General features: G+C 39.8%; 4 protein-coding genes across 6 annotated transcripts in view; 3 read left to right on the top strand and 1 right to left on the bottom strand.

Annotated features, from left to right (window-relative positions):
- Window positions 1-2168, top strand: part of LOC110706078 (uncharacterized protein YKR070W-like) — an 8057-nt gene extending 5889 nt beyond the window's left edge. For all 3 annotated transcript variants that reach the window (XM_021883992.1, XM_021883993.1, XM_021883994.1), the window contains 4 exons: window positions 49-116; window positions 1100-1310; window positions 1603-1686; window positions 1784-2168. In XM_021883992.1, the coding sequence (XP_021739684.1) occupies window positions 49-116; window positions 1100-1310; window positions 1603-1686; window positions 1784-1867 (447 nt within the window). In that variant the 3' untranslated portion in view covers window positions 1868-2168. The remainder of the gene's footprint in view (window positions 1-48; window positions 117-1099; window positions 1311-1602; window positions 1687-1783) is intronic.
- Window positions 2169-24540: 22372 nt separating this feature from the next.
- LOC110706079 (50S ribosomal protein L10, chloroplastic-like) lies at window positions 24541-25612 on the top strand. The gene has a single exon (XM_021883996.1). The coding sequence runs from the start codon at window positions 24718-24720 to the stop codon at window positions 25402-25404; it is 687 nt and encodes a 228-aa protein (XP_021739688.1). The 5' UTR covers window positions 24541-24717; the 3' UTR covers window positions 25405-25612.
- A 6313-nt stretch (window positions 25613-31925) lies between these two features.
- LOC110706080 (probable LRR receptor-like serine/threonine-protein kinase At3g47570) lies at window positions 31926-35906 on the top strand. The gene is made up of 3 exons (XM_021883997.1): window positions 31926-34701; window positions 35129-35500; window positions 35820-35906. The coding sequence occupies exons 1-3, from the start codon at window positions 31944-31946 to the stop codon at window positions 35825-35827; spliced, it is 3138 nt and encodes a 1045-aa protein (XP_021739689.1). The 5' UTR covers window positions 31926-31943; the 3' UTR covers window positions 35828-35906.
- A 1462-nt stretch (window positions 35907-37368) lies between these two features.
- Window positions 37369-42437, bottom strand: LOC110706081 (leukotriene A-4 hydrolase homolog). The gene is made up of 5 exons (XM_021883998.1): window positions 41637-42437; window positions 39952-40403; window positions 39016-39249; window positions 38581-38907; window positions 37369-37888 (listed from the first exon to the last, which is right to left on the bottom strand). The coding sequence occupies exons 1-5, from the start codon at window positions 42163-42165 to the stop codon at window positions 37592-37594; spliced, it is 1839 nt and encodes a 612-aa protein (XP_021739690.1). The 5' UTR covers window positions 42166-42437; the 3' UTR covers window positions 37369-37591.
- Window positions 42438-72089: the final 29652 nt, after the last annotated feature.

Genomic DNA, 72089 nt, shown 5'->3' on the forward strand with positions numbered 1-72089 from the left:
TGGTTAATGTATCTCTTTGGTGGCAAAATGCCAAATTGTCAATGTTAGGCTGCATTTCCAGATAAACGTCTTGGTGTGGGGGCCTTTAAGATTGCACTGGAAAGTATATTCAACAGGTAATTTCTAAGCCTGCATTTCAGGTGAACTCTGAGAGATTTGTACACAATTATAATATGCTAGCTGTTTCTTCTCATATTGGCAGCTTGAGCTCTTTGATACTTGTTTCTTTTTTATTTGTTGAGTTTCTTTGTGGTCTTTGTGTTTTATTCTTACTAAATCTCTTATACGTGGGTTAATGATAGAAATTTGATTTAAAATGTTTTGTTGGACAAGTTTGGGAAATAAATTAGGCTTATGATATATCCTCGACCAGAAATAATAATGACACATTAGTTATATGGGTTATGTATTTTAGGGATGCTTGGTTTCTTAAAAATGTACTCTTCTGCAAAACTGTAGTTATTCAGTAATACACCCTCTACACTCTACAGTCTAACGTTATCCGCAAGAAGTTTCTTCATATGTATTAATGGTTTAATGGACATCCTGTCCTCTTACAAAAAAAACTAGTCGGTGAATTCATACTTAAATAAAACCCGGTCAGTAGATGTAAGCCATCAATGAGAAAATGAGCACGAACCACTACCAAGTGACGGTTGGATATAACTATGTTAAAATTCTCAATTAAGTAGCCAATATTAAAACTTTCTGATTCACATTAAGGATAATGTTGATTGAATCTTTCGAATCCATCAATATGAGGACTGAGGAGTTATGATTACAATGTGATTGTATATCCAGGAAGGAGTGTAGCTTATTGTAGACTAAGATTTAGCAAAGATAATACAGTAAGTGGCTAAAAAAGCTCTGTGTGCATGTGATCTGGGGCTGAACGAATCATGACCATCTTTTTATCAAGCACTTTTTATAAGGAACTAGAGTAAGGGGAACAGAGATGGTGCATGTAATTGGTGGTCAATGAACTACTTTATCAGCATGTTTAACCCTAAGAGCAAGTTGTAAATTACATTCTAGATCTTATGATATGGGATATCAAATTGATTGTTGGGTTATTTTGCTTCTCTTACATTGGGTGCAGAGTTCATCATACTCCACTTGAGTGTGTAATTTATGGAAAACCTGAGCCTATTGCTTTCAAGAATGCAGAAGCCACTTTAAACCAAATTCATTGCGATATGAATCATGAGTCTCTAGACAGTCACTTGAACAGAAATCAATCGAAGAATTACTTCAGTGCTCTTTACATGGTAGGTGATAATCCATCAGTTGACATAAAAGGTGCAAGACAGGTTAGTTTCTTGATCTATGCTATCGTTGGACCAGTAACCTATGTTACTTGAGCTGTTCATTTCCCCTTGAGTTCTTGTGTCAGATCCTCGACACTCTGATATGTGTTGGACACTTAAAGACTCTTTAATATGGAGCAAAACCATAGAAGTCTTTCACATAATAGCCGAGTTTAACACTCGGATACATACTCATGTAGGATACTAGTACCCGAGTCTGAGTAACGTAGCCAGTGACCTTCCATTTTCTTCAATCCTGCATTTTGCTGAATTCATTTATCTTGCCAACTTTCAGGCTGGAGATCCTTGGATATCTGTTTTGACCCGAACAGGTATGTTCCACGGTAAAGGAAATCACCAAGAATATCCCGCAGATCTGGTAAGTTAAATGAGTCACATCATGTAGAGATGTGTACGAGGGATTATTGGTGTAATGGAAATCAAGTTTGTAATTTTGATTTGGCTAATTTTTTCAGGTTGTGGATACAGTGGAAGATGCTGTTGATTTCATTTTAGAGAAAGAGTTCTCTTCAGGCCAATCAGGGTGTTCATCTGGTTAATGTTAGCATTACAAAGCTTTTAAGAAGCATGTACTAGCAACAGACTCAGAGCATACTACCATTCTTTTTGATTCATATAGAAATTATACCCAATTTTAGAATTGTATCATCTGTAGTTCTCTCTCTCTACAGCAAGGATGTGAAATTCTCCTATCAAATCTGTAGGATTACAGGTGATTTTATACGTTTAAATTTTTGTTAGACTATTCAATTTGATAAATTGGTTGTATCTGATATTATTGGTTTTAAATTCATTTTCACTGAACACAAGTTTCTCTTATACAATAATACAATATGAAGTACGGAGTACAATATAAGATTCTTTTGTCTTTAATCAGCAAATACAGTGCAAAAGTCATTTTCATAACTCAAAGAATCAGGAATTTCTAGGGTGTTACATGTAAAGAAACTTAGGAACAATTAAAAATAGAAAGTGCAAAGAAAAACAGAAAGTGCAAAGAACTTTAAAAAATAGAGGTAGTATAAACATATAAGAGTTCAAGTTAATATGAATTTGACATAATTAAATAATGTTTTTTTTCCTTATGCATTCATTGTAAAAATATGACCAAAATTAAGTCAAACTAGCACACTAAATTAAACATCACCAAATTCGTAATATTTCGACAAATTAAACTAAAGTTTAATACTGAGTAAGATTATAACATACATCTCATTTCAAGAGAACAAATGAGACTCGGGCCTTTTGAGTAAGATCAGAACAAACACGTGTAATTTCAAGAGAACAAATGAGATCCGACTGTTTTGAGTAAGATAAGAATAAATACTTGTAATTTCAAAAGAGCAAATGAGACCTGGTGGTTTTATTTAGGGATTTGTTAAACATCGCCCGCAAATCTCCACATAAAGCCCACAAATTAGACATGGTTTGACAATTTTGCCCATTTCTAAAATCGTACCCAAAGTGAACAAATCTCGATCTAACAAATGTGGAGTAGTACTGGGTTGCCCAAGGAGACTGGAGGGGAGGCCGGAGAGGCGAGGGACGCCGGAGATACGTCGTCTTCGACGGAAAACGAGTTGGCGCCTAGTTTGGACGCCGGAACCATGGCAAGGACGTTCAGGCAAGGCGCCACAACCAGTGCACTAGCGTCCAACCCAGGCGCCTCAACCAGTGCACAGGCGTCCAGACCAGGTGCCACCACCAGTGCACTGGCGTTTCTGCCAGACGCCGCCGTTACCGTTTAATTTTTTTTTTTTTTTTTGCCTTTTTTTTTGTTTTTGTTTTTTTCTTTTTTTTTTAAATTGAAAATCTGGAATTCTATTAAAAACAGTTTTTTTTTTTTTTTAAATTATGTTTAATAAATTTATGTTTTGATTTAGAATGTGGAAATTTATGTTTTTTATTTGATTTTATAAAAAATATATATACTAGACTTATAAAAAATAACACATAAAATTAATAAATATTAAAAAAAAATCAAACACATTTAAAAAAAATAGACATAAAACAAAATTATTTAAAAATAACACAAATTTTCTGATTTTCCAAAAAAAAAAAAGATTAATATATATATATATATATATATATATATATATATATATATATATATATATATATATATATATATATATATATATATATATATATATATATATATATATAAGGCAGGTGGGGCGCCTGGCGAGGACGCCCACCCACTGGCGGTGGCGCCAGATCCGGCAGCCAAAGCCAGTGGGCAGGCGCTTGGTTTGGACGCCTCTACCGTTGGCTGGGCTTCCAAGCCACACGCCACGCCACCACTAGTGGGTGGGCGTCCTAGCCAGGCGCCCCACCTTCGCCGCTTATTTTTTTTTTTTTAAAAATAATTTAAATCTCCACCTTGCCACTAAGTCGCCGCCTTTCCTCCGTCGCCGCCGCCGCCACCTCTTTCCCTTGCCGCCTCGACAGAGGTAGATCTTCTGATTTTTTTTAGAGAGATGTAGTGAGTGGTTTTTTTTAAAAACGAAAAGGGCAATAAGGTCACTTCAATACAGATTTGTGGGCTTTATGTGGAGATTTGCGGGCGATGTTTAGCGATTCACTTTATTTAATATAAGAACAAACACGTATCATTTCAAGATAGAAAATAAGACTTGACTGTTTTGAGTAAGGTAAGACCATACACGTGTCATCAATCAATATAACATAACATAATACTAAAACAGACACCAGGAATGACACGTGTCATTTTCTGGTGCTGTTTTTTCTCTCCAAAACTCCTCCCACCTCCCTTTTTAGCAAATAAAAATTGGAATATTTGTATATAATAATATAACTATAATAAAATTATTCCAAATCTTTAATATTATCTTTACATAAAATGTATATCTTTTTTTTTCTTGTTTAATTCTTCTATACACATTTACCTAAAATATTATTCTAACTCTTTTTTAACTATAGAAAAAGTGAGCCACTGGTTCAAGTACGAGATACTATCATTACCGCCTGGATATCTTGTAGACGGATAGTTATTGAATTTTGCCCAAAAAGTAATAATAAAATTGATTCATATAATTGATATTAAAGAAATTACTTTAAAACATCACTTTTATAATAAATGTGGTGTTCGACAACTATACAATGCTCCGTATGTATAATTCTAGGAAAATGTGAAAAATTAATCAATTTTTTGTTATTACGCAATTAAATAAATTAATATCTTAGTAAATACAAAAAAAAAAAATTATTACCTTTTGTTGAAATATGTGATTGAGATAATAAATTTATTACATTCGACATTATTAATAAGATGCATAGTAAAAAACACGTCGGACATAGTAACAAGTGACATCTTCTTGTGTATCCTTTTTTTCGATAAATAGTTATCATCTACAAATAAACTTTTAAGGCAATAAACAAACAACGATCAAACTACAATTATTGGATAGCTTCAAACATATTTTTATATAATAACAAAGAGCGACGATATCATGTAGAGCATCAATTCATAAATAGAAAATGTACTATTAATAATATAGGTTAGTGTTGCCTAATTGTTGATTATTATTGCCTTTAATGATCCGAGTACTATTTATTTCAATTGAAATTATTTTATTGGATAAAAAAGTGATGTGTTATTTGTAATTTATATATTTAGGCCCCGTTCACTTCACTTTATTTTGACTGAACTGAAATAATTTTTGCTTAAGTGAAATTATTTTTGCTATACTTAAATTGTTTTTACTAGACTGAATTAATTTTACTGAACTAAAATTATCTTTACTGATTTTCTATTATATTTCTTCTTTAAAGTTACTGAATTTACTGAACTAAAATTATTTTTTACAGAATTCTACTTATTTTTACTGAACTGAAATTATTTTTACTGAACTGAATTTATTTATACTGAACTGAAATTATATTGAATAGAAATTATTTTTACTTAATATTTTTTTTAAGGTAAAGTGAACAGGGCCTTACAATCTTACATGTATGTTGTGCTAATTGTTTTACAGTAGATTTTATATAAATAAGTCTTTAGTCATATAGTCACTAGATTGTATAGTTTTATTGGGAATAATATGCATCATTAATGTAATGTAATGTACACTACTTTTAAATGTTTTCAACACAACATATCAACAATAATTTTTTATTCTCAATTGCAGTTTTAATAATTTTTTCCTTATTTTATTTTATTTTTTTTTATTTGCATTGCATTTGTTTATTCTACATGACTTGCCTCATTTTTACGTTATGTCACAATTAACTATGGGAAAAAGATTATTACTACCGTGCATCGCACTGGCACTAATCTAGTAACATAATACTAAAACAGACACCAAAAATGACACGTGTCACTTCTTGGTGTTGTTTATTTCCCTCCAAAACTTTTTTTTTATTCACTTCCTTCCAAAAAATATTCCTTGTTTATATAATTGTGATTCACTTTCTTAAAAAAAATATTCACTAAATAATATAATTGTAATTCACTTTCTAAGAAAATATTCACATATTTTCCATATCTTTTATTGTATAAGATATTATTTAACAAGATATTATATCAAGAAAAAATAATTAGAATGTAATGCAATCTTTCACTCCCAAATTCAGTAAAACTATTACTTAGTGATAATTAACCATACATTATTATTATTATTATAAACAAAATCGTAATTTAAAATTAAAAATTAAAATATATACATAAGACGTATGGGTACAACTTAAAATTTCTATTGAAATAATGTATAGAATATGAATACTTTATTGTATACTCCCTCTGTTTTTTTTAAATGCATCAGTTTGACCAGCACATTTGTCAAGACGTAATTTTGACCATTAATATCTTTAATTGTTTTTTAAATAAAATTGTAACAAAATTATATTATGAAAGTAGACATTGTGACGAATCTAACGATATACTCCCTCCGTTTAAATACTTGCTCCACTTTCCATTTTCGACCGTTTTTAAATACTTGCTACATTTCCTTATTTGGAAAACTTTTATAATATTTAATTCATTTATCTCAACTAATGGACCCAACATAAATCATATTTTATTAATTTCATATTCTCTCTCCTTCAATTCTCTCAACTAGTTTTGCTTTTTACAATTTTTTTATTCTTCCACCTACCCCACTACCTCCATATTTTATTACTTTTTCCAATTTCTCCTAAAATTCCGCGCATAGAGAAATTGAGCAAGTATTTAAAAACGGAGGGAGTATCATATAATAACCTTATTGACATGTGAATAGTTCAAAAGTCAAACTGATGCATTTGAAAAAAAAAAACGAAGGGAGTATTTTATAAAGAGAAAAAAAAATTATATAAAAAAAATTTAAACTACATATTATTATAAATCTTATAATATTTGGTAAAACCGTGCGTTGCACGGGATTTAAGCTAGTTTCAAGAGAATAAGTGAGACATAAGACCAAAATTAACACGTGTCATTTCAAGATAACAAATGAGATGTGACTGTTATGAGTAAGATCAGACCACTCACGTTTTCTTTCAAGAGAACAAATGAGACCTGACTCTTTTGAGTAAGATCGGAACAAACACGTATCATTTCAAGAGAGCAAATTAGACTAGTTTCTTTTAGACTTGCTCATCAATGTTTCTATTTATTTCACTTCAGCTTCATCTAGTCCAATCTAATTCAATTTAATACAACTCTATTATTTTCATTACCAAGTACGAAACAGTATTTTAGTGTCCAATTACGATAGATCGATTCAGATTAGTTCAATTCAAAAGAACAAACGGGTAATAAAATCAATTTCTCCCTGAGAGAGAAGGTGAAATGCTACATCTCCTTGCTTAACCCCACAGAAATGTCCAATGCACAAGTCATAAGACTCATAACTCATAAACCCCCCCCCCACCACCACATAAAAAAAATAGGTCTTGCTCTATTGGTCTTTTTTTTTTTTTCTTAAATATATATAAAATTTCAATTCAGTTTCAATCGTCTCAGATTACTACATTTCAGCTCAAATTTACTCCCTCCATCTCCAAATAAAAGTTTCATTTATCTTTTGCACGCGTCAAAGTGAATAAAAAAAATAAAAAAAAAAATACGATAGAGGTTAATAAATTATAATGAATATAAATTTAAGTGAGGTTTGATTTAAAAGTGAATAAAAAATGGGAAAAATTGTCATGGATAAAATGATTTTTGCCTCATCTTCTAAATATAAAAGAATCTTTCATTTTTTCAAAACAAAACCATATTTGGGGGCATTTGCTTTAAATAAAATTAAAACCCGGGAACTGGGGTTAAATGTGACACTTGTTGCAATTCAATTGGTTAGGACTTGTTAATTTTTAAAATTTTCTTTTTTTAAAAAAAAATAATTGAGTTTAATTTTATTTTTAATTTTTCTTGAAACAAAACCCCCTCGGCCCCTCCCCATCACTCTGTCATCCCCCTCCTTCTTCCTCGTCATCACTGTGTAAATTAGACTCTTCATTATTTAAAGTAGATGCCCCTGAAGATGGTTGTATTTTTAAATAGTTGAATGTTATTTACTTTTTGGAAAACCAGACAGACATCATCTTTTTCCTACAATTTTTTTGCTTTTAAGAGATCTTTAAAGAATTAGCAGCTTTCAATAATGAATCGCTAGTGGTGTTAGCACCTGCGTAGTGGTTCACTATTGAAAACCACTAACACCACTCACAGTTTTAAACCTCTAACACTACAATATCAAATTGGATATGAAATTAAATTACTTTTAAGCCAATATATCATATATGTATGGAATCATCACTCTCTTAATAACATCTTATTACGGAGCAATTGAATCGAGAGCCAAAAAAGAACCAAATTAAAACCTTAAGGCATCCCCGTTACCAATTTTTTGGGTGAAGTTGGGCTAAAATGTGGTGATTTTTTGGCGGAGCGGAGCAGAGCGAATGTTGGCCTTCTCATCCCATCCCCCGCCTAACATCCCTATACCCATCAATTTAACATTCATAGAAATATGGAGGTATAAGTAAACATTCACAAAAATATCGATTATTAGGTTAAAATTGAGTCAAATGATTTCAAGTAGAGTTCAAGGCTTAAAATTAGATAATCGAGTACGAGTCACTTTTGTCAAATCTATTACATTAAACGCTGAATAACTATTGGCACATAGTAACTATGGGCCAAGAAGTGTATAGGATGGCAATTGTGTAATTAAAATGATGTTTGGTGAAGGGAAGTGGGCCATTGCTTGTAACAGTAGAGTAAAAGCATAATGGGATGAAAAAAAAAAAAAAGAAGCGAGAATTGAAAATGTAATAAAAAAATGGGAATCTCACTCCTACTTTTGGTAGTAAGAAGATTGAAAAGGTAAAAAAAAATGGGAATGGAAGCAAGCTCATGAACAATGATTGGTGTCGCCATTGTTCCAAAAATGTTGAATTCTCAAGACCAAATTGCAAATAATTTGTGGTGAAGTACATTATCAGGATGAGAAATCCGTTAGCCCACATTCTAGGAGTCGATCTAGGCGAAACATTGGTCGAAGATGGCAAAATCGACGGATGCGCACCGAAATTGCGATTTGACGTTGAGGATGTAAGTCTTTACCTTTGTTTTTGTTGTTTTTTGAAAATGAGGGTTATAAATGAGTATTTAAATTGGGTAATTATGAAATGTAGACTCTTTTAAGTAGATGATGAAGATGTTAGGGTTAGGACCCGTTGTTGTAAATTTGATATGAACTTCAATCCATGTAATTGAGTAAGTAAATGGGTAATTGGTAATGTTAAATTGCCAAAATCTTTGATATGAATGTTGATAGTTCATTGTTATTTGATAAAATGGGTGTTGTAGTTGAGTTGATGAAATTTGTTTAATGTATTATAATTTTCTGGGAATGTGTTGGTTTTAGAATGGGAATGGAGTGAAGGATGAGTTGCTGCTAATTGTATGAGTTATTGTCGAACCTGTTTGTATGAAAAATTTTACAAAAAAAAAGCTTTGAACCAGTAGCTGTTAAAGAAGGTAAAAAAAATTTTTGTTATGAATTATGTGATCATATAGTTTGTTGGGTTTGGTGTTGTTGTGTATGTTTTTGGTTATTGGTTGTTTGTTGTAATGTTTTATTTTCAATGAGTCATGGTTGTGTATGTGAATTAGGTGGATGTTGGTGATGGATATGAAGATGGTGGGGAGGATGATGTTTCTGTTTATGAGGAGGAATTAGAGAGTGTGGGATTAGTGAGTGATGATAGATTAAGAGAAGGTGAGGTGTAGGAGGATGAAGAGGAGGAAGGGTTTGAGGTTGAGGATAAGGGGGCAAATTATGAGGAAGATGAAGTTAAGCCCGGTGTTGAAGGGGAATTTGATGGGGCTGGTGCAGAAGGTTCCTCATTCATAACCCCAAAGAAGAACACGGTAATGGTGAACACTGTGTTTGGTGTGGAAGAGGAAGTACCACCCCCAACTTTGGGCATGGTATTTGGGAGTAGGGATGAGTTGGATACCTATTTTTGGAGTTATGGTAGGCAAAAGGGTTTTGGTATAGTGAGGGCTGCTTCTGGGTGGGTGGATGTGAAGAAGGAATTGGAAAAGGGGAAGTGTTGTAAGAAGAGAAGCAATGCTAAGTGTACTTGTGACTATTATGGTTATGCTTCAAGGAAGCGTAAACAGGATGCACTTAAGGAAGAGTTGTTGCAAGATGAGGAGACAGTTCAGAAACGGAAGACTAAAAAGTGCGGGTGTCCTGTGGAGTTTTATGCCAGTGTTAATGAGGAAGGGAAATGGGTTGTTCGAAGGCTGAATTTGGAGCACAAAGGTCACATTGTTACTCCGGGAAAGTCAAAGGATGTAGCGATGTACCAGAAGCACGAGTTAATGGTGAAAAACAATCACTTAGTCAAGCAGGTGCATACGGCGAAAAAGTCTAAGGTGAAGGTATCCCAAATGTACAATTGTTATGCTCAGGAGCGTAATGGAGTGGAGGAGATGACATTTACGCACAGAGACTTGGAGAATGCAGTGGCTCAGAAAACCAGACTTGAGCTTACTGAGGGTGATGCAAATGGCATGATAAAGTACTTCAACAAAATGAGTGCCGCCAATTAAAATTTTTTCCATCTATGTCGATTTGGGAAGGACGGGGCATTACAAGATGTTGTGTGGGTAGAAGCGAGGAGTAGAGTTGCGTATGAGGAGTTTGGAGATGTTGTGTGTTTTGACAGTACGTATTTGACAAACAGATTTCACCTTCCTTTCGGGAGACGGCGGAGACCTATGAGTGGGTGTTGAGGACTTAACTACATTGCATGGGGAGTAAAGCTCCTATCTCAATCCTAACGGATCAAGATTCGGCGATTAGGAAAGCTGTAAACTTGACTATGCCTGAGAGTTGCCATAGGTGGTGCATATGGCGCATACTTCAGAAATTTGGGAGGTATGTGGGTAAGAATGAGGACTATGAAGTTGTAAAGGATGAGTTTGAAAATATCATTTATGGTAGTTTAGATGTTGATGAATTTGTAGATCGCTGGGTGGACGCAGTTGATTAATATAAACTAGGAGATAACAGTTGGCTTGAAGGTACTGCACTTCCATTTCTCCTTTTTTTTGTGATTGTTACTGATTTCTGTTAGAATATGAAGAGGTGTAACTGTCTGTGTGCAGGGGACTGGAAGCTGTTTCAGTTCTAATTTAGAGTAGGAGCAGATCTAGTGGTAGACTTTTGTACCACTGAATGTTTTTTTTTTTTTTTTGCAAGTTTTTCTTATCTGTGGCATATTTTTGAAACAGTGAATGTACCATTCACAGGAGTCCAGGTGTATGAGGTTTGTATGTTTTTAGATAAGCCACTAATTGCAATTATTTGAACTGTAGGGTTGTATGAGGAAAGACACATGTGGATCCCAGCGTATTTGAAGCATTAACGACCCAACATTCAGAAAGTTTCAATCACTTCTTCAAAGGTTATGTTGACAAGCATACAACGTTGTCTGAATTTGTGCTTTGATACTGCGATGCAATGCAGATAAGGGCTGAGTCAGAAATAATTGCGGACTTCAACACACTACGGTACATCAGGCATTTAGCTACCAATTTCCCAGCGGAGGAAGTGTTCCAGAAGTGTTACACGGACGCCAAATTCAAAGAAGTTCAGCGGGAGTGCAAGAGGATGTACGTGCGTCGCCTAGATGACTATGAAGTTGGTGAGAATCAAGTTGAGTTTGTTATTGAGGATCGAGTGTGGATCAAGCAAAAATATGCAAAGAAAGAATCTGTGACTAAGATTCAAAGATACTACAGGGTGTGCTATGACAGTAATACATATGAAGCTACTTGTGAATGTAAACACTTTGAGTGCCATGGAATCATTTGTCAACATATGATCTTTGTGTATGACCATTGTGGTGTTTTCATTGTTCCTGAGAAGTATATTCTACGTCTTTGGAGGAAGGATATTCAAAGGAAACACACACGAGTGGAAGTAGCTTACCATGATCCACTTAAAACCGATGAAGCCATGCAATATCACAAATTGATGGGGATGTATGAACCAATTTTCCTAAAGGCTTTAGCTTGTAAGAAGGGTGTTGAGGCTGTGGCAGAGTTGTTGCAATTGATGGACCTCAGAGTCGATGAAGTGATGGCAATGGTTGCCAAATGACAAGAACAGGCAACTAAGGATAATGAAAACAAAGGTGAGGATAATGACGTACATGGTGTTGTTCGGACGCCTTCTTCTGTGGCTTTGAACAAGGGGCCTGGTTGTACAAATACACCAGCCATACATGCATCTGGGTTGCCAAATACAATCCCTACACCAGTTAGTGCCTTTGTGGGGAGTTGTGATGGATCCGTTCCAGCAGTGATTAAGGATCCACCGTTTCCCAAGAAGAAGGCCCATCGTACAACCAATGTGAGGTATCCATCTTGCACAGAGAAAAAGGGAAAAGAAAAGGATGCTAGGGCGAAAAATGCAGCAAAGAAGCAAGCTGCGGCGGCACAGAACAGTATGTCATTGTCAACGAATGACTATATGCGATCGGTTGGAGGGATTCAAATAAGGGATGTGGATGGTTCCTCAGGGTACTTCACTTCTGTTAGGGGAACAAATTCTGGTGGTTTTTTTGCAAGTGTACTAGGTACTCCTAGTACATCAGGTTCCAATCACTTGTAATGTAATCGATTCAACTGGTTTATTAATGCAGTGGTATTTATTTGTTGTATTTCTTGTTAAAACATCTTGCATTGGTACACTTATTGTTCATGAAATGTACCATTGGTTAGTTATCTGCATATGTTGAAAATACAGGTGTTTACATGAATAGGTTCCTATAATAGTATACCATATGATTCGCAGAGTGCCATTGTAATCAGGGTGGTACATTTTCAGCATATCTAGGTTTTCAAGGTCAGAGTACACGTTGTCATCTGATCGAGGGTACCACTAAGACAATTAGGGTACCACTATAGTCAGGGTGGTACAAATGACCTTATAAAATGAACCACTGAAAAGGAAAAGGCATGTTTCTTGTTCAGGATGGTACAAAACCTTCATAGGAGGACATTGTTTAATCACAATTCTTGGTATCAATAATATCCTTCTTAGTAGGTTTCACTAATATCTTTGGTACAAATAACTAATTACTAGAGTTGACCTCATTAACTAATTCGTAATCTTTTAATGATTTCTTAATCACAACCTTTGGGATATTTACATTGATAGTAGAACATTGTAGAACATTATTTAATGACAATTTTCGGTTTCACTAATATTTTGTAAATAAGACCTACGTGTATGAATACTAGAGTTTACCTCATTAACTAATTCATAATCTTTTAATGATTTCGTAAGCACAACCCTTACATGTACCTTAAATTCGTAATCACAATCTTTGGTATATTTACCTCATTAATGAATTCAATTACTTTTTAATACAATATATACGTCCATCTGCTTTCGTTGTTTGAGTCATTCAGTTGTTCCTTGGTTCGTTCATGTCCTTACTCGTTATCGATTGTTAAATGATTTAACCAATTAAACCCTGTAATGAACAGTGCTTTTATATGTAGTCCACCTTATGAAATTGTACTTAACACTTACTTCATTAACCTAATGACAATGAAATTTATAAAGGCCTTAGTACAGTGGTACCTTTTCATGTCATGATTATATCTAAAGGTGGGCATGAACTGCCCGGCCCGGCGAACGACGGGGCACGGCACTGCCCGTGAGGTGGCCCGGCACGGTGGTCGGCCGGCGGGCCGTGGTCCGTGCCACGGACAGGAGTTGCAGTTTTCCGGTATGGCACAAGCCTGCCCCTTGGCCAGCGTGCCAGCTCGTCAGGCACGCCCCGTTGTATATATATATATATATTAATATATATATATATAAATATAAATATATATATTTATATATTTATATATATTTATATATATATTTATAAAATTATTACTTATGAAGTATAAACATTAATAAAAAAAAAAAAGGCAAAGCAAGGCAGCAGCACGGCGGCCCACGGCAGGCCAGCCCGGCACGAGCCCGCTCGGCACGTGGGCCGTGCCGTGGGCTGGCCTGCGGTTTTGGGTGGCACGGCACGCTTCCTCTGGCACGGTCACGACACAGTCCGGCACGCCGGAGACCGTGGCCCGCCAAGCACGGCCCGTGGCGGCCCGGCACGGCATGTTGCCCACCTTTAAATGTATCATTGTACACAAAGTAGTACATTTTATGCAGCATAGGGTACCATTTATATGATCACAAGCAAGGGTATCATTGCACTGTACGAGTGGAACTAGTCGTCTTTACAAATTCACACTTTATATAAAATGGGGCCCATGGTGAAAAATTGGCGCCTAAACACAATAACTTTCCCGCTCTGTGTGGTTTCATCATCAAACACTTTACTCCACTATATATGCTTGTGGTTGGAGTGAAAACAATCATTTGTCCAAAAACGTGTCCCTCCTTCTCAAACACTTTCTTCACAAATTACTTACAATGTCAACCATGTTCTTTGCATCTTCAGGAAGTCGTACAATTCGTCGTCCGTGTGCATCTGCGGACATCTCATGGATATCAGCCAAAATTTGCAACTGTTTGGGGGATGACGCAACCCTCGTGGAATTTTGGATCTCTATGTCGGAGAAGAATCCGAAGCGGCCACAAATGTCGCCACTGTGGGTACTGGGAGTGGGTTGTTCAATCAGAACTCATCAAGGATGGTCTACTAAGCAACATTGGCGGCGTTGTTCGTAGGGTAGAGGTCTTAGAGCACCAACACATAAAGATCGTAAAATTTAGGCTAACTATTTTTGTAATTGCCGTTTTCATTTATTTAAACTTGTAATTACATTATTCACGATCAAGTCGTTCAACTGTGGTTAGTAGTAGCGTAGTTTAATATTAATTATCAAAATATTGTTTGCGCTCTTGTGTGCTAAAATTCCATATGCATATCTATGTAGTTCAACTAGTTCAATTTCATGTGAAAACAGGACATTTGCACTAGTACTAAACACAAAAGTGTATGTACCACTGTCAACAAAATAGTACATTATAGCCAACTAATAACAGGATATAGTGTTGTGAATGTACCACCTAATACAATAGTGGTACATTAGACGGTGAATCCTAAAAAGAACACCCAAGCACTTTTTGATGACAAAAAACATAACCGAGTACCATGTAACAGGCCAGTGGTACATAAAACATAGTAAGACGTATCGTGGTTACGAGAATGGTACCATTTAACTGGCCAATGGTACGTAATACATACTAAGACTAATAAAGGTAATGCGTACATGTAATTAACAAAGAAAATGCAACACAACACTATGTAATGAGTCGAACAAAAAATCATGGTACCCTTCCCACGGATACCCATATGGGTCACCATAATCAGGCTCATCAAAAGTCATCGGAATCAGGATTGGACTTGTTCTCGAACCTATCCTTCGCCTCGGTCAAACGACGCACATACCAAGATGGTTAGTCGTTGTACTCAAATGGCTCCCTTGTGATAAGATCTAAGTGTTGCATCTCATCGTACCCGTTTTCATCCAACATCTTGCTTCTAAAATACATGCATTGTTCTTCGCTCGTATGGATCATGTCAAAAGGATTCTCTTGAGAGAAATTCAGCCACTCTACGGTGACGTGAACCAAATCTTTGTCGTAGTCCAACGTGTAATCATGACCAACTAGTAGAAGACCAAATTTGTCACCTTCCTCACAGTGGTTATTGAACATGTACTCAACATTTTGATGCCAATCATACATAGGGAGGAAAAGCTCCCAAAATTTTATCAAGTGTCTGCATAGTATGGATATCGCATCTAATAGATCATGTTTTCCAGGAACTCACGAAGATTCACACTTAAAGGGATCTTGTAAGCATCAACAATGTAGTGCATGAAACAGAATGCTTCCTTCCGAAAGTACCCGGGACCTCCTACTTTAAAAGGAGTTAGGAAAGGGTATTCTGGATGGAAATCTATCCCGGTGATGGGATTTTCAAGCCCTCCACGAGCAATTGTGGCTGACTGGTGGGCGAACATCATTTCTTTACCTCTTTTGGGGAGGTAAAAGTCTCAAACAACACCATTTACATCGTGATACCCATTTTATTTCATGAATTCCAACCGCTTCATAAGGCGCCTTGGGGTCTTATCACTAACAACTCCCTTATCAGCCACCACTCTCTTATTTCTTTGGCTACCCTTTTTTTTGACAACTTCTGTTACTCCGAGGAAACCAGCCATGAACTAATACTTGCCCTTTCTTATACTTGCAACTATTAACATGCATTAAATTCACTCCCAACTACTTTGTGTTAGTTTCGTTACTTCCACTGGTACAACATTTTGGAAGCTCGTATTAGTAAACATTACGCGAACAATTGGGTTATTCGTAACCTCCCAGGTGAATATCAAGTGGAGATATGTGGTCCGGAGTCAAGGCCTGGTGGAGTTATGATGTTTTGGAAAACAAATATGCTAAGGGCCAATTTCTTGCACAGATCGAGTGTGCCAAATGGGTTGCTTGTTGATGCTGTTTTCCAGGTAATTTGTTTGTTTTATGATATTGTTTGGAATGTAGGTTATTTAGCAAAATAAATGTTGTTTGCAATTACAGGATCCACCACCACCATCATGGCCTCCACAACAAGTTGAATTGAACAATGACCCGTGCAGCTCGGACGGGAGGCAGAACCAGGTAGTCACTACTTTAATTCTGGATTGGCTTTTGATGGCTCTAACCACCACTGGGGATTCGGAAAAGACCTATGATGAAGATGCTAGGGATCAAATACTCCTCCATGCTCTGTGTCTTTGTTTAATTAGTACTGTAGTTTTATTTGCCTTTCCCTAAGACTATGTTTCTTTATGCCTAAGACTATGATTATGCCTTGACGATGTTCGATTATGCCTTGACTGTTTAATGCATGTATTAGCTCAGAAGTTATTACATTTGCCAGTTTGTAGCCTTTGTTAAATAATGCTTAACTATTCTGCCTTTATGTAATGACTGCTGTAATATTACTAATTATACGAATAGGGGGAACCTTGAATATACCATTTAACTGTGATAGTGGTACATTTAATACTCAGAAAATGCACCATTGAAATCACGGTGGTACATTTAATCAAAGTGGTACGTACCTATGCTGTGTACATACTACGTACCTATGTTGTGTACATGAATAATGACCCTTTCATATCATCGTGTGTACATACTACGTACCTATGTTGTGTACGTACTACGTACCTATGCTATGTACATGAATAATGACCCTTTCATATCATCGTGTGTACATACTACATACCTATGCTGTGTACATGAAGTCAATATGCACCACTACAATCAAAGTGATACGTTTTGTACTTTGAATTGTGCCACTAGAAAACCAGCGGTACAAGAATAATGACCCTTTCATATGGGGCAATCAGTCCAAAACTTGTCATCTAAATGAAGGGTGAAGCGAATTTTCCCATTCTTAAGATGCAAAAAATAAGACAAGTATTGTAGCCAATATGGCATAAAATGCTTAAACCAAAACCAATACATCTAACAATTTATAATATTGAATATTTTGACAAATCATATTGTTAAGCTTGTCTATCAAAGGTATTAGAATAATATGACCCAATGGGATCTTATCTGCCAGCACTCTTTTATTTCTTTGGCTCCCCATTTTTTTGGTGACACCTTCTATTACTGAGAATGAGTTACGCAAGCATGAACTAAACCCACACTCATCGTTTCTTACTATAAATTATTACTTGATATTTGGGTTACTATAAATTGTACCACTGGTACCTATACGAACTGTAAACAGTGGTTACCCTTGGTAACAACCAATTCATTTAAATTAGGAGGAAGTCCGAATAAAAGATATATTAATTATTGCAACTCAATTCTCCTAATTACTTTCCATGTTTTGTTTGTAGTTGGATTACTATTTGCATTCTTAAGAATTATTATATGAATTATGGATTGTAATGGTTAATTTCGTTGCTGTTATTATATTGAATTGCACTTCTATCAATTATGTGTTGTTATGTTTAATTTCCTTTGCATAGTTTTATTAAATTCCACTTGTGTTAATTAGTAATTCTTGACTTGGATTGCGTTTACTTTCAAACTAGTATAAGCAACTTCCTTCTTTGTAATGTATTATTTCCTCCACGCAGTCTAACTCTAAGTGACAGTTATCCTAATTCATGAATTCATTGACGGATTAATGGTACAAACCACAACCTTTTAATGTACCATTGCAAAGACAAATGATACTTGTACTATACCATTGCGAACTGAATTGTAAGAATATCATTTACATTCTACTAGTGGCACTTACAATGTACCATTAGGAAATCCATTCCACCCAATGGCATTTTGATTTAACCAATAACAGATGTAGCATACCACTGGCATGTTTTTTGTACCTATGGCACTGTACATTGAGTTTAAATTACCCTGTTCATGTAATTACCCTGCTGTTGTTGTCATGTACTTATGTACACTCCATGTAGATTGCAACAAGTAATAAAGCACAGTTTCTGCATAATCTGCAAAATGCAACAAAACACCTAATATAGACATCACGTAAAACACTTAGCCATGAGTGGACAAACCACCTCCACAACTAAAGCAAGCTAACAGTTACCCCTGAGTGGACAGACCACCTCAGGGAGGATTACGTTTGCCAGCAAGTGTTTACATGTTCAATACAGACTACTTAGAGCCACCACAATTTAACCCCCAAAAAAAAAAATACACCATCGCCCAGGCCACTAACATAACACATCACGGATTTCGCGTTGTTTTCCTAGAACCTGGAATCAAATCCCCCAGACCATCTTTCAATTCGTTCAATTCACACTGCACATCGTCCAAGAACAAATTTGCCCGAGCATTAGGAATCTTCCCCTGTAAATGTATGAACACACACTGTAGACAACCACTTCAGAGAACTTGATACAAAAAACAGATATATACACCACTTGCCACACTAAACCTCGTGGTGAATCTTCTGGTGAAGAACTTAATACACGCCAGCATAAGAACACCACAGTATGAGCTGCACATTGGAGGACCACAATCAACATAAACAAAAACCACAACTTCCAGCCTTTCAACCAAATAAGGCAACAAGTGCTTACTTATCCTTTGGCTCTAAGATCTCAACAGTGCATCTCGTCCAAGAATTTAGTTGACCAGTCTTCCATTCTGGGTCACAGAGTTGAAAAAGGATGTTGATACCACTAACCTGTAGTTTGACAAACACATTACACATAACCAAATGGGTCCCAGTAAATACCATGTTTGTTTAGAATAAAAGGCATTAATGTTAGTACCAGAAGATCAAAATCTTTGGCATGTGTGGTGAACGGGTCAGGGTACATAGAATCTATCATCCACAACTTTCGAGCCTTCATGTCTAATGCTAAGCACCACCAGTACGACTCGTTAAGGGAATCCTTGGGAACTTCAAGCATTGGGACAAAGACCTGATAAAATGACAATGTCAATGCCATAAGCACAATTTAGAGTATATACATGAAACACATTTGAACCTAGAGTATTGAACTATGAGAGTAAGTAGTTGACCGCTCGAATCTGCGATAGCTTATAGCTCAGAAGAAATTTGCCATACTTGTTACCAATATGTTCTTCTTTTCCTTCGTTCAACAATAGTCGATTCTACTGTCCAAACAAAAAAATAACAAGCATGATCATCAATTGTGCACGTAAATATGACACACCAAAGCTAAAATAAACCAAGAACCACTTACCGAAAAGCTTGGGTCAAACAAAATACGCTTGCTTTTGTTCACAAAGTCTTTAGTGCCCCTATTGCTTAATGTATAGCACACTGGCCATTCTAACATAATCACTAGAAACCCGCGATTTATGGTGCACTACTTCAAAGCAATCCCTCTGGTTAGCTTCCATGTGGTCACACTTTATCAATACAATACCAGGGCTATAAAGCAACAACATAACACCAAGTATACACATAAACATATTAGAATTTACATTTAAATCCAAAAATTTAGAAAAGGCATGCACACAACAGACTTTTCACTTAATTAAAAATTTCTGAATTACCTAAGTGGATCCTTTAGGTCCTTCCAACGCTTTACAAACTGCAGCAAACGTGCCTCAAGAGTTGTATGGCGTCGGGTGTTTGACACATTGGTGAACATGGCTGACAAGGCTGCCTATGTAGGTTTCACCACCCTCTTATCCGCAGTTTCGTCCCCCTTCCCAGTAGACTCATCTTCCTCATCAGATGAAGAATAATTTGCCAAACTACACTCAGCATCAAGCAACATAGTAGTTCCCCTCGTCCCAACCAAGCCCACAACTATTTGAGGTCCAAGCTCCATGTTCTCATCTTCCACTTCAGTATCAGAACAGCTATGGAACTCCGGGACAACACCTTCATCAACCTCTACGTCAACCCCATCCACCTTGGATTCATCCCCAACCACCCTGACCTCACCCCATCCTCTGCAAACAGTGGATCAACTGCAATCTTTTGAACCACACATTCCAGGTCATCTTCACCTGAAATTGTATCAGTAGAAGGATCTTCACCAAGTCCTTCCCCACCTTGTTTCAGTTGTTCCTTCTCCAACAAACAACTGGCCAAATCCTGATCTGCACCATTCATAGCATCATGCTTTTCACCAGAAAAGTTCTCATGCACAACAACTTCCTTCTCCATTGGCTTACCCCCTATCACTCTCTGGGCATTAGCTACATCAACACACTGTGACATCAACTGATGCATTGATTTCATAATATCACCTAATTTCAAGTCTATCACAGACATCAACTTTGGTGTAATTTTATCCACCACCTTCAGCAAAACATAAATACAAACTATTAACAACTAGCATAGGATACATCACTTATTTTATAAAATACAAAGCTACATCTAAAACTATCATTGATTTGCATTACACCTGCCGCGTAATATTTTCCACGTCTACCTCCTGCGTAGTCTGTTGCACGTCAACTCTTTCCACCCTTTGCTGCATGTCTACTCTGTCCACCCTTTGCTTTAGAACCTCTTGAGGAGTCAACGGATGCTCCTCCCCATAAGCTATATTCAAAGACTGCAAAAGAATCAAACAACAAAAGAACCTAAAACACAACAGCTTCAGTAATATTCACATCAAATGAAAGTAAAACTAATACTAACTGGCAATTTTCCAAAATCGCCATATTCTTTTTTATCATCGCAAACCGCGTCATTGATCTTTTCTTTGGACCATGCCTCGAGTCTTGGTCTCACACCCCAACTCATTGGGACGCGACTGAGGTGATCTAGATAAAAAAAATCTACAAAAAACGCACAGGATGGATGGTTTAGTTCAACTAACCATTACAAACGATAAGACTACAAAATTAAATAGAATTACTCAAAAAGCATTTGGTGTACGGTGGCAAATAACCAATTTTACTCACTAACAAAAAAGGATACAACCCCCAGAACCTGCAACATATCCATCACGAGCAAATTTCTTTTGGAAACTCCTGGCTGCTACAACCATCCAGTTAAATACATAAGTGCACCAGTCATACTCATCAGCTTTATCGTAAACCAATAACAACGGTACAAACTTCACCCCAAGATAGCTTGTATTTGCCGTAGCACACAATACATAGCCCAGAGCTGCTATGAGAAAGGCTATCTTAAAATCAGCCTTCTCGTCATCTGACAGCGGCAACACATTGCCTTTTTCATCCTTTCAAATCAATTCCCCCAAAGCAGCTACTAATGAAATGCTATCATTTTTCCCAAACTTTTCCAAAATTTTACTATGCTCTGCCTGCTTATCCTCAGGAATCGTACACGGCAATGCCTTCGACCCCATGGGAATCCCAAGTACGTACTCGACCTGAAGAGGACTCAAAGGAAGCAAATACTCATCTCCAAAAGTTATTGAATCATCACCCTTGTCAACAGCGAGTACACAAACTTCCGGGGTACAAAAGTTAGGGGTATACTTAACAACCCTCCAAAACCCATTTATGTGACAAGCTTCTTCCTAGAGTCATCAAACTTCTTCACCGCTGTCGCGAAAGCCTTCACACCATGCAAATTAGGGGCCTATAACATTACATTCAAAGGACATAAACTTCTATCAATTCACACTAGAGACAAGAAAAATAATTAAGCTGACAAAATAAGACCATGAACCGATTATGTCCTCGTATTTCACTCGAATTCACAATTTCTGACTTACTTACTGCAATAACTCCACTTTTTCCATTAACATCTGAATTACTTTAAATTACTGCAACTCTCCTTCCTAACATCCCCTTTACATTTACTTAACATATTATTGAAAATACATACATTCTGTTACAACAACTACTTCTAACTCACCTGTAATTTCCAATTTCTCTATTTTACACCATTTTCAACATGTTCATGCCTTTATTTGTTCATTATCTAAAAAACCCAGCTAAACAAACAATACCAATACATTCCCATTACACTTACTTGGGATTCCCATGGGGTCGAAGGCATTTTAATCTTTCACAATCGATTAAGGACTCACAATATTATTACCAAACTTATAACTCAACTTTATAAAATTATCCTCATCTTCACATGCATATTTATTCACTACATTTTCCCACCTACCTAAACAAAGGACCAACCACATACAAGCATTTCCATATCAAAAATTTGGCGACAAAAAAGGTTGAGACAGTACCTTTTGCGTATTTCTTGATTGGGTTTTAACGACAACGCCCCTTTCTCCTTCACCTCTTCTCCCTTCGTCTTGTCAACCTACACAAAACATTATACATGTAATTATCCATCCAAATATTACTCAGTCAAAAACCTTTTATCATTATCATCTAACATGCAATACCTTTTGCTTGGCCCTCTTTGCTGTCTGCTTCTGAGCACCAGTACCTCGCTTGCGCTTCCCTTTTTCAACTTTTTCTTGCAATAACCTGATCAGGAGATTCTGGTAACCATCTCTGTCAGGTTCAGGTTCTTCCTCACTAGCTTCACCCTCCTCCACATCCTCCTCAGAATCACCATCTTTAGAACCACCATCATCAGAACCAGATTCTTCAGCACCAGAATCATCAGCATCCTCAGAATCTTGTAATTCCTCTTCCTCAAAAACAGGATCAGGTTTCACTTTCTTCTCGCCTTTATTTACAGCTTTCTTTTTAGGCGCCTCATTCATCCGACTCATTACGGGTTTAGACCTCGCCTACACACATACAAATAATTTACAAGATAAATCAACTACACCACACAACCATCACTAATCAAACATACAATCTATTAGTTTCAGCCAAAAATAACTCACCAATTCTGATCCCTTCTTCTTCCTTGCCATTATTTCCTCCTGTCAAGTTCAAATGAACCCTACATAAATGGGATTTTCCAACTACATAAAACCATTTCAATCAACCCTTAACTCTTCACATATAATTTTTTCAACCTTTAAATACACTTTATTCACATACACAGCACTTATACCTTGATAATTTAACAAAGCCAAAAAAATATACAACAATCCATACTTACATACTCATTAATTCGACCACCACAACCCATAATACTAGACTACATTTCATAGTAGACTACAAACAAGTCAAATAACCATACTACTCCCTTCGTACCACCATACATTTCATAGTACACTACAAACAAGTTTAAAGAATTACTAAAATTGATAAATAGAATTTTAATCAAATAGTAGGTTAAAAGGTGGGAATTGTAAAAAACAATTACAAGGTTAACAAACAAAGAGGATAATTGGACAAACAATAATACTAGCTATGATAACTGGGCCGCCTAAGCAAACAAACTATGAAGATTATCTTCCCAAAAAATTTAGGACCTGTTTAATGATGTTCCCCAAATCTTGAAAAGGTTGGAAAAACTGCATATCGCACATAAATTACATGAAACAGATACTTAAATTGTGGATGAAAGCAAATTAATTGACATGGAGTAGTGTAGTATGTACAATCGACCACCGCAACCCAAAATTTTAAAATTATTCATAATTCAAACACAACAACTCAGCCCATCGCCAAACCTATTAACAATTTATACGAACACCACAACTCAAACTCATTCCAATTAAATATCAGGTTACACAGACAATTTACAGATTATACAAACCCTAATTCGCTATATTAAGTTGATAACCATAAATTTCATAAACTAATCCATCACAAAAACAACCGACATTTTCATATTGAAGAAAAACACATGAATTTATTAAATAACAACAAAATCGTTTCAAGCATAATCGTACAAGGGTTTTGTGCCCATACCTTTAATCACCTGAACCAGCTACCCCTTCGTTTTCGCACGGCTCCACCGCACCAAACTTTTGCTTCTATTGCTCCGGCAGGAACCACCTTCGTCGTCTTCGTTGGCATAGAGGAAGGGAGCTACAGAGAAGAGAGAGAAGAAGAGAGAAGTTGCTTGACTCCAAACGAATGTTATACAAGTTCGTTTTTCAAAAAAAAAAAACCCTTTTTCATATTAACAAACCAATCACCGTTACAATTTAAAATACTCCTTCCGCCCACGGTTATCTGCAACAAAGGACAGCTTTTTGTGACACAAAAAACTGTCCTTTGTTGCAGATAACCGTGGGCGGAGGTAGTATATTTACAGTTTTTAGTTATGAAGCTTAGTAATTTACACTACTACCCTCCTATTTACTTTCTTAACTCATAGGCACTATGCGCTGATATGCACTCTAAACGCTCGATCACCAATTCCGCAGGAAAAAAAAAGGAAAAAGATAGAGAGAAGATACAGATAAGCCTATACACTGAAACACTGTCTCTCTCTCTCTATCTCATCTCCCTCCATTTTCACCCCTTCAACCTCATCTCTTCAATCTTCTGCAACAACAATGGAGTCCACCCTTTTCCTCTCCAAACCCCTTCCCACAACCATCAAACCCACTCATTCTCTCTCTTCTCTTTCTCCAAACCCCTTCTTCTCCTTCAAACCCCATAACCTCACCACCCACAAACACCCCACAACCACCATCAAAGCGGCAATCAGCCGCACAAAGAAGGAAGAAACAGTTGAAACAGTGCAAAAACATCTCGAAAACTGCTACTTATTAGCAGCAATCAATTACAAAGGTTTTACAGTTAAACAATTCCAAGACCTCAGGAAATCACTCCCAGAAAACACTACTTTACTTGTTGCTAAAAACACCCTTGTTGAGAAAGCTGTTCAAGATACTCAATGGGAAGCCATTAAACCTTGTATGAAAGGTATGAATGCTTGGCTTTTTGTTCATTCTGAAGAAATCCCAGTTGCAATTAAGCCTTATAGAACTTTCCAGAAGGAAAGAAAGCTTGAGGAAAATGATTTTACTGGTGCTTGTTTTGAGGGTAAGTTTTATGGGCCTGATGAAGTTAAGAGGTTGGAAACTATGCCTTCTAAAGCTGAGGTTTTCGCGCAATTGCTTGGTTCTTTGAAGAGTCCTGGGAATGCTCTTGTGGGTACAATTCAAGCTCCTGCTAGGGATTTGGTGCTGGTTTTGAAAGCTTATATTAAGAAGCTTGAGGATGAGCAGCAGCAGTAGCAAGGTTGAGATGATTTTATTGTCTATTTTGTTGTAAGTTTTTAATTGTGTTTTTCTTATAAAAGGTTATTTTGATTTGGGAATTTTTATGTTGTTAGTAGTGGAGAAATGTAGAGGTTGGAATTTGGAATTGGTGAATTGTATCATGAGTTTTAATGAAATAGAACCAAATTACTTTTGGCTATGAATCTAGTGTCTTTTTGGTTTTTTTGATGTATTGTAGAGGTCCTTGTTGTTGCAGGGTGGTTGAAATGATTGCTCCCCCTTCAAGAGTTTTTTATTGACCATTTATGAATTATACATTATACATTTGTATTTATGTTTGTTTATTGGCTTGCTTACCTATGGATTCTATGAAGATTCATGCTTTTTTTTTTTACTCTTTTGTCCAGTTAATATTTCCTTTGTCTTTTGGTGTATGTAATGGTATCAATGCTAGAAACAGGATGATATGACGATTATGGGGCTATGTGAGTATAACACCATATTGCCATAGATAGTTCTTCATATTGCATAAGAGGTATACATTACCACCTCAAGCCCTTAATGTTTTATAAACAATACAAGTAGTTACCATAGAATATAAACAAATGTCCTGGATCTAAAGTTTCTGCAGCAAACTGAAAAATATGGGCTGAGTGTCATATGAAGAAACTTGTTTGATCTCTGCGACGTGGAAGTTCCTTGTATTCCTGTGTAAGTACATAAACAGCATTTGTGCTATGTACTATGTGGACCAAACTAACATTGTGGCATTGTCTGTTAGTCTATGGTCTATGTGTTAATTGGACTCAGGAAGATGGAATGGGTGTTGCAGAAGATATATGGGAACAGACATTAAATTGAGCCATTTAATGTGCTTTGCCATGCCTTGAGATATGGGTTGAGAGAAATGTAAGGTTATGTCTTATGTGAAGCACTTGTTCAGCCTATGAAAGAAGATATCAGAGTGCTTGTGAACATGCTCTATGGAGGTCCCTTTTCTTGGATGCTTTAAACAACCAAAATCGTAGTAATATTTAGTTCAACCAGCTGCTGGTTAGTTACCCCCACCCCCCAAAAAAAGTACTAACCATAATGGCTGTTGTTATCAGGGAATTGCTGTTGACTAACCTCATTATAAATTGCTGTCATGCCTGCTGTTCCTATACTTATCGCAGAGATTGTAATTCTGAGCTGAATAAGAGATCCTATGATATTGTAATGGTTAGTGTCTGAAGATGTGTTCGACAGACAAGCAAGTGATTATTCTTCTTGTTTCAAGCTGAAGGATGTGATGAAAGCCTTAGTAAATAATTTCCTAGAAGGTTAGCCGGCTTAGCCCCAGGCTATGTCACTTCGATACCCTATTGTACATCAGGTGTTGCGTGTCGAATCTTCCGGCACTTCAACATGGCACGACACCCAAATATATGGTGTCCTGTATATGAAATTTTTGTAAAATGTGTCAAACACGACGCCCAAATCCAAGTCACTTTACCCTAATCCACTGAAGGAGATACTTATGGATCTTTTTAATTTTCTGGCAATGTATTTTCCGATTCACTGAAGGAGATATTTTATAGCTTGAGCATCAGCATGTAGATGCTTTAAAAAAAAATGTAGCAGTAATATGATTATGGGTGAAGCAGCTCCCTGTCTCTAACTATCATCCTCACCAGTGAGTTTTTTTATTTTTTATTTATTTATTTTTTTTCTTCACTATTCAGTGTTTCATCTGATATATACAGTTCAGGGATGTGATTTGAAATATACTAAGGTGCATGATGGCAACTTCCTTTCAGATGCTTCTCTCTGTTGCGAAGTCCATTTTCTGTACTGAAATGTCATGCGCATTTCTGTTGACGGACTTATTGATGAGGAATAGTTATACAATTATACTGGCAAGCTTGCAGATGAACTATTCTGTATATACTCTGTAGCGTTATTTTATCCTGTTTATGGTTCCTGAAATTGGTTAGAGCATGCTGTGTATTCAAAGGAAAACCAAAGATGTCAAAGAATAACATGAAAAAGGTTTGTCATTCAGCTTGTTTCTGAATTATTTATTTATTTATTTATTTATTTATTTTCCTGTTCGAGATCCTTTAGTGTGTTTGCTATATTGCATGGTTTTGATGATTTTCCAAGATTATTAGTACCTTAAAGTTTTTAATTGGATGTAAATGTTATGGATATACTTCGTATGTTTTAACTTAGAGCCATCTTCTTGTCCAAAATATCCATGCCTGTCCTGTAGATGCTTGATTCTCTGCAACTATTTGTTACAATGCTTGATTTGTTGCAATTGCGGTTGAATTGTAATTTGAAATCTTTGTAGTTCTTTTGATCTAACTGAGTTACAGAAAAAAAAGCCCCCATCCCACAAGTGGTCAAATCTTTCTGGGAGTAATTGTGGAGGATATTGCCAATCTCCTATAGCTTCTTCCTTATCTGCCAAGTTTATTTTTGGACTATTCCACCCTTCTTGGGCCTGACCTGTTGTTACAACCGAGCTGAGACTTAACCTTGCAGCTAGGGATGGCAATTCAATCCGAGTTCGATTCGAATCCGACCCGATCCGAAGAAAAAAAATCCGATCCGAATCCATTTAAAAATAGTCCGAATCCGAATCCGATAAAATAAATCCGAATCCGAATAGGAGGCTGATCGGACTTGGACCCTGCGCAAAGTCCGATTGAGTCCGATCCGATCCGAGTCCGAGTATGAGATATGATTTATAACTTGCATTGGGACAATTGCTTGCTTGTTTGTAGCAAATTTTTGTTATGTAACTTAATTAATAATTTACTATGTTATGTTTAGACTTTATACCCTATGTTTTTTCTAATTTTTTACGCACCTATATGATACAAATAAAGTTTATTATTAGGGACAATACAAGCAATTATAGGTATATCATACATTACAAAAAAAAAAAAGGTATTCGGATTTTAAGGAGGTCCGAATAAACGGACTAGATTCGGATCCAAAAATTACGAGTCGGATCGGACTTGGACTTGGATTTTTCGGATTCGGACCCGAGTCCAGGGTCCGTTTACTAAACGGATCGGATTTTCAGATTTAGCCGCATCCGACCCGAATCCGATCCGTTGCCATTCCTACTTGCAGCCCACAAAGGAAGTCTAGTTGAGTAACTACTTTGTATCTGCTAAACTGTGAAGAGAGATCATGCTATTTATAGCCCACTCTGGATTATATATAATATATTCCTATGAAAATGCCCACTTCCCTTTTACAGTGACATGTTCACTCTTTGAAGATCATGACTACCGTCAATCCTCTCCTTTGTCTTCTAAAATGTAATGTACACTGATTGACAGAAACCGCAGAGTCACAATAATAATATTGGATCATCTGACAAGATGAGAAAATCAGAAGAATATTATGATAAATGCACCATAACACCGAATTTTTGAAATATTTGGGAAAAATTGGTTTGAGTATGTTTTTTGGCCATTGTTTCATGATGGATAGTGTCAGAAATAATAACTGCCTATTATGTTTCATGATCATTATGGTCGCTCTTGTATTGGAGCATCCAGTAGAAATTTGTCTATCCTGAAGAAGATTGTCAAGTAGATTTGACATTATAATGCATTTGTTATTGGCAGATGTATATTAATGATAGGTAATTACGTATAGAAGTTGATGAAAGGGAAATGAGATATCTCTCATGGTGAGATGTGAAACTGCTTGTATTAAATGGTTCCTGGTTTACAAATTCAGGTTAGTTATTCAACCCATATATAAGCTATTTTGTTCTTGATGCAAACCATTTTTATTTGTTTTAATATGTCATTCTATGTTTCTTTTCCAGAATATTGTAACTTATCTATTTACATGCTAGAGATGGGTGCTAACTGCTAAGTTGTTACACTTGCTCATATGTTACTAATCTTAGTATTTGAATCAAAGTTCATATATCTCATATGGTACAAGGTATAAACTAAAAGAATAGAATTTTATGTTTACATAATTTTACATGGAATATTGGAATGTTACACGTATGTGTTAATGATAATGCATCTAAGTTGCCTAGTATCACAAAGGAGATGCCATCACATTGACCACTGTTGCTACATATCACTCCCTTTACCTATATAGCCTTCTTTACCACAAGGCTATGAACAAAGTGGCTACCAATTTGTCTTTGCTTGGTTATATCCTTTATTTCCTAATATAACAATATTCGCTTGATGTGTAAATTGCTATTGGATTTGTTATTTTTCAGAAAACTGGGTTTTTTTTTTTTTTTTTTTTTTTGATAGAAAGTTTTTACTAAGACAACTAAGGGTATTATTTGTCAAATACGGTTGGCAAAAATGTGCCAAATTAGAATTAAAAATAAAATTAAAGAGATAATTTTATAAATGAAAATGGAAAAATCTGTGACACTATTATTTTTCTGTGTTTAATACGACATGGCATTATGATGCATTCCTGTGAAACATTATTGGTTCATAAAGCTTATTTTTATTATGTTCATATAAAATACTCTATTTGAATGTAACTTTTGGTCAAAAAATTTTGCAAGCTGTTTCATTTGCTGTATGCCTTCATGGCTTCACCTTTTACCTGGTATCTAGGATACAGAACTTTCTGAATTCACAAATCTTAGCTCAGTAATGCCCCTTATTAGTCAGGGTCCAAATCGTTCCTAAGTCAGATTATATTACTTCCGAGATCTGCAAATTTGCAAACTCTGATTTTTATTCATCCCTCGACGATTCCATGACCCCTTTTGCTTCAGTACACTTGGTCCTTTCTAAAGAACTATGAGTCGCATAATTAATGGTACGTGTTTCAAATTTTTAGTAGTTCACTGTTCATCTGACTTGTTGCGTAACCAACTAACCACTATTAAGCAAAAAATAACCTTGAATTCTCTTAAGTAAAACAAAGGTTTTAATGGGGTTAAAGGATATTAATTTTAGTCATTCTGTGTCAGATGGTTAACATATTAGCCATTCAGCCTTACTCTTCTTAATCCAAGGAAAATGGAACGCCTGACTACCTAAAGAGAGGATTAGTATTTTGCTTCTATGTCTGAACAAGTGTGAAAAGTTCTGTTGGTGTGAATGTAAAATATATCTCGTCTCTGTTGAGGATTTGTTGAAGGGTCAATCACTTATGAAAGTGACACTGTGATTGTGAAGGATAATTTCATTGTTGCTCCAGTTAGGAGCTCTGGCCTCTGGGCCATGAATGTTAATACTGATTTGACTCAATTCCTCCGTGACTGGTCAAGAATATACTCAAAGTTGGCAGTATTGCATCTGGCTTTAAAGAGGTTGAAGACTTGAAGGAGTAACAATTGGGATGGAAATTATCTCCTAGTCAACCAAATTCCTTCCTTTTCCATGGATATAAATGGGCCAAGGAAAAGGTCAAGTCTAGAGTCGATCTCTATTAGTCAACCATAGTATCCTTTCTTTTTTACTTTGTTGTTCCATCTGTTGTTATCACACATGAATTGTTACTATCAGTGATACGTTAACCACACAATGCTTCTTGTGATGCACTTTTTCATTGATTATGAGTTTTTTGACTTCTATGGAAAAAGGTATCCACTTAATATTCTAACCCATTTTAAGGGAATTGAGGGACGTATGAAAATAAAAATCAAAAACAAACAAAACAAAATACCAATGCTTGAACTAAAGCAATAACTTATCTGATCTCTAAAATTACTTTTATGATGGAATGTATATATTACAGAATAAGCCTGTGTTTGCCTCAAAAAAATAGGTCTTTGTTTAAGAGGATTCTTAAATTTTGTAAAGTCTTACAATTTCTCAAAGGGACTCACAAATTAATGAAAAAGCTTCTTTAATGTAATCTTTAGTAAAAAAAATACTGAAAAGTTGTCCTCGAAAGAGAAAAAAGAGTAAAGATTTTAGTTTTTCTAAAATAACTAGATATGAATTTATTTTCATACTGTCAAGCATAAACATGCTGTCAACCATTTTCTTCCTGCCCCTTGGTGAGGGCTATTATTCTGATTCCATGGTCAGCAAAAAAAATAAAGTCAAGTATAAATTGACCCATTGCTATCAAAATCTAGGGAACAAAGGTTAGCATGTAAATTTCCTATAATCCTATAAATCCGTGGTTTGAACTTTGAAGTCTAATCTCTGCATTCAGATTGCAAGTTGTGCAATAGTAAGATTAATAGTTAAAATTTGGCGACCTTAAACATGATTTGAGAAGTTAGAGATTCAAGGTGAATTTTTGCATTCATATGCATGAATTGCAGGGTAACATAACTCAAGGCCATTATGTCAAAAACCTCACCATATAGTCCCATCACATGTTTTTACAGATATAAGAAGAAGATACAAGGTTAACAGAATTCCTAGAATATTCCTGGACATTATTCTTGAAGACTTAGCTAGCGTGCATTTCACTTGTGTTTTAAATGCAAGTCAGCTTTAGACCATGTCATAGAATGTATTATAAATTTAAAAGTATAGGAGTTATCATACGTCACAAAATAATACAAAGATAATAACAAGCAACAATAACAGCAACAAAAAATGTGGGTGGACTATGAGAAAACACTACTCTTTTTTTCCATGAGTGATTCCTGTTTTTATGTTTCTTCTTTATCACTTCATAAGAAACACCTTCTGTTCTTCGTTATGTTTTTTATACTGTATTTTTCTACTTGTGCTGGTACCACTACTACCTCTAGCATTAGTTCTGATGCCAGAGGTAACATGACTGACCATTTTGCACTGTTAGCCTTAAAGAGCAAGATACAAAGAGATCCAAATGGGGCCTTAAATTCCTGGAATCATTCCCTTCATCATTGTCACTGGGAAGGGATTACATGTGGCCACCGCCACAAAAGGGTTGTCCTCATAGACTTGTCGTCAAGAGGTTTGGTTGGTACCATATCCCCATATATAGGAAACCTCACTTTTCTCCATTATATTATTCTTCATAACAACTCATTAGCAGGTTCAATTCCTGCTCAGATCGGTCTCCTACTCAGGCTGTCAGACCTGAGTTTGTACCAAAACTCACTCACTGGGGCAATTCCAGTCACCTTATCTAAGTGCCTTCACCTTGAGTATCTTGATATAAGTGAGAACAATCTGGTTGGAAGATTCCCCCAAGAACTAAGCTCCCTTTCTATGCTTAAAGGTTTGTATATTCATAGTAACAATTTAAAGGGACCTATCTTTAGAACTATTCAGAACTTTACCTCTTTAGAATTCTTATCTGGATCATTTAATTCCTTCGAGGGAACAGTTCCTGAAACCATAGGTCAGCTGAAAAATCTCTCTTTCATTGCCTTTGGGTCAAACCATCTTACTGGGATGGTCCCTCCCTCGATCTATAATCTCTCGTATCTTACCGTGCTTTCATTTCATTACAACCAACTTCATGGAAGTCTTCCAACAAACATAGCATCCACACTTCCACGTCTAAGTATTCTTAACCTTGGTGGTAACCAGTTTTCTGGACCTCTTCCAGTTTCCTTGTCAAATCTTTCGAGTCTTACTCGCCTTGAACTCCGCAAAAATAGATTTAAGGGTAAAGTATCCATGAACCTTAGACGCTTAAAACATCTCCAGACACTACTTATCAATCACAACCACCTTGGAAGTGGAGATGCTGATGATTTGAAATTTGTAGCTTCCTTGGTCAATTGCAGTGAATTGACGGTACTTGATGTGAGTTCCAACTATTTTGGAGGAGTATTACCAAAATCCATGGTCAATCTCTCAACCAGAATTAGATCACTAGGCTTCGACAACAATATGTTATCTGGTGAAGTTCCTGTAGGTATGAGTCATTTGTTTAACCTTGTCCTCTTGAATCTGTGTGGAAACCAATTAACAGGAACAATTCCTACTGATATTGGAAAGCTTCATAACCTAGGACGGTTAGACTTTAGCTCAAACAGATTAACTGGCACAATTCCTGAGTCTTTAGGGAACTTATCCAAGTTAAGTGAACTTCAATTGTATGCCAATTTATTGGAAGGAACCATACCTGTTAGTCTTGGGAATTGCCAATATATAAACTTCTTAATTATGACTCAAAATCAACTCACTGGAACAATACCGAAGGAACTTTTTGAGGGTTTAACTAACCTGGTTGAATTAGGTCTAGCACAAAACCATCTGGAAGGACCACTTCCTTTTGAGGTAAGCAAGCAATTGAGCCTAGTGGGGTTAGACATTTCTAACAATAAGTTGTCTGGTAAAGTTCAGAGTGGCCTTGCTAGTTGTGTTAGCCTGTTATACTTATATATGCAAGGTAATTTCTTTCATGGACCTATTCCTTCATCATTGAGCTTTCTTAAAAGTATGCAGGAACTTGACCTTTCTCTGAACAAGCTCTCTGGCCATATTCCGGGGTACTTTTCAAAATTCAACTTAACGTATCTGAATTTATCGTATAACGACTTTGATGGTGAGGTTCCTGTGGATGGTATTTTTGCAAATGAAAGTGCGGTGTCCCTCATGGGAAATGCAAAGCTTTGTGGTGGCATCTTTGAATTGCATCTACCAAGGTGCACAAGAAAAGAAGCAACTAAAAAGAAACTCTCTCTCAAGCTCAAACTGATTATATCTTGTGGTTGTGCATTTATTGGTGTGGCCATCTTGTTTTCTTTGTATTGGATTCATCACAAAAAGAAACAAGACCTCTCTCTCACCAGATCATATTTTAGGGAGCCTTTCTTGAAAGTGTCATACAATATGCTGTTAAAAGCAACAGATGGATTCTCTACATCAAATTTACTTGGTACGGGTACTTTTGGGTCTGTATTTAAAGGGATGCTTGAGCCAAACCAAATGGTGGTTGCTGTGAAAGTACTCAAGCTTCAACAGCAAGGTGCTTCAAGGAGTTTTCTGAAAGAGTGCGAGGCATTAAGAAACATACGTCATCGAAATCTTGTCAGAATCATAACAGCTTGCTCTAGTATTGATTTTCAGGGTAATGACTTTAAAGCTCTTCTGTATGAGTTTCTGCATGGTGGGAGCCTGGAGAGCTGGTTGCACGCAGACAATAGCAATGAGATTCTTGAAGTTGGAAAGCTCACCCTTCTTCAGAGGGTGAACATTGCTCTTGACTTGGCTTGTGCACTTAATTATCTCCACCATGGCTGTGAAAATTCTATCGTGCATCGTGACTTAAAACCAAGCAATGTCTTACTTGACAATGATATGGTTGCTCATGTTGGAGATTTTGGTCTTGCAAGGTTTCTTCCACAATCCTCGTACCCAAATCAGAGTAGTTCAGCTGGAGTTAAAGGAACTATTGGTTATGCTGCACCAGGTAGCTTCTACAAAGTTGCTTCTTTAATGACTCGTATTTCTTTATAAGCTCCATCTCCTTGCTTCCTTAGCATAAATTTTTTTATGTATTACACATTTTAGTTTCTAATCCCTTTTTTAGCCTGCATAAATATATGGAATCTACAGCAGATTTGGTAAGTCGTAAGCCTACTACTTTTTTCTAGTTAAATACTTTATTACTGGTGCAAAATTTTGGTGATGCATCAGATATAAGATTACAAAATAGGAACACCCCACTATGACTGTCCCAAAGTATAATAATGAGTCTTTTTTCATAGAGGCAGTATATTAGAGGAGTATTTCCTTTTAGGATGAAGCTATTCTTCTCTTAATTTCATGACTCATGAGTTTATAAGAACAGCTTTTTCAGTATCAGTCTTGTTTGATGGAGAATTACTTGTGGACAGAGTATGGGCTTGGAGCTGATGCGTCAACAGCTGGTGATGTTTACAGCTTTGGAATCCTGCTTCTAGAAATGATGACAGGCAAACGACCCACTGATGAAGCTTTCATCGAAGGTCTCAACCTTCACACTTATGTGAAGATAGCTTTACCTGATAACGTGATGCAGATTGTTGATCCAAGTCTTTTGGACAACATCAATTATGCTGTCAGCGATACCAGATTTCATAGAGAAGCTACAAGTGCACAGAGGATGAATTACATGGTCTCAGTGATGGAGATTGGGATGGCATGTACGATGGAGTCAGCTCAAGATCGGATGAGCATAACTGATGCTTACATTAAACTCCAAAGCATAAAAGCTATCATTCTTCGAGGTAAGAATTCACTTCCTTTCCCCTTAAAATTTAAAAGCAGTTACAATTCTTTTAGTTCGTTTAAAATCTGAATTTATGAATATCACATCACTGTGAAGCGGTTTGGTCTAAGAATTTAGTTACTCTGTATGACTGCAATGTCCTGCTTTTATTAGTAAATGAATGTATTACCCTTACTTATACCGCTCTATTATTATATGAAAATATCTAAAGTGTTAGTTAACAAATTAACGAAGATTGGGTAAAATTGTTAGCTAACGTGTTAGTTTTTCTTGATTTAATTCATACTTATGGTGTTGAAATTTTTCTGTGGGAGCAGGACGTTGATCGCATTCAGATTGTAAAGCACAACACTTCTTTGAAGGAAGATTGTTAACTTTGGTACTCACCACCAGAATTGTTCCATGAACAAAAATGGTTTGAGTCTTTTATTTTAGGATGCTGTCACGATCGACAAATTACAAATACTTGTATGAGTCGTACACTCGTACCACTGCCGTGGTAAGAGAGAATTATGTGTTTTAGTTTATATGTCCTGGACTACATGTAAATTAGAACTGCTTATTCAAAAAGTATGGGTTATTTTTTTACTAAGTAATTATTAATTAAAAAATAAGTTTATACGATGTGTTTTGTTTCTTGCTCTTTTATTAGAATTGTTTTACCCCTTTAAATCTTTGGAAAACAATTTAGGGGCCGTTTGGTTCGCACAAGGTAAATGGAATGGAATCAACAAAGGGAAAGGAGGAGAAAGGAAAGCTAATCCCTCATTTTTGTATTGTTGTTTGTTTTACATAAATAGAGGGAATCACATTTGCAACCACCACCCCTCTCCTCCTTCTACAACCAGTCAACCACCACTACCCCTTAAATCTACCATTCACCTACCACCACCCCTGAATGCCGGCGACCACCCTAACCTACTGCCAACCAAGCCCTTTCCCTTCCCCTCACAGCAATCGCTGCAACGCCACCGCCAAACTCCAATTCCAACCTTCTACCTCCACTTTCTCTCTCCTCATCCCTTTTTCTTCCTCCCTCTATCTCCCTTAATCCACTTCTCAGATCATTAATGGTGATTGGTGCACAATTCGAAGATTGAAGATGAAGTTCGAAATTGATGTAATTTCAAATTGATGATTGTTGGTGGTCGAATTGGTGGAGCAATTGGTAGTTGTGGCGGAGAAGATGGCTGGTGGAATGGGTTGCTGGTTGGAGCTGTAGGAGAAGCGATCATTGTTGGTGGCGAGTTGAAGTGGTGCAAGAGAAGATGGCGACGGTGGGAGAGGGAGGGGCGGGTTTTGCTTTTAAAGAAGGTGGGGATCGCCGAAGATGGCGGAAAGCAGGGAAAGGGAGGGGGTGGGTCGACGCTGGAAGGGGAGGGAGGTGGGTTGGCAGGGGAACAGGTTCAGTCGCCGACGGTGGGTGGAGAAGGCTGGTTGGTGGTTATCAGCGTCGGTGGTGGGCTGGGATTTTGGTTCTACTGGTGGTTGGGCGGTGGTGTCGGTGGGCAGTTGGTGTTTCGAGGGTGGTCAAGGTAGTTAAAAGGTTGGTCAAGGTAGTTGGGTGAAGAGGAGTTTGGGGGTTAGAGTGATTCACTTGGGGGGGGGGGGGGGTGGGAATGAAAATATAGGAAAATGGGGTAATGGGAGGGGTAAAGAGAATGATTGAATTTGTCTATCAAACATCAACAAAAGGAATCATGACAGTTGATTCCCTTTCCCTTTGTTGAATACCCCCAACCAAACGGCCCCTTAATCTTCTTTGGGATCCAGCATTTTTTTTTAATTAACATTATTATTCGTAGCATGACCTAGTTTGGTTATTTCATAGTAGTATGAAAGCAAGACAAAAGCAAAGAAATACTCTTAAGCATTCAATGTACATTTTTTAAGCACGAAATAAGATTAAATCTGTTCACATTGTTATGCAACTCATTGAATAATTGCCTATAGGTACAGATATAAGCACTCCCAGTCTTCCATGCTTTATCCCCACACTTCCTATTTTTATGGCAAAACGGGCATTGATAACCCTATCTCACATAGAGGAGTGCTAATATAACAAGGCAGAAGCGTTAAAAACTGTGAGTTACAGATGCTTGGATAGAATCGCTTCCACTACGCCTTGAGCTATTGGGTGATAGCAGGCCCGTGTTTCTGCAAACACCCTTTTTGCCAATATTTTCTCTTCTTCCTTTCCAGGACCTTGCACAAGGTAAGTATAAAGAGGGCGAAGATACTTCATCCTCCCAACCTCCTTTAAGGTCTTCTCTACCTCACCATAATAATCTCGGCAACCAGATGAAATTGCCAGTTGAAGAAATGCCACTTTCACTTCATAGTCTTTTGATTCTGCAAGACGGTAGCGTGCATCCAGTGCTGACACCTGTTAATCAATCAAATGATTCCTTATACTTGGTTCAATAATACATGGTACATGTGAAAACTTTACAGCAATGTTAACACGACTTCAAAATATTCCATATGCCTTATGCTTCTGATAGGACATGCAAGAAAATAGAAACAGCCAATACTGCATGTTTACCTAACTTATCCAAACCAGTCTTTGAACGGTGGATGATGCTCACTAGCTTATTTCATGACCCAGTTCAAAAAGAACAAAATATGTGTAATGGGAGGTTTCTAATACAGAGAGAGAGATTCACAGAAAATAGGGTGGTGATGTGACATGGAGTAAATCGCTAAAGATTGCACACATAAGAAGGCTATCGCCTGATGAAATGAGCAGCGACCACTTGGACGACGATGGACTAAAAGATTATGACCAATAAATTTAACATAATATGATTCCTGCAGTTGTTCTTAATCCATTCTAAGATACTGGAGATAACTCCAAAGATTCATGAAACAATGCAAATACCCTGTTAAATAATCAATAGCATCCCATAATCATGCTACTTTCGAGCACAAATGACATCTCACCAAACTCAACAGTAACAGTTTAAAATATAATATATCAGTGATATAACAAGGAATAATTTTGCATGATAATCACAAGCGAACAAATAGATCAAATAAACGACAGCAGAAATGCTTGAAAACAAGAGGAAATGCTACCTGTGAAGCTTCAACAGATTTAGGCAGGAACTCTAAGTACAGCTCCCATTCCTGCCCTCCCCATTCAGCAACTTCGTCATCCCTTGGCATCCGCCCATTTATGAATTCATGCGCAAGGGATGTAATCTTAGTATAAAGCTTGGATTCCGGTGCCAGAGCATCAGGTGGAATTCCCGTGCCCTCAGTCCACAGCTCCAAATTGATTTCCTTTTCTATGTCAGGGACATTAGCTTTCAGGAAGTCCAAGAAGGTCTCAGTATCAATTGACTGGAACTTAAAGGTGGTAATATACTTCTTAACGAATTCATCAAATGCAGGTCTGCCAATCTGCAAAATCATAGAGCAACAGAGTGCATATAATCCCTAGTTAATCTGTGTAAACATTAATACCCTTGTAACATACTACGTATGAAGTATAAAGTCGATCTAACAAACCTGACGTTCAATGCGCCAAAGGAACTGAAAGCCTTTCTCATATGGAACCTGTGAATATACATCATCTGGATCCACTCCTTCTTGGTTTGTTTTAAGCTTTGTAAATTCCATGTTGTCTTTAAATCTTTCCATTTCATCATTTAAGCCTTTCCAACCTATACCAATATTTAAAGCAGCCCTGTCTTCCCCTTGCACCACCTCAACAATTCTTCTTTCTGCGTAAGTCGTAAAACCCTGAATATCACAAACAGAAAAGGTTAGTAGTTCTATACAAGATATTAAAGGTTAGCAGTTCCAAACATGATGACCAATAAAGTTTTCAAGGGCCAAAATTGAACAATTTTAAGGCCTGGAGACATTCCATTCATGATTTAATTTCAAACTGGTAAAATAGCAAACTTAGCTTGTATGTACTTTCAAGATAAGCAATACAAATATATAATAATTTATTGTAAATTTGTAGTAGAGAATTTAATTTGTACGCAACAGGTATACTCTATTTGTAGTAATCTCCCTCTCCGCAACAAAATAAAAGAAAGACAGTTAGCAAGTATTGCAACCTTTGATTCTCTATTCATCATTTTATTTTAGTATCTGAAGATAAAATCTGTCTTGACTCTTGACAAACAGTAAACTCTCACTATTGACTTAAAATCTGTCTTGACTCTTGAACAGTAAACTCTCACTATTGACTAAAGTCAAAGTAACAATATCAGGGAAAATTATCCTGTTACAGTAACATTCATGGTCATACGATTATTGCAGCTATCACTCTGAATCAAGCACACAACAAAATCCATGAAAATAGTCCAACATTTAGCAATGTGATATACGTATTTCCAAATACCCACACCAGAAGTACTGAATTGCATGTTTGGTCGACAGTGATAAAATTGAGATGCATAAAACCTATATTGTCAACAGGGTAAGATGTACCTCATTCAACCAAAAGTGTTCGTTATTCTTATTTGTAATTAAATTTCCAGTCCAACTGTGGGCAAGTTCATGAGCCACCACTTGCGCTCCAGTTGCATCCCCTTTTATGACCGTAGGTGTTAGAAACACCATCCTTGGGTTCTCCATACCTCCATATGGAAAGCTAGGAGGCAGAACTAACAAATCAAACCTTTCCCAATCATAAGGTCCAAATAACTTCTCCCCTTGTCTAATCATATCCTCAGTTCCTGCAAACTCTCTTGCAGCTGAATCTAAAACTGAAGGCACTGACTCAGCATACACTCTCGTCCTTGGACCTACCTCCCTGTGGCTAATTTCTCCAACTGCAAATGCAAAAAGGTATGGCGGTATTGGCTGCTCCATGACAAACTCCTCGACAATCCTATCTTCCGCACACCACATTGAATCATCACATGCTGCTCCTGCCTCACCTGTGAATCAACATTGACCATCATAATGTAGATCAAAACTTGGAACATTTGATATGTCACAGAGCTTAACCATACTACTTCGAAAGTTCAAATTTTTTTTTATTTTGAAATACGCAGTACGAGTAACATGATAGTAAGAAACATGCATGATTTTTTATAGCCAAATCTTTTCACTAGAAAAGTTCTGTCATTTAACTAGAATAAGCAGATTCGAACATTAATATCCCACTAACTAAGCAAGACACTGGTCAGATTTTCAAAACAAAATAAATCAACCAAGAAATATAACAAGCCTATCAAAACATTGACCACAGCCAAGGACAATGGAAAGACCAAACAAAAAGAATGTATAGACAGTACTACAGTCCTACTCCTACCACTCGATAACAGCCCCCACCCCCCACTCCCTGTGCCCCACCAACTCGCACGCGTGGGCGCACACACATTTGAAATCAACCTCTGATAAAAGTGACCATATTATCATTAGAGACTGTGATTGCTCTTGTGAAACTCTGATACTCGTCAATAGAGTGGGAGCAAGAACCTGCTCATCTTCAAAACTACTTCTACAAAACATTCTATAATTCATCTTGTTTACTACAAAGGTCAAAGTTTGATCTCAAACACCACTAAAGGAAAAGTAAAGACATATATACAGGACAAAGATATTACTGTACAAGCTTAACAGAAGATATTACATTGATAAGACATTCTTCATAAAATAATAAGGAGTACAAGATATGCATCTTCGAAACTACTCATCTTCAAAACTACTGAATAAAGGTCAAAGTTCCATCTTAGAAGCCACTTAAAGAATATAACAGACATAATCTTACACGCCTAAAACAAAATATCACATTAATGAAACATTCTTCATACATGTATAAATGAAGTATACAGTTCCCCGAAAAAAAAAACATAAAATTGAATCTTTCTTGATAATTCATACTCCATTCCAATTAACTGTCCATTTTTTCTCAACATCTCACAATCTACGACAGCTAAGCTCAAGAAATGGTACCAATTGAAACCATTTTTCAATACTATTATACAGTTTCACTATTCTTCCAGCAATTTCAAATTCATTTATAAACAAAATTCTTAAACATTCTCGCGTAAAATAAGGGTTCATTCGTATCGTTGCGAGTATTCATAACTAACAAACTCAGTACCCAGTAAAACAATGACAGAATTAATTTAATTCATAACAATAAGAACAAGCAATGATCTCACCAGCAGTAGGAACACGACGCTCGACATGTCGAGCAGACATAACAGCAGACAGAACCCGAGGGATATTAATCTTCGCCGAATACGTAATCCTCGCGGCCGGAGTATCCTGGCAAGGAAAAATCGACCTCGCATGAATCGCCTGACATTGAGTATAAACAAACGGCAACGTTTTATTGAAAGTCTGAGGAGGCGTCAGCCATTGAAGAGCAGAAGAATTAGGCGAAGTTTGAAAAGAAATCAGAAACTTGGATTGATCAGAGAGAGTAACAGTGAGAAGAGCACCTTTAATGGGGTCAATTTCAGAGGAGAGAGAAAATGGAATTGGGGAATTGGTATCAGGGTCGACGATGGAGGTGATGGAAAGAGCGCGAGTATCGAGGAAGAGGTCCCCGGAAAAAGGGGAGGAGAGAGAGAGGAGAGCAGAGGAGTGGATGATTGAGGAAGAGAAGTCGAAGAAGAGAGAGAGTGAGATGTGGGTTGTGAAAGGGTGAGATGAATTTGTGTATGAGTGAGGATCGATTGACGCCATTGATGAAGGAATTAGGGTTTTGAAGGTTTAACAATGGCGGAAAATAGGGGAGGAGAAAGAAAGAGGAGAGGAGTAGAGTGGAGTGTTGGGAGTGATTTATGGAAAATGTAAGGAGGGGGTGGGGGGGTGGGGTTGGTGTGTCAGAGTGTCAGAATATGTGTTTTGTTTAGTTTTTTTTAGGGTTTTAAATTTGGAGGGAGAATAAATTAAAGGTATACTATGTGTTTTTAATTAAGGTTTAGTTCTCAAACTATAATATTCCGTGAAAATAATTTATGTTTTGTACCGGTAAAAGAAAAGTTTTATTCTTTGGCCCTATTCATTCCACTTTTTGAAAAAAAATAATAATGAATATTACAAATAAGTTTAGTTCAGTAAAATAAGTTTAATTCAGTGGAAAATTAAAAAAAATCCAATTCAATAAAAACTTACTCTCTCCGTATTTTAAAAAGTGTTTTATTCTCAAACACGGATGGAATAAGAGTATCCACAATGGTTGTGTATAAGAACTTGCTTGTAATTTCTAAATACCTAGAGCTATAAAGCTAGCCATTGTGGAGTTAGGCCTTGTTTAGTTCAACTTATTTTTACTTATTTCAGAAAAAAAAAAAAAAAAAAAAGTTCAGATCAGATCAGAAAAAATAAGTTCAAATCAGAAAAAATAAGTTCAGATCAGATCATCGTTTTATGTGCAGTTTTTTATCGCTAAGTATCTTTAAATTTGTAATGAAAAAAATTATGAAAATTACATATTAATTAAATACACATTATTACGAATCTAACAAAACTCCACTTGATATATTTTTTCTTTATAGATTATCACATTTATCGTACACTTAAGGTCAAAGTTTGGTCAAATCAAACAATCAGACCAGATCAGATCAGACCAAACCAGATCAGATCAGATCAGATGAGATAAGTTCAGATAAGCAAATATAAGGTGAACTAAACAGGTTTTACAAAACTTGTAGCTTTGATGAAACTACATAGCTCTACTAAGCTATGTAGTTTCACTTCACCCTAGGCAAATAAATTGATTTGTTTATTATTTTTTTATGTATTAGTTAAATAACATATGATTATGTGGGACACAATGACATACTAAATTTACAAAAGGAAGTAGTTTGCCATTGTGGAGGTTTTAGCTTAAATGACGTAGTTTCGGGAATCATGACGTGTCAACCCAAAAAAGCTAACAATATTTGTTTACATATTTTCCCTTATTAATGTTGGCAATAAGGTCAAACCCAAAAAGCTCCCCGGATATGGCTAGCTATATATATGGTACGTGCATCGCATGCGTTAGCCACTCTAGTTTATTAAAAAGTTGAATTTTTATCAATACCTATTTAACAATAAATTTCATAATATGGAGTATAATTTATTTTTAATGCGTTTATTAAAAATTATAGTTAAAATTAATGTATGAATGAATAGTGAAAAAAGTCACATTATGTCAATTTATTTAAAACGGTACGGATAAAGTACTTCGTATAAATCAATACTCAACAAAAAGTTTCAATAATCCATGAAATTATTGAATTTTCAATAAAAAAAATAATAGAAGTTCAATAAATACAAAGGAAAGCTAGATGGCGTGGTATAAGTAGTGAAGTAGCTTATTGGGTGTCTCAGATCGTTGATGTAATATGAGATTCTAATTGTTGTTAACTTGTTTTATTTACGTTAGAGGGGAACAAATTAAAGTTGTGTGTGGATGTTTTTAAGTGGTGAGATGGGATTACTTTATGCATAAAAAAATATTCGTGATATCTTTAGATTATCTCTTTCTTGATCATGTTGATTTGCTTGGCAGGAACTTCAACTTTGGCCATATTTTGTTTTGTTTAATTAAAAGGTGGTGGCGGTGGTGGTGTTTGTGAATGATTCTTTGGGGCACTAGACTGAGTTTTCAAATACACTCTAGGCAAACCCCAATATTTAAGTATGAATTCCACTATTCAGCTAGGCCAACCTTTTGGATTGATTTTGTATTATTGTTGCATCCTCCTAGTTCATTTCCAGGAGTATCTTTAGATCATCCTCCTTAAACAAGGCGTTCCTAATGAAATAGGTCTGGAGATTTGTCACAAACCCACAGCTACTAGTTTTTAAAGTTTTCGGTGCGCAAGTCCTTTTTTTCCAACAATTCAAATAACTGATAGGGTTTCTAGCCGCCACTCATACGGCCTTAAGGGTTTACTTAGGGCGGACACTCTTTTACAACAGGGTGGCAACTGAAAAATAGGTAATGGGCACTCTACTCTGGCTGGTTCGGCTAATTGGGTCAATGGTCGCATTCCTAAGTTCAAACCTAGCATTTCTCTAAACACTACACGGGATCGAACCGTTAGTTTTTTCATCCATCTTCAGACAAATGGGTGGGATACTGACAAAATAATCGATTGGTTTGTTCCTGCATATGCTTCTACAATTTTAGCCATGGAGTTACCGGATACGACAAAAGAAGACTTTCGTTATTGGGAGTACCCCTTTGGGGCGGTACTCGGTGAAAACAGGGTATGCTATGCTTCAACAATAACTTCCTTCTACTTCCGCACCTTTTAAGTTCGAGCAACTTCTGGAAAGTTCTATGGTCGCTTCAGATACAACCTAAATGGAAGCTGTTTTTATGGAAATTGCTACATCATTCGCTCGCAATTAAGGTGGAACTTCATCACCGGGGTGTGCCAATTCAAAATGTGTTGTGTAATCTTTATAGTTCAGCACCAGAGGATTTACAACATCTCTTTAGGATGTGCTTTAGTGCACGAACAATTTGGAGGGGGATGCCTCGGTATTCGCTCAGAATTGAATGGAGACTTTTCTCTCTCATATTGGATCCAAGATTATATCCGAATTTTTATTAGTCAGGATGGGCCTTCTAGTACTCGCTTAGGTACCTTCGTTGGTACTCTTTAGAGTCTTTGGTTATGCCGGAATGCCAAAGTCTTTAGGGATTCTACTGCAACATGGTCGTTTTCTTCACAGTTTGCAGAGGTTAAGGATACACATACACGTAGATTTTGTTACACCAGATGTCTTTGGAAGTAACCCTTCTGTGGCGGCAGGTGATGGTGCTGCCTCTCCTCCGCCTGGTTTTTATATAGCTCATCTGGGATTTCTCAACCAAGGAAGTACTTTTCGCTCTTTGCAAGTATATGGCTCTTGGTTCAAAGATACTCAGCGTGCCGGGATGCGCTGGTGCTCAGATAATGATGACCTGTTGAATGATCGGATCATTGGAGGTAGCAACTTTGGGGTTTATACTTTAGCTTTTCATGCGGAGGCTTTGGCTTGTATGTATGGGTTACAATGGGCTTCTACTCGGGGGTATCATTCCATCACAGTCTTTACTAATTCCTGTAATCTTGTTACCCTTCTTCGGGGGAATGGTCAAGGAAACATATTTACGAAATTAAAGGATTAATGTTTAAAGGCATATAATATTATTATTAAAGTTTTAATAATATAAGGAATATATTATTGGTAAAGTATCGAAAAATAAAGAAAGAAGACTGGATTTGACTTGTGTTAACTTTGGTTTGACTTGTTAGTCAATTACAAAATACACTATATTAGATTTGTAGAAAAATCAAAACTTACACTTTGTATTAACTTTTCTCAAAAAGGCAATTGGTCATTTGGATCAACTTTAATTCAAGTTGGGTCAATTAAGAATTTGATTCAATTTTATATATGATTAGGTCAAGATATATAGTTTGGGTATCCATAGATTGCTAAATCACTAGGTCTTTTAGAGCTAAAAGAAATGTAATAAATCAAAGAATTGCTTGTGTTTAGGTCAAAATCTGACTGCCAGATTAGACCAGGTTCAATTGGACAACAGCTAGATTAATTAATATGCAAATGAAGATGCAGGTTCAAGGAATGAGAATAAATGACCTACAAGAAATGAACAAAGGGGAAAGGGAGGAAGAGAGGCAGGATGATGACGGTTAAAACCTCAGAAACAAGGGTAAAAACTGCGGATGGCTATGAGTCCACCAATCCACTAGGTTATAATTCAATACAAGTACAGTAAAGGTTTAGAATAAATTTATAACATTGCTAAGAATTGCTAGTTGCTATGAAATGTAAGGCTTAGAGGTTGTGTGACGCCTGTGTATATGCAATGATTCTTACCATATTTATAATAGAAAATCTTCCTAAAGCACTTCAACGGCTCCTTCCTTGATTCCGTGGAATCCGAGGTTAGTTGCCAGGCTCTGCTTCGAGTTATATGCCACATTCTAGCTCCAAGCATTATCCGTTGCAGTTTGACTTATTATTCTTCGTAAGTAGTTAGCTCTAGTTTATTGGCTCCGATTCTCATGACACCTCTGACTCATTCAACATGGATCTTCTTGGAATATTCCTTGGAAAGCTAAGACCTTCATTTGACTTCTTTTGATTACTTGAAACCAGGTCATTGACTTCGTGGCAACCTGTAATCTGCAACTTAGCAACCTGCAAGACATATGAACCTGTAGCATTAATTTAGGCACAATAGTTTGTATTCGCAATAGGTTAAGACTCAATCAGCTCATTAAAATATGATCTCGAGTGGATCTTTGATTGAGCTTTAACTTTAACCAAGCTCGAGTAGTTCACAACAAATATTGGCTGATTAGTGCAGTGTTTTGGATGGGAAATTGATCATCATTAGATTTGTAAAATGTTTATCTTATGTCTTGTACTAAAGATGTACTCCCTCCGTCCCCGAAAGAACGACCCTTTTGGGTTGATTTCGCGGGTATTAAGAAAGTTAAATTGGAAGCATAAAGTATATGGGGAAGCTAAGAAAAGTACATTGAAAAAGGAAATTTACATTGGAATTGCAAAAAGTAGAGAGAGAAAGTAATAAAAATATATAGAGAAAGCAAAATTTGCATGGGGAAGCTAATTTTGCACAAATATTATTGTAAATTAGAGGGTATTAAAATGAAAATGGGATGAACATTTTGGAACTAGAATTAGGCCAAAAGGGTCGAACTTTTGAGGACGGAGGGAGTACTAGCAAAGCAGTCTGAAATGATGAATTAATAAAATGAAAGCATAAGTGTTTTTCATGCAGACTCACTGTGAAAAGATCAAAATGTGCGAAATTATAATTGACCTACTCCGTAATTGTCATCTTAAAACGAACTAGTGCATGTGCATGCATTGGTTCGTTGATTGTTTGCTTGTTTTGTTTGTACCAGCTTTAAATTGCAATGCTTGTGTCAAGTTGGATGTTGGAAGCTACAGTTAATGATTATTGGAAACTGAAGAAATTAAAGAAGATCACTAATGCATTACATTAATTACGAGGACAATAAAAAATTGAAAGCATTAAGGGGGCATTCGGTTTGAAATTCAAGAAAAAGAAAGATAATCAACTACTTCATCTGTTTTATACTTCATAATAAAGTAGGGTGTAGTTCGGGGCATTGCACCGGCTTGCTACTTTGATTACTCCTTATGATTATATGTTTTTGATAGTTATGATGTCTCTCTTTTTTTTTTTTTTTTTAATAAGATCTTGTGATTTGCAATTATATACATTTATTTTTCATATTTACAACAAGGTTGATAATTGGCTTAAATGTTAAAGAATCTTTTTATAAGAGATTGGGTGTTCGAATCTTCTTATCCAGAATTTAATCAAAAAAAGCATTTAATCATTAATAAAGTTATTCTTTTTTCTTACGTATAAATAACTAATTTTTTTCAAAATGTTATGTGAATAATCTAATGCAAAAAGTCAAAATTAGTCATTTACTTTGAAATCGAACGAGTATATGATTCCCTTTGATATTGTTTAATCAATGATTTTATCATTTTATTACCCTTAGGGCTTGTTTAGTTCACCTTATGTTTGCTGATCTGGTATGATCTGACCTGGTCTGATCTGTTCTGTTCTAATCTGATCTGATTGTCTGATTCGACCAAACTTTGACCTTATGTGTATGATAATCTATAAAGAAGAAATATATCAAGCGGGATCTTATTAGATTCGTATTAATGTGTATGTTATTAATATGCAATTTTATAAATTTTTTTTTCATAACATAATTAAAGATATTTAGCGATAAAAAAACCGCACATAAAACAATGATCTGATCTAAACTTAATTTTTCTAATATGAACTTATTTTTTCTAAAATAAGTAAAAATAAGTTGAACTAAATAAGGTCTTACAATTCCCCTACTTCCCTCTATCATGATTCCCTAACCACCTAGGGAGTGATCCCTACCTCAGACTCCTCTTCATCCAACTAATCCTAACGATTTCTAACTACTCCCTCCATTTCATAATTAGAATCATGTTTTCCTTTGTTGGGTGTTCAAAATTAGAAGCCTATTTCTATTTATAGATAGTACTTTTTGAGGATTTGTCATCTTTTTCTTTTTCTTTTTTGTACTTTTGACATTAATTTCCAACACTTTCTCTCTCCATCTCTTCAATAATTCTCAACCACTTATTTTTTTTTTTTTTTATATCCTTTCTCTCTATCTCTCTGTAACCCCACATGCATATTTATACTCCCTATGAAATTCCTTAAATCCCGTGAAAAATGGAAAATAGGCTTCTAATTATGAAACGGAGGGAGTACCACTTTTGACCCATCTTGACCATCTTATTAATTACACAACCACCCACCAGCCCCCACCTCTATGCATCGCTCTTTCAACCACCAGCACCGGCGACGCCTCTTCAAACCACCCAACCAACCTCCTTGAAAAACACCCACCCACCACTATAAAATCACTCCTACTCCCTCAAAACCACCCAGCTTCCACTAGCTAGAAACCCACTTAAACACCATGAACCAACATAAGATGATTTAGGGCTTTGCTTTTATATTTCCCCTCACTCCCATTCTTGATGTCATTCCTTTCCCCTTTGCGAACCAAACGCCTTATAATGTTTTTTTATTCCCCTAAATGCCTTCATTTGCATAGAAATATTTATTTATCTAATTATTTTGAGCCCCCATCTAGGCCTTTGCACCCCCAGCCCCGATCCACCCTTAGGGCCAAGCCATGTTGTAATCTGATTATAAATTAAAGTTGTTATAATTTCTTTGAGGCTGTGTTCTCTTCACACAAAAAGATGGTCTAGATACGATGAGATAATACGAAACAAATTTATAAATCATTATTGAGGGTGTGTTCTTTTCACATAAACTTAACTTATTAAATCTGATTAGCCTCAATTATCCCTAATTTTATGTTATATATACACCTGATTAAATATGATTAGCCCCGGCCAGCTAACAAAATCTGATGGCCTTGAAAGTTTTTTTAAAGGTGAACATAACACACACCTGACCCTTTATCTTCAGCAAAGATTAGTTAACTTCAATAAAAATAATGTCAGTTTAACAAAAATAATTATAGTTTAATATATATCAGGTGAATATAGCCTGGTTTTATAAAGATGAATTCTTATATGATTATATAAATCTAATTGATATCTTAGCAACTTTATATAATGATAAAAAGTCATAAAACTAGTGAGTAACACGGGCGTTGCCTTAGGTTGCTACTTTTGTAGTTGTACAACTAATACGTTTTTAAGGTTTTTCAAAACTTAATTAAATAGACATTGTCAAACCAAACGTTGAATTTATTTGTCTACTTTCCCCCATTATGTTTTTTCAATACCATCAACGTCGTAATTTATTTGCAATTATATACATTTATTTTCATGTTTATATCATGGTTGATAATTGGCGTAGATGCATGGTTAAATAATCATCTTTCTTAGAAGAAGTTGGGTGTTCAAATCTTCTCAGAAGTGACGTGGCGTAATGAAAGGAGGGTATACGTGGCATATCAACGTTCTTAGGAATGCCTTTTAATAGATTAGTATAGATTTCATAATATATCATCAATATTGGTCTGAACTATCCAAATTGAGATAAATAATTGATTAAGGGATTTTTATTCCCCCACGTGGACCACCCAAGTCCTGTCACGTGTCATTTACGTGGATCAACCAGACTCTGCCACGTGTCACCTCGTAAGAGGTCTAAAGTGGACCAATCAGGCCACGACACGTGGCAGACAAATAGCCAACCAGGAAAGCTGGCCTCTTACGGCCCAAATTCCCAAGCAAAGCCTAGTCAGCCCTAGGTTTACTGAAACCTAGTACTGGGCACGTTTTCCAACACCTTATAAAAAGGGAGATGTTTCCCTCTGAGGAACATCTATTCAGAAACATTTAATTCACATTAACTCACCATCAGAGAAAAGTCAAACACCTGACACCTCGAATTGAGCAATTACACATAGCAAATTCTCTCTTGGAATCCAAGGGAGACCTTTTACTTTCCGCACTTTACTCCTCAAACATGCATGTTCTAACTTGATCGTCGGAGGCAAAACTTCCACCCCGGGAGTCTCCATTGTTTTGCAGGTACAGGCAGCCGGAGGTCAGTCTTGGTGTTGTAACTCTCTCGCAGGACATCAAAAAACCCCAAAACATTTTACCCCGTCTGTGGGGAGAGTACTTCTGAGATGATTTCACAAGAACCTGTACCGCCTCTTAATGAGAAACGGCCTATGGTCGATGTCCTGGTCTACTCAGACCAAGATACAGATGACGACTATGAAGTCGCCACCCACACGGCTCCTGACGGGTCCCTCAGGACACAGCGCAACCGTCCCACCGAAAGGAGGGAACAGAACATTGACCAGGCAGGGCCCGGTGAAACAGTCATCCAGCCGACTGGTTAGCTCTAGGTGGCTGACGGATCCACCCCAATCACTAGGAACGAGCTTATGACTCTCATGACAAGTTTCAAAGGGGAGATAAAGGATCTTATTGAAAAGCGGACGGTTGTTTCTACCAAGGAACAATCGGCTAAAAAGCCCTCTCACTCAAGGAGGAATAAGCCGGTCAAAGACCGAGAGACCACTCCTTACCCTAAATCAAGAGAGGGACAGAAGCCCTTGTTAAACTTGGCTGGACTTCGGTTCCCTGAGTCATAGAAAAGAAAGGCCATCCGGCATGTACAGCCGGATGGTTCTAAGAAAACATATTCCGATGCTCGGATGATAATCCAACAAAAGAAGAATATGCAATTGTCAGAGTCGGCCTCCACGTCGAACTTCAATGATAGCTTTCAGAATGCCTCAATGAGGTATTCTCAATCAAACCAAGAGAACCAGACAGGCGGCATGTCCGCCCACTCTATTCCTCAGATGTTCCAGGCGGCACCGTATGTGCCTCAACAACCATACTTGCCGTATCGACCACTTTATATGCAGTCTACCCTCTTCGGGGGGCAGGCGGCACAAAATATCCAGCCTTTGGATTGGCAGCTCCGACTGCTAAGACTTGGGGAACATCCTTCAGCTTTCTCCAAGGAAATAACTGACTAACTGAGGCCACACAACCGGCTAAGGTAAAAAATGTGTTGGTAGATACTTATGATGGTACCACCAATCCAGAAGACCACCTGATGGCGTACACCAACCTTATGTATCTACAAGGGTTGGATGATGCGACTTGGTATAGATGCTTCCCGGCCACATTAAAGGGCGTCGCCCAGTAATGGTTCGACAACCTGCAAGCCAGATGCATCAATAACTTTAAGACGCTTGCATACTTGTTCGCGTCAAACTTCTCAATGAATATCCCCGCGAAGAAAACAAGTCTTGACTTGGGATCCATACAGTAGGGAGAGAAGGAGGGGCTATGCTCATACATCAGGCGCTTTAGTCTGATGAAAATTCAGATTCAAGGGTTGTCTGATGAGGTAGCCTACACAGACTTTTTAAAAGTTCTGAAGGACGGGTCGGCCTTCAAGTTTGACCTTGTCAGAAAGAGGGTGGCTACCCTCTAAGAGGCACTGATGGAGGCGGACGCCTATATACAGGCGACCAAACTCTACAATGTCAATAAACAGTCGGACTCAAGGAGGTCTGACAAAAAAGAGAGTCGGTCATCACAGCCGGCTAAGAAAGAAGAAAAGAAAAGAAAACAAGTCTGGGTGGCTGAAACTTCTGAACAGCCATCCCAAAAGAAAAGAGAGAAGTAGAGACGTACTCCCCAAAGTACGAATTCAATAAAGACTGTTACTCCATCCTCATGGAGATTAAGGACCAGGTCTCTATTGAGAAGCCGGCTCCTATGAAAGGTTCCGCCAAAAATCGGAACAAAAACAAATACTACCACTACCATGAGGATATTGGCCATGATACCAACGAATGTTATAGCCTTAAGCGTCTGTTGGATCGCCTAGCTGACAAAGGGGTCAAATCTTATGTTATGAGGTCCAAAGTTACCCTACAAACTAACGTTAGGCAGTTGCCCAAAAAGAAGTCCCACTCTGCTAATAGTTTGGATACTGATGAAACTCTGATCTATACAATAGCAGGCGGCTTTGCCGGAGGCGGCCCAACAATCCGGGGTAACAAGGACTACATCAGACAGCTCGACATTAACTCAGTCGACGAGGGGAAGGCGTCCAAAGATTCCTTTACCAAAGTTGTAGTTACTGAGGATGATAGGGGCAAAATCAGGAGGTCGCATAATGATCCTGTGGTCATCTAATGCAAAGTGGCCAACCAAAGAGTCGGTCGGATCCTCATTGACACTGGGAGTTCATCTGATCTCATCAGTCACAAGTGCCTGACCAAGCTAGGTACAAGCCCTAGAGTATGCACCATGTCTCTCATCCATTAGTGGGATTTGGGGGTGGTGTGGTACATCCGGTAGGTCAAATAGACTTACCTATTCGTCTGGGCGAGAAAGGGAAGGGACGCCACATGGTGGTCCGGTTCTTAGTTGTTGAGGAACTAACGGCTTACAACATGATTTTGGGATGTCCCACCCTGAATGAATCCAAGGCTATTATCATTCCGTCTCTCATGCTTCTCAAGTTGAAAGGAATGATGGAACAGTCGGCTCACTACGGGGAGACCAGAAGATGGCCAGGGAGTGTTACCTCTCTGATGTCAAGCCCACTGTGGTTGCAGCCGGCCCTAGTGGAGAAACTACTGACCTTGACCAAGTCAAGGAAGCTGCGCCTGCTGCAACAGCAACCGTCAAGAAGAGAAAGGCCAACCAAATGGTGGCCGAGAAAAAAGACAGGCAATAGCAATCACTAACCGGTCAAAAGCCGGATGAACTCCGTCCCCAGCCAGCTGGTGAGCACATGGACATCGTCCTGGATGACTCTCGTCCTGACCGAACTGTTAAGGTTGGGACAACTACTTTTTGCTGAACTCGATGCAGACTTGCACCACTTGTTAAAAGAATTCAAAGACATCTTTGCCTTTGAAGTGGACGAGATGCCAAGCATCAACCTGGATCTAGCCGTCCATAAACTTGTTGTGGATCCTAAAAAGAAGACAATAAGGAAAAAGAAGAGGAACCATGGTGAAGAAAGAAGCCAGGCGGCAGCCGCCGAGGTGAAAAAATTGTTAGATGCTGGTTTCATTCGGCAATGCTACTTCCCTGACTGGGTTACCAATGTTGTCCTAGTAAAGAAGTTGAATGGAACCTGGCGCATGTGTGTAGACTACATAGACTTGAACAAGGCATGTCCGAAGGATAGCTACCCTCTCCCAAAGATCGACAGTGTGGTCGACTCTATAGCCGGCCATGCCTTGATGAGCTTCATGGACGCCTATTCAGGCTTTCACCAGATACCTTTGTGGAAGAAAGATCAAGAAAAGACAGCATTCGCCACTGATTAGGGGTTATTCTTCTATCTTGTGATGCCGTTTGGTTTGAAGAATGCGCCTGCTACCTTCCAGAGAATGATTAATACAGTCTTCGTTAATCAAATAGTAAGGAATTCGGAGGCGTACATTGATGATATGTTTGTAAAATCCAAACTTCAAACGGACCTTCTTACACCGAGAACCATTTGCCACACTTAGGCGGCACCAGGTCATGCTCAATCCCAAGAAGTGTGTTTTTGGTGTTGAGTCTAGGAAGTTCCTTGGATTTCTGATTGATCAAAGGGGGATAGAGGCCAATCCAGAAAAAATACAGGCGGTCATAGACATGCAGTCGCCCCGTACTATAAAGGAAGTGCAAAAATTAATAGGTTGTCTGGCGGCATTGGGGACATTCTTCAGTCGGTCAGGCAACAAGTGCCTTTATTTCTTCCAAGTAATAAAAAAGAAGACTATGTTTGAATGGGGAACGGATGCAGAGGCGGCATTCCAAAAGTTGAAGGAACACTTGCACTCTTTGCCAAGGCTAGTTAGCCCTTTGTCAAAGGAAGTGTTATACATGTCAAGGCCATCTCTGATCATGCTCTCAGTGTCGTTCTCCTTGTTGAAAGAGACGGCTGCCAACTCCCCGTCTATTTAAGGCCCCATGGTTGAAAAATTTGGCCTGGCCCTCTTCATGGCAGTTAAGAAGTTGAAACCTTACATCTTGGCACACCCGGTCGTGGTTTACACTGATCAACCAATCAAGCGGCCACTGACAACCATGGAATCATCCGGCCGAATGATTAAGTGGGCAATTGAAATACAAAGCCTAGAAATTAATTTTGAGCCAAGGAAAGCAGTGAAGGGGCAGGCACTTGCCGACTTCATTGTTGAAATGACTGTTTCGGCTGATCTAGAAAATCCTGACCAAGTTTGGAAGGTATACGTGGATAGGAGCTCCACAATGAATGGCTGTGGTGCAGGCGTCATATGTCAGTCTCCTGAAGGGGACAAATGTGAATATGCACTGCGTTTTAAGTTATAGGCGTTGAACAATGAGGCAGAATATGAAGCCCTATTAACCGGCATCCGCATGTGTAAGGCGGCTAGGGAAAAGAAAGTGGACGCCTGTTCTGATTCACAATTGATTGTTAGCCAATACCATGGTGACTATGAGGCCACACATCCGGCTATGATCAAGTATTTACAGGCGGTCAAAGTGGAGGCTGGGACACTTGAAGAATTCCACCTAAGTCAAGGGCCCAGGTCCAAGAATAACCAGGCGGATGCCTTCTCCAAATTGGCATCATCCGCCTCTTGTGACACACCAAGGTCTGTTTTCTGGGAAGTGATGGAAAAAAGAAGCATCGAGGAGGAACCTATTGGAGTCCTTGATCGAAGCTCAACATGGATGGATGGCATCCGGGCATACTTAACAGACGGCACCCTGCCGGATACTTACCCAAAGATGATCATAATGAAAAAAGCGTGCGTCCAACTTTGAGATTCACAAAGGGGAACTTTTCAAGAAAGGATATCTACAACCTCTTTTGAAGTGTGTTACCCCAGAAAAGGGCCGAGAGGTCCTCGAAGACTTGCATTCAGGGTTCTGTGCCTCCCATATAGGCGGCAAGACACTAGCAAAGAGAGTCAGGCGACAAGGCTACTTCTGGCCTTCCCTAGAAGCAGACGCCATGGAGATGGTTAAAAAATGTGACAAGTGTCAAAGGTTTGGCAAGCTCATCCATCGTCCGGCCACTGACCTGACGGCTATCCATAGCCTAGTGCCATTCGCCAAATGGGGCATGGACATTCTGGATCCCTACACGCCTGCTACAGGCGGACAGAGATATATTTTGGTAGCAGTCGACTACTTCACCAAGTGGGTAGAAACGGAGGCAGTCAAAGGCATAAAAACAAAAGATGTCATCTCCTTCATTTGGATAAATGTCATCACTCGGTATGGGGTACCCATGTTTATGGTTTTTGACAATAGACCTCAATTTGAGACGCCTGCTTTCAAGAAGTGGTTGGGAGACCAAGGAATCTCTCATTGTTTTGCATCAGTCGACCGCCCCCAAGCAAAAGGCCAGGTTGAAGCCTTCAACAAGTTATCTCTGATGGCATCAAGAAGAAAATTGAGAGAGCCGGCGGCCTATGGGCTGACGAGCTACCGCTTGTTCTGTGGGCCATCAGGACGACTGAAAAAGGGGCGACTGATGAAACTCCATTTCTCATGGTTTATGGGGCAGAGGTTGTTCTGCCTATTGAGCACTATGAGCCGACTGTTTGAGTCATGCTTTATGACGAAGAGGCTAACTGGGAGGCCATGCGGCTTGCATTGGATTCACTTCCAAAACGTAGGGGCAATGCAGCCTTGCGCCATGAAATCTATCGCCTGAGAATGACGAGAGCTTACAATAAAAGAGTGCACAAGCGGCCCCTAAAAATAAGGGGACTTTGTGCTACGAAAAATGGAAGCAGTCGGTAGGGCCAACGAGCAGGGAAAACTGACTCCTAATTGGGATGGCCCCTACCGAATCTATGAAGAAGTTAGAGTCAGAACCTATCTCCTGGAAACACCAAATGGCAGGCAGCTAGCCAGAACTTGGAACGTAGACAACTTGAAAAAGTACTACTTCTGAGATTTGTAAATTATTTGTATATGTACTCATATCAATAAAGTTTGCAATTTATTTCAGCTTTTTGTAAGTCTCCTTAGTGGGGCAAGCCGCCTGTACACAGTCGGCCTTATTTCTTTTAATCACTCTCTCGCATGAGTGAAAATGTTAGGTCTAGACAACCTAGCAAACTGTTTTCTGAAACACCTAATGAGGCCACAGGCCGGATGATCAACCTAAGGCCCATGGCCGATGATCCTTATGAAATTAACCTAATACGTCTGTCCCAATAAAGAGCAGGCGTCTGCAACATCCATCCGGGTGAATTCGTCGTAGAGACCATCTCCCATTTGGGTGGTGTTTCGGGGTTTTCTGATGTCCTGCGGGAGAGTTACAATTCCGAGACTGGAACCGAACGCCTGTACCTGCAAAACAAACGGATGCTCCGGATGATTGGAGATCCGCCTCCGACGGTCAAGTTAGTACTTGATTAAGGAGTAATTAATGCGGAAATTAAAGTGATTGGGTCTCTCTAGGTGAGAGTGTTTAATGTGTGTAATCTGCGTTTTTAGCGTCCTCTCCCTTAATGAGGATTAAGAGAGGTATTTATAACCTTGGGAAACGTGTCAATCTAGGTTTAGGTTAACCTTGGGCTGATTGGGCTTCCCTCGGAAGTGGGGCCTAGGTGACCGGTTATCCCAAGTGTCATGGGAAGGACACGTGTCGTGTCGTAATTGGTCCATAGTGGACGGATCATTGCTTGAAACGTGGCAGGCTCCTATTGGCCCATGTGACGGACACATGGCGGAACCTGATTGGTCCACTTGTCAGATGGTGATTGGTGGGGAAAAATCCCCTAATCATTTGCCCCTCACAGGTGGCACGTGGCTGGTCACGTGTTACCTGTGACAGGTATCGCCCTGTAACAGGCGACGGCCTGCTACAGGTGTCACTCGGCGAGAGGCCGAGAGATTCTCCCGCCAAAATTTTGAATTCTGGAAGTGACCCTTCGCCTTCTCACTTCGCCTATATAAAGGAGTGTTGACTTCGGTCATTTTCACACTTGAAAACTTTGTGAGAGAACATTCGGACCCCTGAACTTGCTCTGACATTTTGGACCCTTTCTGCCTACCGCCTGCTCTGACAAGCCGACTGCAAAGGATTTTCAGAACTTCATCAATCGTCACTCGTTCAGGTAACCGTCGGTTCTCTTACTGTTAATTTTCTCTTTACTTTATTCTTTTTTGAAATGGCACCACGGAAGCACACGACACGACCTAGGTTAGTGATCAGCCGGTCACCGGGGACGGCTGAATCTAGGACTAGGAGTGCCGCCTGCCCTTTTCTGGACCCATCTTTGCCCTTTATACAAAGTCCGACTGTATCTGTGTCTATGCAGAGCATGATGGCCAGAACAAAAAAGACTGCCAGGATCTCAAACTCAGACGGCTCCTCCCACAGGGTGCCGATTAGTGAAACATCTGACCAGGCGCCAGATGTGGAAGTGAAACAAAGCGGCTTGAAAGCCGGCAGTTCTGAGGAGGAGTCAAAGTGACCCCTTCCCATTTTACAGTTGACAATTCTACATTCTCTCCTGCTCCTTTTAAAGGAGAGGAGGCGGGCCCCTCCGGGAGAGGGGAAGAGTCGTCCTCTTCGGACTCGTCAGAGGACGATTCCGAGTCTAGCTCTTCTGGCCATGCTTCCCTGGACACAGAAGAGAAAAACAGTCGCCTACAAGAGGCGAGGCTTTCTCACGCAGTTGAGAAGGGGGACGATTGGGCGGAGCCATCCGCCTCTCACCGAGAGCAAAATACCCCCTACTACAGCACGGTACCTCGGGGCCGGATCACGGCCATGCAAGAGAAAGTGGAGAGCTTTATCGCAAACCACACAATGGGCCCCGGCTTTTTAGTGTTCGTGCCGGATCCAGAAGACACGGTCGTATGGCCGGCTGGTACCAGTTATGATGGCGCCTGCTTTGGCTGCTACGAGGCGGCCATCAAGGCTAGGCTGCGCTTCCCACTACATCCAGCTGTTTAGCGGATCTTGGATGGGTATGAGTTGGGGTTATGGCAGTTAGCCCCGAACTCCTGGGTCAACGTACTCGGCTATGTGGCCGGGTGCGAACTGCACGGGGTGGAGCCGAGCTTCGAGGCTTTCGCCCATATGAACTACCTCAGCCGAACCCCTAAGGCAGGCGGTACCGGCTGGTATCAATTGACGAGCCACAGGGGCTACCTCATGACGAGAGGTAAAGCAAACAAATGGAAGGACTGGCGGAGCACCTTCCTCATCATTGAGAGTTCAGACACAGAGCTGAACAAGTGCTTTAACAGGTGGAACAGGAATCCGCCCCTTCTTGCAGGCGGCCGCAGCATGCCACCTGTTCCCCCCAAGGCTAAGAAAGAGATCCTAGATAAAGGACTCTTCAAAGTAGAGTCGAAGGTGAACTCTACTTCAGGGGTACGGGAGCAAGTACCCCTGCACTGCGTCCCGAGCTTCAAATGGCTCTACGACGAGTACTTTTTGGCCGCCTGTGGCCTCAGCAAGCAGTGCTCAAGAGGTAGCCGACCTGTCGAATACTCTGCTGTTCCGTGCATTTCTTGTTATGACTTTTATTAACTTTGCTATTTGTTTTTGCAGCGGACGCCATGAGCAAAATTACCGCCTCCAAGACTGCGGCGGCCATGTTGCGGGCCTCCATCATGCAACAGTCTTCAACCGACTCCCCCAACAAGGGGGCACCCTTGGTGGGCTTCGAACCTTTCACCCTCTTTTTGGAGTTGTGTTTATGCATATACTGACTTTTTTCTTCTTTTTTAGACGGGCGCTCCAAGAGCTTCTTCTTCCCAACAGCCGGACCCCAAGGCCCGGAGGACGACTGTTGCGAGCTCTCCTGGTTCTTCCAGGAAACAAGCGGCGGCTGAGAAACAACCGGCCACTTCTTCTAAAACTCTAGCTGGGCCACCTAGAAGTATGAAATTGTCCTTATAAATTTTAGACTTGCTCCCTTCTTTACTAGGTCTAATCCGTTTGTTTATGCTTGATGCAGCCGGCCCTCAGGAGCCTGACTTGGTCGAGGTGGCCAAGTCTATGATCAAGGCCGTTCCTCCAGCTGAAAGGGAGGCGGTCAGGGGTGTCGGCACCCTTGACCTAGACGGGATTGCAGGGGTCCTTGCTGAGGTATACTTAGCATATTTTTGAGTATTTGAATTCCAGGACGCCTGTTTTCTTTTTGTTTGGAAACTGACGCCTGTTCCCCTTTTTACTTAGGCCCTGCTCCGAGTGAACGGCCTTCGCAAGCCGCTTGACCGGAAGAACAAAGAGGTAAAGGCTGCAAAAGCTATGGCCGCCTCTGACTGTGATAAGGCAATGTTTCAAATTGCCCAAAATGAAGTTCTGACCATTGATATTCTTTATTATCAGGCGCAGGCTACCGCCGCTATCCGGGCTCAGTTAGAGGCGGCCCAGAAGAGGAATAGCGAGCTGGAGGCGACAATCAACAACCTCAAGGCCGAGCTGAGACCTCTTCACCAAAAGATGTCCTCATACGAAACCTTGGAGAAATCCTTGGCGAGCGTAAAGGTACGCCTGGTGACCCAGGAGAAGAGTCTTACTCGGGAGCTCTCGGAAAAGGCCGAGCAAGAAAAGAAAGAGCTGGTCCGGGAGATGATGGAAGACTCTGCTCAAATTTAGCGGTTGACTTGGGGCCGCCTCTTCCCCAATGCCGACTTTGCCTCATGGGAAAAAACGTACCGCCAGTGTTCTGATAGATATAATCAGGAGATCCTGGCGGCTGCTGAGGAAGAGGCGTTGGCGGCTGCTGAGGAAGAGGCGTTGGAGGAGGAGCAGCCGGTAGTGGCGCTTGTGCCGCTTGGGGGTAATGCATCAAAGAAGGATGCAGCTGAAGCCGAGTCCAGCAAGAAGAGTGCTGACCAGGCGGCAGCTGCTGATATTGAAGATCTGCCCCCTTCTTAAGCTTTATGTCTTCTTCCCACGGCCTGCATGCCGTTTGTTTGTATTTACCCGGCCAGGGGGCCGGGGCTCTGAATATTTTGCCGGTCTTTAATGACCGGCTTCCTTTTAATGAATATTTTTGTTTTGCTTCAAACTTGTTCAAGTATTGAATATTCTGATATCCAATTGTACACTATACCGACTGTTTTACATGGCCGATAGTTGCAGACAGGTACAGATAGTTAGTCACGCCGCCTATGCCCCTGGACGACTGGTCGTCTGTTTCCAGGCTAGACGATCAGTCGGCCATTTATCCAATCGGTATTCGAACCATTTTAAAGACTGGATCCCCTTTAGGCAGGCGGTTCTGTCATATAAAATTAACCAAGTAGGAAAGTGGTTTCCTACTTGTCATGTTTTTAGGCTAGAGACTTTAGGCCGTCTAGGCCGACTGTTCCCCGCCATATTTAATCTAGTGTGAGCCGGTGCTGTATGAACACCTTTTTAGTTTCATACTAAATTTTTAAGGAGTGACCAAGTAAACATGATTGTTACCTAGTCGCCAAGTAACTGAGTAGTAGAGGTATCAAGCGGTGGGTACCGGTTGTTCCCCTTTATTTGCCAATGTTTGTTGGCTTTTAACTCATAGGTTGTTAACCTAGCAGGAGTAGTGGTTGAGAGCCCCTGATTGCTAAAAACAGGCGGACGACTCATACCTTTTAGGCTCCATACTAAGTTTGAGAGAGTGACTATGAGTTAACTTTGGTGTTACTCAGTCGCCGTCACTCCTGCTTGTGTAGTAAAGGTACCAGGCGGCGGAGGCCGGCTGAACCTTTTGATTCGCCAATGTTTGTTGGCTATTAACTCAAGAGGTACCCCCTGCATTTATCTCAAGTAATACAGGCGGTCATCTAACTCAGATGTCAACTGCTACCACTGGTTTGATTAGTGATAGAGTTATCCTTGTCTCAAAAACGGCTACGTGGTTGCCCTTGGGGACAGTCGTATAAGTGCCGTGTAATTAGTTTATAGAGCAATGTTCCACCCAAAAGGGAGCTTCCCTCTGCGACGAATTTCATCCGGAGGGATGCCGCCGGACGCCTGCCATGATGTTGGGACAGGTCGTGATAGGTTTGAAGATTGGATCAGTTTGCTTGGCGCCTGGTCTGATCATTCGCCCTGTGGCCTTGGTTAGTTCTTGGTGAACGTAGGTGCTAAGTAAAAGGAGGGTAGCCGCCTATTTAGGCACAGGGTCGGCCAGGCCCTGATCATTTTTAGTTAAGTATAAGGGGGTGGTTGTGTGTTTGGAACCAGTCAGCCCTCTTCTATGGAGAGTAGCCGACTATATGTCCAGACGGCATGCCCCTATGGTGATAGAGTAAAATATTCAATGGAGAGTAGCCGACTGTAAAGGTACAGGCGGCATGCCCCTCTGAAGATAGAGTAAAATACTCAATGGAGAGTAGCCGACTGTAAAGGTACAGACGGCATGCCCCTCTGAAGATAGAGTAAAATACTCAATGGAGAGTAGCCGACTGTAAATGTATAGGCGACCTGCCCTTCTTAAGTAAGAATAAAAATTAAACATGGAGAGTAGCCGACTGTTTGTCAGCAGGCATGCCCCTCTTAGTACAAAATTGAATATTAAGTATGCAAACTTTTATTAAGTAGCCCTTGACTATTTACATCATTCAAAAGAAATATTTCTTAAGATTATCTACATTCCAAGTTCGAGGCAACGGTTGTCCGTCTGGTGTTCCCAGACGGTAGGTACCGTCCCTGACCTCTTCACAGATTCGGTAGGGTCCTTCCCAGTTGGGAGTTAGTTTGCCAGACTCAATAGCCCTACCAACTGCTTCCATTTTTCTAAGTACAAAGTCCCCACTTTGAGTGGACGCCTGTGTACTTTTTTGTTGTATGATCTAGTCATTCTCAGGCGGTAAATTTCATGGCGCAAGACAGCATTGCCCCTCCTTTCAGGAAGTGAGTCTAATGCCAGGCGCATGGCTTCCCAGTTTGCCTCTTCGTCATATAGCATTACTCTAAGAGTCGGCTCGTAGTGTTCTATTGGAAGAACAGTTTCCGCACCATAAGTTAGGAGGAATGGAGTTTCTCCAGTCGCCCCTTTTTTCAGTCGTCCTAATGGCCCAGAGAACATGTGGTAATTCATCCGCCCATAGGCCGCCTGCTCGTTCAATCTTTTTCTTGAGACCGTCTGAGATGATTTTATTAAAGGCTTATACCTGGCCGTTTGCTTGTGGACGGAGACAGATGCAAAGTAGTGTGCAATTCCTTGGTCACCCAACCAGCTTTTGAGAACAGACGTCTCAAATTGGGGACCATTATCAAAAACCATAGACATGGGAACCCCGAACCGAGTGATGACATTTTTCCAAATGAATGAAATTACATCCTTCGTCTTGATTCCCTTTACAGCCTCCGCCTCTACCCATTTAGTGAAGTAGTCGACGGCAACAAGTATGTACCTCCTTCCGCCTGTAGCAGGCGTATATGGACCCAGAATATCCATGCCCCACTTAGCAAACGGTAGTGGGCTATGAATGGTAGTGAGGTCAGTAGCCGGACGGTGAATTAGTTTGTCAAACCTTTGGCACTTGTCACATTTTTTCACCATCACCATCGCATCTGCTTCTAAAGTAGGCCAAAAGTAGCCCTGCCGCCTTGCCCGTTGAGCAAGCGTCCTATCGCCTATATGGGAAGCACAGTAACCAGAGTGAAGATCGTCCAGTATCTCTCGCCCCTTTTCTGGAGTAACACACTTTAAGAAGGGTTGAAGGTACCCCCTTTTGTGAAGTTCTCCCTTTATTATTTCAAAACTGGTTGCTCGTTTTTTCAGTGCTGCCGCCTGTTGATGATCATCCGGCAGGGTACCATTTGCCAGATATGCCCTGATTGGATCCATCCAGGTTGAGCTTCTGTCTAAGATTCCAATAGGTTCTTCCTCAATGCTTCTCCTCTCCATTATTTCCCAAAAAACAGTTCGAGGAGTATCACAGGAGGCGGATGATGCTAATTTTGAAAGTGCATTCGCCTGGTTGTTTTCTGATCTTGGCACTTGGGTCAGATGGAAATCCTCAAGGGAGCCGACTGCTTGTCGGACCGCCTGTAAATACTTGATCATGGCCGGATGGGTTGCTTCGTATTCGCCATTGTACTGACTCACTATCAATTGTGAATCGGAACAGGCGTCTATTTTTCTTGCTCCTGCCGCCTTGCACATGCGGATTCCGGCTAGTAAAGCTTCATATTCTGCCTCATTGTTTGAGGCCTGAAAACTGAAGCGTAAAGCATACTCGTACCTGTCGCCCTCTGGCGACTGACATATGACTCCTGCTCCACAACCATTTGAAGTAGAGCTTCCATCCACATATACCTTCCAGACTTGGTCTGTAACTTGAGAGTCCGGAGGACGAGTCATCTCAACAATAAAGTCAGCAAAGGCTTGCCCCTTCACTGCTTTTCTAGGCTCAAAAGTAACTTCGAGGCTCTGTATTTCTATGGCCCATTTGATCATTCGGCCTGACGACTCTATGATGGTCAGTGGCCGCTTGATAGGTTGGTCTGTATACACGACGACTGCATGTGCCAAAAAGTAGGGCTTCAATTTTTTAACAGCCATGAAGAGTGCAAGACCAAATTTCTCCACTAAGGGATACCTTAACTCGGTATTTTTCAGTACATGACTGACAAAGTAGACCGGGAGCTGACAGCCGTCTCTTTCAGCAAGGAGAACAGCGCTTAACGCATGATCAGAGACGGCCAGGTACATGTAGAGTTCTTCTTTGGGCAAAGGGCTGACCAGCCTCGGCAAGGAATGCAAGTGAACTTTCAATTTTTGGAAGGCCGCCTCAGCATCCGGCCCCCATTCAAACCTTGCCTTTTTCTTAATTGCCTGGAAAAAGTATAGGCATTTGTCGCCTGATCGGCTTAGAAATCTTCCCAAGGCCGCCAGACAACCTGTTAACTTCTGAACCTCTCGGATGGTACGAGGCGACTGCATGTCAATGACCGCCTGCACCTTCTCAGGGTTCGCCTCTATTCCTCTCTGATTGATAAGGAATCGAGAAATTTCCCAGACTCAACTCCAAAGACACATTTCTTGGGATTGAGCATGACATGGTGCCGCCTGAGTGTGGCGAAAGTTTCTCGGAGGTCCGACAGATGATCTTTCTGAAGTTTAGACTTGACAATCATATCATCAATATATGCCTCGACATTTCTCCCAATTTGATCAAAGAACACAGTGTTTATCATTCGCTGGAAAGTGGCCGGGGCATTCTTAAGACCAAACGGCATGACCGTGTAATAGTATAACCCCTGATCAGTGACGAAGGCCGTCTTCTCCTGATCTTTCTTCCATAAAGGAATTTGATGGAAACCAGAGTAGACGTCCATAAAGCTCATCAAAGCATGGCCGGCTGTTGAGTCGACCAGGTTATCAATTTTAGGCAGAGGGTAACTGTCTTTAGGGCACGCCTTGTTTAAGTCTGTGTAGTCTACACACATTCGCCAGGTGCCATTCGACTTTTTAACAAGCACCACATTTGCAACCCAGTCTGGGAAGTAACATTGCCGAATGAACCCTGCATCAAGTAATTTTTTAACTTCGGCGGCTGCCGCCTGACTTCTTTCTTCGCCATGGTTCCGCTTCTTCTGTCGTACCAGATTCTTTTTCGGATCCACGACCAGTTTATGTACCGCCAGATCAGGACTAATGCCTGGCATTTCATGGACTTCGAATGCAAAGATGTCCTTGTATTCTTTCAATAGTTTGTGAAAGTCGTCACCTAGGTCCCTTAGAGAAGTCGTCCCAACCTTGATTGTTCTGTCAGGACGCGAGTCATCTAACATCAGGTCCGTATGCTCACCAGCTGGCTGAGGGCGGAATTCATCCGACCGCTCCTCTGCTAATGATTGCTATTTTCTGTCTTTTCTTGCGGCCCCTGTTTGGGATGCCTTTCTCTTCTTGCCGCCTGCTTCTTGAACAGGCGCTTTCTCCTTGACATTGTCAAGGTCTATTTTTCCACCACTCGACCCAGTGGCCATAACAGTGGGCTTGACATCCGAGAGATAGCACTCTCGGGCCATCCTCTGATCTCCCTTAGGGACCCGACTGTTCCATTATCCTCTCAAACTTGAGCAACATCAGAGATGGGATTATAATAGCCTTGGAATTATTCAGGGTTGGTCGTCCCAGAATCATGTTGTAGGCCGAGAGTTCTTCTACTACCAGGAACAGGACTACCATGTGTCGTTCTTCCCTTTTTCGCCCAGGCGGATGGGTAAATCCACTCGTCCCACTGGGTGGACGACTCCTCCTCCAAACCCTACTAAAGGGTGGGATGCCGGATGTATGCAATCAGTCTGATATTTTTAGTTTCGACGGACATTTGCTACTGATGAGATCTGAGGAGCTTCCGGTATCTATGAGGATTCGGCCAACTCTCTGGTTGGCCACTTTACATTCATAACGATAGGGTCGTCATGCGGCCCTCTTACCCCTCCTAGATCTTCTTCAGTGATGACAATCTCAGGAAATGAATATTTGGAGGGCCGTTCTTGGTGAACGGAATTTACATCTAACCGCCTGATATTGTCTTTGTTGCCCCTAATAGTGGGGCCGCCTCCTGAGAAGCCGCCTGCAATGGTGTAGACGACTGCATCATCTGTATCGGAGCTGTCGACCTGTTGATTCTTTTTGGTCGACTGCTTTTTCGAGGAAGTGTTCCCCGTAGATTTCTTGACATAAGTGTCAAGATCACCTTGCTCAGCCAGGCGGTCCAGATACCGCATGAGACTGATGCATTCATTGGTGTGATGACCAACATCTTCATGATAATCACAGAATTTTTCTTGGTTCCGACTGTTTGCAGAACCCTTCATGGGGACCGGCTTCTCAATTAAGATCCGTCCCTTGATTTCCTTTAGGATAAATTGGCTATCCTTGTTAAACACATACTTTGGGGAGTATGGTTTGAATTTTTTTTTCTTCTTCTGGGACGGCTGTTTAGAGGAAACAGTTGCCCAGACCTCTTTTCTCTTCTCGTCTTTATTTGACGACTGCTTCTGTCGTCCTTGTCTTTTGTCGGACCTTTTCCCATCTGACTGTTTTACCGTACTACAAAGATCAGTCGCCTGTATATAGGCTTCCGCTTCAATCAAGGCCTCTTGAAGAGTCGCCACCCTCTTTCGGACCAAATCAAATTTGAAGGTCGACCCGTCTTTGAGACCTCTGAAAAAGTCAGTATAGGTTACTTCATCAGGTAACCCTTGGATCTGTATTCTCATCAGGTTAAACCGCCTGATGTAAGAACGAAGCCCCTCCTTCTCGCCCTGCTGAATTGTTCCTAAATCAAGGGTCGTCTTCTTCGCAGGGATGTTCATGGAGAAGTTGGAGGTGAATAAGTAAGCAAGCGTCTTGAAGTTAATTACACAACCAGTCGGGAGGTTGCCGAACCATTGTTGTGCGATTCCTTTGAGAGTCGCTGGGAAACACTTGCACCAAGTGGGATCATCCAACCCTTGAAGGTACATCAGGTTGGTGAATGCCATCAGATGGTCTTCTGGTTAGTAGTGCCGTCATAGGCGCCTACTAATACATTTTTCACTTTGGCCGGCTGAGCGGCTTCAGTAATTTCCTTGGAGAAGGCCGACGGCTGTTCACCAAGTCTAAGCAACCGTAGCTGCCAGTCCATAGGTTGGACATTTTTTGCTGCATGTCCACCAAACGGAGGTGGCTGTAAAAAATACTGTTGTTGCGGTACAAACGGTAAGTTTGGTACCGCATGGTCGCTATGAAAGCCGGACTGACGGGAGGTGCGCCTGACTGACTCTCATGATACGACTGAGTATGCCTCATCGAGGTATTTCGCAGACTGTCTTGGAAGTTTGAAGTAGAGGCCGACTCTGACAATCGGTCACTCCTCTTCTGCTCTAGCAGTAGCCGAGCGTCTGTGTATGTTTTCCTCGACCCGTCCGCCTGAATATGACGAACATGTTTCCTATTTCCTGGAGTAGGAAAACGGTATTTTGTGAAATCAAGGGCAGGTGGCTCCCACTTCTAGATTTAGGATGAGGGGTCGCCTCTCGCCCTTGAACTGGTTTCCTCTTCCGTGAAGTGGAGGGTTTCTTAGTCGACTGCTCCTTGTCCAGAGCAGGCGGCTTCTTGTTGATCAACTCTTGAATTTCTCCCTTGAAGTCCCTCATGAAGGTCATGAGTTCGTTCCTTGTGATGGGAGCAGACCCATCAGTCGGCTGCTGCCGAACAGGCGGTGCGCCTGCTGGCTCGCTTCCAGTTTGAAGATGTTCCTGTTCCCTCCTTTCGGTATGACGGGTACGTCGGGCCCTTAGGGTCCCGTCTGAAGCTGTGTGAGCTGCAACTTCAAATTCATTCTCAGTATCGTGGTCCGACTGAACTAGAGGGTTGTCTAGGGGACGTCTCTCTTCAGGAGCCGGTACAAACGTGGATGCCATCTCAGAAGTACTCTCCCCACAGACGGCGCCAAGATGTTTCGGGGTTTTCTGATGTCCTGCGGGAGAGTTACAATTCCGAGACTGGAACCGGACGCCTGTACTTGCAAAACAAACGGATGCTCCGGATGATTGGAGATCCGCCTCCGACGGTCAAGTTAGTACTTGATTAAGGAGTAATTAATGCGGAAATTAAAGTGATTGGGTCTCTCTAGGTGAGAGTGTTTAATGTGTGTAATCTGCGTTTTTAGCGTCCTCTCCCTTAATGAGGATTAAGGGAGGTATTTATAACCTCGGGAAACGTGTCAATCTAGGTTTAGGTTAACCTTGGGCTGATTGGGCTTCCCTCGGAAGTTGGGCCTAGGTGACCGGTTATCCAGGTGTCATGGGAAGGACACGTGTCGTGTCGTAATTGGTCCATAGTGGACGGATCATTGCTTGACACGTGGCAGGCTCCTATTGGCCCATGTGACGGACACATGGCGGAACCTGATTGGTCCACTTGTCAGATGGTGATTGGTGGGGAAAAATCCCCTAATCAGGTGGCACATTACTCTATCAACCTAAAATAAACGGCCCTACCGAGTGTCTCCTAGACAACCTCGCAGTCGTTTTGACCTAAGACAAAGATAAAAGTACCGCTATACTACAAACACGCGGTAGACAGTTAAAATCTAAGTCAGATACCGCCTGTTGTTGCCTGGGACAATACAGTCGGCATAATTTGAGTAAATAGCTAAGCGAAACTTGGCGAATAAAGAGGAAACATGCGGCCAAAGCCGCCTGTTTCTTCTACTCACTCAAATCAAAGTGACTGAAAATGATTAACCCCAAAGGTTAACTCATAGTCACTCCTGCGAACTTAGGATGCAACCTAAACGGTGCATACCAAACCGCCTGTTTTTTGGCAAACAGACGGTATTCGGCCATTATTCCTCTAAAGTTTGCAAGCTCTAAAACTTGTAAACTACAATTATTAAAGTGACCAAGACTGATTAACCTCAAAAGGATAACTCATAGTCACTCACCCAACCTACAATGGAATCTAAAAATTCCGAATAAAGCCGCCTGTCCTTGTAATAAACAGACGGCATTCGGCCACTGTTCCTATTTAGGTTAGCAACACCTTTGAACCTACTTTGATTAAAAACATCCAGATTGGCTTCTGTTCTGTACAACACAAATAGACGGACTATTTAAGATCAATAAAATAAATAAAATAAACTAACTTAGTATGTTGCGGTTTACTATAAAGCCGAGAGCCGGATAATGCTGAGTGTTCGCCTGTGAAATGGCCGACTGACCGCCTGTTTGGGGCAATCACCATAGTGATTGATTAACCTAGAATTAGTAATACTCAAAAGTATCAAAAATTCTAAGTCAATCAACTCACCTTTGAAAACCAGGCGCTAGTCGCCCAGGGCAAGAACAGTCGGTATATAAAGCATTCATGAAAACAAGAGGCAAAGCCACATACACTTAGCAAAATTCATGAAAAGCAAAAATTCAAAAACTTCAAAATTTGAAGAAAACCGGCAAAACAACCGGATGATTAATATTAATAGCCGGCCAGAAGACCGACAGGAAATGTTAAAATTTAAAATTGTCAGTGAAACCCCGACCCCTTGGTCGGGTAATGATACAAAGAAATTGGCACGCAGGCCAAAGAATAAAGACTTTAAGCTTCTAGAGGAGGCTTCTCAGATTCAGGAGCCGCATCTTCTGATCCACGGCCGGCTCCTCCTTTTTCTTGCCATCCGCCTCCTCCTCCTTTTTCTTGCCATCCGCCTCCTCCTCCTGGTCCGACTCCCCAGAGGTTGGAATCAGACGACTCGCCACCCTCCTTTTCTTCATCATGGTCTTGCCCCATGATGTTGTCATTGTACTCTCGGGTATTGGTGGCGAATTGATTCCTCCAGCTTTCATAGCTGGTTCCTGGGAAGAGAGCCGCCCTTGTCATCTCCATGATGAATTTGTTGTCTTCCATCTTATCCTTGACCAGCGCCTTCTTCTTTCGTCATCCCTGGAGGAGTATTTTGCGACAAGCTGGGTCTCCTGGTTGGCCAGTCGCTGCTTCAACTTGTCTACCCGACTGCGGAGGTCGACTGCTTCATTGTCCGCCTCCCTTAAAGACCCGAGCTCAGCCTTGAGGTCCGATACGGACTTCTCCATCTCAGAGATCCTCTTCTGGCCGCCTCCAAGTCCTTCTTGACCTGCAAATTGGCAGACGCCTGATAATACAGTATGTCAGTGGCCAGAATTTTGTTTTGAGCGAACATAGATTTGTCATAACAGAGGCGGCCCAGGCCTTCGCAGCCTTTACCTCTTTGGCCTTTTCGCTCAGGGGCTTGCGGAGACCATATACTCGCAGCATTGACTGTACTCGGCCAAAAAACAGTCGTCGGTAACAAGCGCTAGGCAATTATTTAAACAAAAGAAAAAGTTACTAAGTATACCTTGACTAGGGATGGCTTTAAGGTAAGGGTGTCGACTCCCTTAACAGACTTCCTGTCCTTGACCTAGCCATCTAAACCAGATCTGGCCTTTGAAGGACATCTGCACAATCAATACCCTGTAAATACTTGGTGTAAATTCGGCCAATATATCGACTGCTCTCTGAGGTGCTAGGCGACTGTCGATTGAATTTGACCCTCAAAGGGTAAGGGAAAGGACACAAGTCCTTGATACCTTCAGTAGCCGCCTCCTTCTCCTTCCCTTGCCGACTGCCAGCAGGGACGGCTGGAGATTTTGGGGGTACATTGCCTCCTAGCCTTGAGGCCACGTGCTTCCTGGCTCTCCCAGGAGTCGTCACATCACCAGTCGTCTATTTCCTAACCTTAGGATCCGGCTGGGAGGAGGAAGGAGGCTTTGCTGGAGTTCCCTGCAAAATAATCACAATAAGTAAAAAAACAGGCGGTAGAAAAGGTAAATGAAGTTGTTCAGTTGAAAGTTCACCTTTAACGCCTGCACAACAGGCGACTCTTTAGCTGGCCGCTTGCAAGGATGGCCAAGCGGTACTGAGCAGCAGCTTTTTTAGAGGCGAGCTTCCCCATGGCTTTGTCTGCAAAAGATGAATCAAGGAGTTAGTTTAACATAAAATAAATCAAGTTTCACAAGACATTTAAACAAGCGGTCAGCTACCTCTCGGCATCTCTTCACTTAGGCCACAGGCGGCCAGATATGTCCCATCGTATAACCACTTATACTTGGGAACATAGAGGATCTCGGGGGTCGCCTGTTTGTCTACTTTGAAGAGCCCTCTGTCAAGGATCTCTTCTTTGGCTTTACGGGGAACAGGCGGGCCAGCTTAGAGCCGCCTGTTAGGAAAGGTGGGTTCTTGTTCCACCTGTCAAATTTTTTGTTTCTAACTATGTCAGGGCTGGAGATGATGTAGAAAGTGTTCCTCCAATCTTTCCACTTGTTCTCCTTCCCCACAGTCATCATATAGCCCTTGCGGCTAGACAATTGATACCAGCCGGTCCCGCTTGTTTTTGGGGTCTAACTGAGGTAGTGAATATGAGCGAATGCTTCAAAGCTTGGCTCTACCTCATGCATTTCACAGCCGACAACATAGCCCAAGATGTTGAACCAAGAATTAGGGGCTAGTTGCCAGACACCCAGCTGGTATCCGTATAAAATGTTCTCTACAGCCGGATGTAGAGGAAATCTCATGCCAGTCTTAATGGTCGCCTCATAGAAGCCAAAACAGGTGTCCCCGTAGCTGGACTGCTCGGGCCAGACGACAGTGTCCTCGGCATCCGGCGTGCAAACTACATACCCATGTCCCATGACATGTTCAGCTCTAAAGCTCTCCATTTTTTCAGCCATCACTTTCCGCCTTCCTTTTGGAACATGATGATAGTAGGCGGTGTATTGCTCTCGGTTAGAAGCAGACGGCTCCGCACAGCTTGGTCCCAAGTCTACTGAAAGGGACTCTCGCGCAGTCTGTAGCGAGAGTGCCTCTCATCAGAGTCATCCGAAACTCTATTTGAAGTACTTGGCTCAGAATCGCTATCTGAGCTCTCGGATGAAGGGTTCGCCTGGCGGGCCAGATCCACAAAGGCTGGCACTACTAGAAATAGGTCGATTTCCGACGGACTGTTTCCGACAGACACGTAATTCCGTCGAAAACGTCAGAAGTTTCCGACGGAATATTATATTCCGTCGGAAATAAAGTAATTATTTAAAAAAA

The sequence above is a fragment of the Chenopodium quinoa genome, unplaced genomic scaffold (genome assembly GCF_001683475.1).
Source record: "Chenopodium quinoa cultivar QQ74 unplaced genomic scaffold, ASM168347v1, whole genome shotgun sequence".
Classification (NCBI taxonomy): Eukaryota; Viridiplantae; Streptophyta; class Magnoliopsida; order Caryophyllales; family Amaranthaceae; genus Chenopodium; species Chenopodium quinoa.

Coding starts and splice junctions, on each gene's coding strand:
- LOC110706081 (XM_021883998.1), bottom strand. CDS start 42,165: ATGGCGTCAATCGATCCTCACTCATACACAAATTCATCTCACCCTTTC. Junction 38,908..39,015: donor TTTGGCGCATTGAACGTCAG/GTTTGTTAGATC, acceptor ATGATTTTGCAG/ATTGGCAGACCTGCATTTGA. Junction 37,889..38,580: donor AATCTGTTGAAGCTTCACAG/GTAGCATTTCCT, acceptor ATTGATTAACAG/GTGTCAGCACTGGATGCACG.
- LOC110706080 (XM_021883997.1), top strand. CDS start 31,944: ATGTGGGTGGACTATGAGAAAACACTACTCTTTTTTTCCATGAGTGAT. Junction 34,702..35,128: donor TATTGGTTATGCTGCACCAG/GTAGCTTCTACA, acceptor ACTTGTGGACAG/AGTATGGGCTTGGAGCTGAT.
- LOC110706079 (XM_021883996.1), top strand. CDS start 24,718: ATGGAGTCCACCCTTTTCCTCTCCAAACCCCTTCCCACAACCATCAAA.